This window comes from Cherax quadricarinatus, chromosome 6, assembly GCF_038502225.1.
Source record: "Cherax quadricarinatus isolate ZL_2023a chromosome 6, ASM3850222v1, whole genome shotgun sequence".
In the NCBI taxonomy this organism is placed as follows: Eukaryota; Metazoa; Arthropoda; class Malacostraca; order Decapoda; family Parastacidae; genus Cherax; species Cherax quadricarinatus.
This window is the reverse complement of record NC_091297.1, coordinates 23,834,435-23,906,523: the sequence shown is the minus strand read 5'-3', so window position 1 is coordinate 23,906,523 and position 72,089 is coordinate 23,834,435. Positions and strand designations below refer to the sequence as shown.

Sequence of the window (72,089 nt, the reverse complement as noted above, 5' to 3'; positions counted from 1 at the left end):
TGAAACAGAACTTCTCCAGACTGAGGGACTGACAGCCTCAAATCTACGACTTCAAGGGTGATGGACTGATTACATCGTCTTCACATTTCTACTGCTCCTGCCTACTTTCTGTACTCGACTGAAGAAGCCTACTGTGTAGGCGAAACATTTCGAAATAATGTTGCCTATGTGTCTTATCTACCACACTGACCCAGTAACCACCTCAGTGACCCTGAATCAAAGTTACAGGGTACATGTGGCCAGATATTATAGCTCTGAGTTGTTGATGCTGCATCAGCTCCTTAGCTAGAATACTGCTGAGTCGTCACTTGCAATGACGCTATAAACACTCCTTAATTCCCCACTACCACTACCACCACCACCACCACTACTACTACTACTACTACTACTACTACTACCTCTTCCTGCCTATATATACCCGTCCTTCTCCACTTCTTGTTAGTGTGACTTTGTAAATGGTCCAAGTCGGACCGAAACGTCGTTGTAAGCTTCTCTCTTCTATGTGCGGGTTATTTGTGTATCGTTCCAGTCACAGTATTGTGCCTTGTTTTGTTATTTAAACACTACACATGTTTATATATTATACATCATACATATACATTGTTGAGAAATGGCATTACCAGTTAAGTTTAAAGACTTATACTTAACTTAAAAGGACAACTCATCGCCTGCACAGCCGCCCCTGCAGACGAGGTCTAGAAGCTGTCGAAACCATCTCAACATGGGCTGTCAAGAAATATAATTTGTAAGATTATAAATTACCCCTAGAGGGTGTTATGTCAGCATATTTCATACACTGGTGGCTGACGATGTACGTACTTGTTTGGACTCAATGGTCCGCATATCACCGGGGTTTATGATAAGTGACTAACTCACGATTTTATACTCAACTGCGCAGTCAATAGTAGTACATCACGAGTTAGAACACTTACCTGGGTATATGTATCTGACTCGTAATTACGCCCGGATATCCGTTGAGTTGATTGAAGAATAGTGTTCTTTGAAGAATGTCGCACTACACTCTGTTGGATCGCAACACTCGTTGTTACACTGTTCATCAATAATTGTTCACACAATATCACTAAGAAGTTGATCACACTTCTCTGTAAGTGTTTATCGTGTTTTGTGAGACACTTTGTCCACACTAACACACAGATCAGTGTTCTTTGTTGGTTATCCTGGCGTCAGTGTCACTCGTAGTAGAGTCAAAGTTAATCTGGCGACGCCACACCGCCCCAAGCCGTCACTGCCCTAGCACAAAAAAAAGCTGACCTAGTACTCCTTGCTTCCTTGCCACTTCCTCGATGAAGCAAAGCAGAATGTTTGATTCTTGCTGTCTTAAGCATAGACAACAATGTCCACTATTTTTACCATGGTAATAAAGTGGGAGCAGGATTTTCCTTAATTGTCCTGCTAAGTAAGAGATGTACTGTCTCTTATAAAAATAAACTTTGCAACACCGCTACAAGGAGCAGAGGTCACTTGACTACGTCGCATAGCATCTGTGATCAATTACTCACTGTAGCAGTAAACAAGACGCTCGCCCCTTCTGAGAGGGCTTGGCCCCTCAGGGCTGAAAGGGGCTGAAGGGGCTGAAAGGGCTGAAGGGGGCTGATACCCCCCTCCTGGAGAAAATTTCTCCACACTGGGGGGCGGCGGAGGTTCGCTGCAGGTGAACTATTCATCACTTAACATTAATTTGATTTTCTCACTCGCCACCACTGCTGCTTGTCTTTTCTGAACAGCTTTAGTCTGTGCGGTTTCTGGAGAATCACTAATTTTGTTTTCAACACTGTGTAATTCTAACGGCACTAGTTTATTTATTGTCCGCTTATTCACTACACCTTTGTTTAAAACATCAACTGTCCTGATGATTCCATTTGCATCAGGATATATGGTCACAATTTTTCCAAGTGGCCATTGGGACCTCGGACCATCATTGTCAATAATCACTATGTCACCAGGTCTTAAGGACTTATGATTTTCAGGAACACCAGCTCCATAGAAGTGTTCTCTCAATGAGGTGAGATAGTCTTCTCGCCAAATTTTCTCCCAATGTTCAATCACTTTATTAAGGTGTTTGAATTTACTTCTGAGTTGCTCAGGTTCGAAATAAGTAGGATCCTCTATGATTTCTTTATCATTCATGGGAGGAACAGGTTCGAGCCTTCTGCCATGGAGTAAATGAGATGGACTTAACACTTCTAAATTGTCCAGATCATCGGTAACATAAGTTAGAGGTCTGTTGTTGACTCTATTTTCTATTTCAGTCACAACTGTACGGAATTCTTCTAAGTCGATTCTTTGACGATGAAGAGTCTTCCTTAAACAACGTTTTACAATGCCGATCATTCTTTCATAAAATCCGCCGTGCCATGGAGATTTAGGAGGAATGTATCTCCAACGACATCTGCGTTGATTCAGCATCTGTTGTACTTCTGGTTGATCAAAGATCTTGCTTATATAAGCAGCACCAGCAACAAAGTTCGTTGCATTATCTGAAATCATCAGTCTGGGACATGCCCTTCTGGCTGCAAACCTTCTGAATAATTTGATAAAAGTTTCAGCAGACATGTCAGTGGCTACTTCTAGATGTACTGCTCTAGTTGTAGCACAAGTGAACAAACAGATGTACACCTTGATGGGAACTTTGTCAACTGTTTTGGTTAAAATTATTGGTCCAGTGTAATCTACACCTGTCACCTCAAATGGAGTGATATGACAAACTCTTTCAGAGGGATATGGAGGTGGACCTGGATACTGACATACTCGCATATCGTAGTGACGACAAGTAATACAGTCCTTTATTTGTTTTTTCACACTTTGTCGACCTTGAGGTATCCAGTAGGACTGTCGTATATGACAAAGTGTGTCAGCTACCCCACCATGTAACACGTTACTGTGGGCGTTTTGCACAATCAGTTTTGTTAGCCAATGATTCTTGGGGATCAATATTGGATGTATGGCTTCTTTAGGTAGTGAAGAATTATGAATTCTTCCTCGACATCTTATAATCTTTTCTGAGTCGAGATAAAGTCCTAAAGAATTAATCATAACAGGTTTCTTTGGGGATTTATCTTGTGTTTCTAGAAATTTATATTCTGTAGAGAAAACGTCTTTCTGTATTAGTTTCACCCAGTATTTAATGGGTTCAAGACATTCATAATCAGGTTTTATTCCTTTAATGAATTCAAAGACAAGAGCTGTAACTCTTAATAGTTTACCCAAAGATGAGTATTTAGATCCATCAATGACTATTTCTGTTGTGGCTGCTGCAGTATTTACACAACTTATTTCTGCTGTGTTCAAGCAGACTGTTTCTTCTGGCATAATGTGAGCTTTTTGCTGAGGCCAGTTATTTTCATTAGAGAGCCAGTTCGGTCCGTGGAGCCATAATTTATTATCCACAAATTTCTTGAGTGGGACACCACGTGACAACATGTCAGCTGGATTCTCTTGGGTAGAGACGTGGAGAAAGAGATAATCTCTCTGCATCTCTTTTATTTCTGCTACTCTGTTCTGTACATAGACCAACTTACTCTTATTATTTCTTAACCACTGGAGAACTGCCTCATTATCACTCCAGATCACGGTTTTCTCAATAGTGAGATGATCAAGTACTTGTTGAGATAGACAGCTAATTTTGTACCTACATAGAGTGCTGTCAGTTCCAATTGTGGTACTGTTCTGACCTTCAAGGGTGCTACCCTGGCCTTTGAAGTAATTAGTGTACTTCCTTCAGCATTACTCATGTAAGCTACAGCGCCATAACCTCTGGTTGACGCATCACAGAACACATGTAATGTGTACTTGTTTCCCTCTTGACCTATTTGTCTGGGAAATGTAATTTGATGAAGTTGCTTAAACTCCCTGGATATTTCATCCCATGCTTGACTCATTTCTAGAGGCAAGTTCTCATCCCATCCAATTTTGAGTTTCCATGCATCTTGCATAAGCATTTTACCCTTTATGGTAATTGGTGAGACGAGTCCTAGAGGATCAAAACATTGTGATACCTCTGACAGTAAACTACGTTTAGTGAGTGTACTGCATGATTTATTGTTTATCTTTTTGAGACTCAAAGTATCTTCCTGTGTGTTCCAATTAAGTCCCAGCATATTGTTGCAATCAGGAATTTCAGTTTCAGGGAAATCTTCTTTGATAAGTTCCCTTAATTGCTTTGAATTTGTATTCCACATCCTTAGAGGCATATTTGCTTCTTTCATCTCCTTGTTAGCTTCTCTGTATAAGGATTTCAAATCCTCCTCTTTATTCACAGTACCTTGAAGATTGTCCACATAGAAACTTTTCTTTAAGATTTCTTTGAAGGGACTTTCAGATTTCTTCAAATGTGTATTTAGAGTAGCTTCTAGTAAGAATGGAGAGGATGTTGCACCAAATAATACTGATTTGAAGCGATAAGTTTTCACAGGACTTTGAGGATCATGTGGATTTTCAGGCCACAAGAATCGAGTATAATCTCTATCTATTTCTTGTAGTCCTACTCTTAAGAAAGCCTTGGAAATATCAGCCGTGTAGGCATATGGGTTTGTGCGAAATTTCATAAGCACGTCTCCAAGCTTCTCAGTTAGTGAGGGTCCGGTCATCAGACAGTCATTAAGACTTGCTACATCTTTATTTGCACGTGCGCTGCAATTATATACAACACGTAGTGGAGTGGTTTCAGAATCTTTTCTGACTCCATGGTGCGGGAGATAATGAGCTTCTGTCTTCAACTTATCTTCGACTATTTCCTCAATGAATTTATTGTCCAACTGTTCTTGTATGATATTATCATAAACAGTCAGTAGCTCTGGATTCTTCCTGAGCTCATGTATTTGTGCTTTCATTTGTCCGAAAGCCATGCGATAATTGCTAGGCAGATGTGGTGGATTTAATTTCCATGGTAACCTAACCCAATACTGTCCATCTTTATATTTGACAGTGTCCAAATATTGGTTATAAGTCTGAGACTCTTGTGGGCTTGGTTTATTTACATCAATACCTATCGCATCTAAATCCCACAACTTATCAACTGGTTCATTCATTTCTTCCAGTAATGATAATTTTTGCTGTGGTACATGATCAGCGGTTATTCTCGTAACTAGTACATTTTCCACTGAATCAATATCAGCTTCTTTCCCACTTTGAGAGGGAATGGGACCACATATCATGTGGCCTCCTGCTGTTTTCAGCAAGTGAACATCATGTTTACTTACTATATTTTGCACAAAACAGTGATAATAATCACTTCCAATGATTAAATCAATTGGACTAATTGTGTCCGTCTGTATGTCAGGACAGGCTAACTTGACCTTAGCTGCTTTCAGTGCTGCAACTGTTTCTTTTAATCCCTGGATCTGCACAGACTTAGGCAAATCATCTACTACCACAGCTTCTACTGTCTTTTTCCTGTTTCCTAGACCAACAGTGATTCTGGCTAGGTCATATGTCTGTTTACCAGAATTGTGGAAAAAACCAGCTATATCTAACTGTATTTTGGCATAGGGTTGTTTATTCAGTTTCTGCAACACTGTTCTTCTTATGAAGGACCTTTGTGAGCCTTGATCAAATAGTGTTTGCACATTGGTTTTGTGTAATTTATTAGATAACTGAACTCGAGCTATCGGGAGAGCAGTTGCTTTAAACTTATCTCTCACATTTAATGCTGTTGCTTGTTGACTTCCTGATTCTGTGGAAGTCTTCTGCTGTTCAGCAAAAGTATTTGGGCATAATGCTGTATGATGCATACCCTTGCATTTAAAACACTTCTTCAGTGAGCATTTACCTCCCTTGTGTTCACCTAAACACTTGATGCACCTTTTCAGCTGATGAACACGTTGTTTACGTGCCTCCATTGATGTGTATTGACTACAATACTGTGCCCAATGTGTTCCGTCACAAAGTACACATTTTGGAGTACGTTTATGTATGACAGTCTGTTTACTGTCTGTTTTATTCACAGCTTGATAAATGCCTATATGGGATTTCCCATTATGTGGTTTAGTGGGAGTAGTTATACTCTTTTTATACTGAGTTGAAGGTTTATTATCCACCAGATTTGTGGATTTTTCATCTTGTCTCGTTGCTTGCATGCATGAAACTATTGTTTGTAAACCATTGCTAATTTCCTCACAAGTGAAATAGCGTTTATTGAACATAATATTTAATCGTTCAATAGTTTGTGGTGACAACTTATCTTGTACAATACCACTGATAAACCAATCACATTGTCTTAGGTCATATTTAGCACCTAGAGATCTGAGACTATTGTCTAATGTGATTCTAAATGCCTGTAAGTCTGAAAAACAATGTTTGGGTGGCTTCAAGCTTGATATTAAGACTGCATGTCTAACTCTGGCCTTGTCAGCATCGAAGTAATTGTCTGGTAAGACACGTAAGGCTATTTGATAATTGCCTTTGACCACCGGAAATGACTTAATCAGTTCATAGGGTTCTCCCTTCACAAGACATTTAAGGTAATTGAACTTAGCAATCTCATCTATGTCAGTTCGTGAATTTACTATGGATTGAAACCCACTAATGAATTCTTCATAATTATGACCTTTGAAAATAGGTAATGACAATGTAGGTAAGCTTGGTAATGGGACACTTGTTGTTGTTACAGGTGTAACAGGTGTTTGACCACTAGTAGTAGGTCTCTGTGACAGAGTTTTACGGCAGATAGCCTGTACTCCTGTCCACCTTAATTGTTGATCACTAAAAGTATCCAAAACATTTTTAATTTCATCCTCAGATGGATCTGATTCAAGAAATTTATTTTCATAACGTGTATAGTCTGAATTAATTATTTCCATACGTTGTGTAAATAATTCAAACTTGACCTCAAGATCATCAAAATCTATGTTTGTATCTTGAGTTAATCCTATACAGACTGAAATTAGATTTTCTAATTGTGTAATCTTAGTCTGTAAAGACTGAAACTGAGTTTTCAAACAAGCCATTTTAATGGTATACTGAAAATTCTAGCACCACACTTAGAGTGTTTAAAAAACACCGTACTGCTATAGACAGCTGAGTTTTTGTTATGCTTAAGTCAGCAATAATCGAGTCAGACACTACTGACCCACTAAGCTTAACCTCAGGGTCAATGACCATGAAGGGTACAGGGTACATGTGTCTGGTATTTATGGCTTGAGTTTGCTGTGTCAGCCTGACCACGATGATTAATCGTAAATAGCGATATTATACACTTCATTCACTATACACTATAAATGTCACTGTATAACTGTAAATTACCCGTGAATATTACTTACACATATATAAATTTCACTGTTAATATATATTTGAAAGCTTACACTTTATATATAAGTTCCTTTAATATAACAGGTAGATCTATAAGAAACAAACTTTAACACAATCTTGTCTCTTAATTTGTGTCTATAAACATTATAAACACTGTGTATATACACACATAGACAAACTGAACATCTGTTGGGTTGTTGTCTTGGTCAGCACTTCTCGAGATTAGAGCAGTGGGTGCAGGGTGTGGGTGAGTCACCCAGCTCCCGTTTTCGTTGGGTGAAAGCTGGGTGAGCGCCCGTTTTCTTTTGGCTGCCCATTCTCTGTGATTGAGTCTGGAGGGACTCATTTATACTGATTTATATTGTAAAAACACTAGTTTTACAGCTTTTTTCGAAGGACCTTGGCTCATAGGTTATTTGTACACTGTAGTACAACATATTTGGATCACAGTGTGGTCTTTATCCGGTTCGAGCACGACCAATTATGTTGAGAAATGGCATTACCAGTTAAGTTTAAAGACTTATACTTAACTTAAAAGGACAACTCATTGCCTGCACAGCCGCCCCTGCAGACGAGGTCTAGAAGCTGTCGAAACCATCTCAACATGGGCTGTCAAGAAATATAATTTGTAAGATTATAAAATACCCCTAGGAGGTGTTATGTCAGCATATTTCATACACTGGTGGCTGATGATGTACGTACTTGTTTGGACTCAATGGTCCGCATATCACCGGGGTTTATGATAAGTGACTAACTCACGATTTTATACTCAACTGCGCAGTCAATTGTAGTACATCACGAGTTAGAACGCTTACCTGGGTATATGTATCTGACCTGTAATTACGCCCGGATATCCATTGAGTTGATTGAAGAATAGTGTTCTTTGAAGAATGTTGCACTACACTCTGTTGGATCGCAACACTCGTTGTTACACTGTTCATCAATAATTGTTCACACAATATCACTAAGAAGTTGATCACACTTCTCTGTAAGTGTTTATCGTGTTTTGTGAGACACTATGTCCACACTAACGCACATATCAGTGTTCTTTGTTGGTTATCCTGGCGTCAGTGTCACTCGTAGTAGAGTCAAAGTTAATCTGGCGACGCCACACCGCCCCAAGCCGTCACTGCCCTAGCACAAAAAAAAGCTGACCTAGTACTCCTTGCTTCCTTGCCACTTCCTCGATGAAGCAAAGCAGAATGTTTGATTCTTGCTGTCTTAAGCATAGACAACAATGTCCACTATTTTTACCATGGTAATAAAGTGGGAGCAGGATTTTCCTTAATTGTCCTGCTAAGTAAGAGATGTACTGTCTCTTATAAAAATACACTTTGCAACACCGCTGCAAGGAGCAGAGGTCACTTGACTACGTCGCATAGCATCTGTGATCAATTACTCACTGTAGCAGTAAACAAGACGCTCGCCCCTTCTGAGAGGGCTTGGCCCCTCAGGGCTGAAAGGGAGTGAAGGGGCTGAAAGGGCTGAAGGGGGCTGATACCCCCCTCCTGGAGAAAATTTCTCCATATACATCCATATAAATGTCACTGCTAACGTATATGAAAACTTAAGCTAAATATAAACTTTCTTAAAATATATAAGAGAACTTATGTCTATAAAGACTGTGTAGAGACAGACACATTCAGCAACTCTGTCCACAGTCTGACATTGATGTGCAGTAGGTATGCGAGCTTGGGTGCTTGGGTGAGTGGGTGAGCGGTGCCGTATGGGGGCCCCGTTTTCTGTGCTGGGTGATGGGGTAACACTGGGTGTGCTGGGTGAGTAGCAAGTGATCCTGCTCCCGTTCTCTGTTTGAGGCAGCGCCTCGACTTCCATTTTCTAGAGGCAGCTGACTAACTCACCATTCTCTTTGATTGAGTGCAGGGACTCATATATTTCTAAAGATTCCAGTCTTTACCAGTTTTTCGAAGGACCTTAAGCTCGTACTTACTTGTAAACTGTCTTACAAGTTTTTAGACCACTATGTGGCCACTATCCAGTTAGAGTACGACCATGTAAAGGCTTCAGTGACGGCTCAGCGTCCCCACAGCTACCACCTGGTCGTTCCTTCGAGGAACCGTCTATACTCCATCCCTGAGCTGATGAGGGATAAAAGGGGATTCAAGTGATGAGTAAATAATTTTTCAAAAGGAGCGTATATTTGAGCATTTCACTGGTAATTTAGTGCAGAATGGATTTTCAGTTTCTTGTTTGGGCTCAATGGCCCATGGAAAACGAAGTGTATTGGTAAATCTAGGCAATATACGCTACGGCTACGGCCGACCTAGCTAGGAGTGTAGAAGTCTAGACTTACCTGGGTATTTGTATCGGTCCCGAAAGTTTTTTCCCTGGCTAGTGGTAGGGAAATTTTCACCCTTGTATCATTGTCTTGATTGAAGTGACAGTGTCTCACAGTTGCACTGTCTCTCACATAATCGAGATTTTTCCCAATACACACTGTTACACTACACCAGGATTAAGATTAGTCTTTGTTTCACAGTATTTCACAACAGGAAGATCTGTCCCAGTTTACTGTGTCATTAGTTCTACCACAATTTTTTTGAACGCACTGCACTATTGTTCCTTTGTTCAGGGCTATGCCCACGTGACACGCTGAGAGGGCTGAAATCCCCTTTCTGGACAAATTTTCTCCTCAAAAACTAGAGGATGGGTTGTGTGTCAGACACGCATTCCTACCTATGAGAGAATCTTTCTCCTCAACTTTTTGCAACCTTTGCAACATTGCATAGTTCCTGTATTTGTATGGTAGTGGGAAATGCCTAGAGCTAGTGTATTTCTTCTTGTTTAGGTGCTATGTGTATCAATGTGTCCAATCCTGCCTTCCATCATCCTGAAATTGGAGTTTTTTCGAAGAATCAGTTCGGTGGTATTGAGCCAAAGAAGGCTGTCATGGAAAACACTTTAGCTGGGTCAATAACTCGTGCTCCTGCAAAGGCACACTAATATCCTCAGTGAACTAGCAGTTGGGAGAAACTGTTTCTCATTTTATTTGCCATGTGAAGAAATTTTCTCCAGGAGGGGGATATCAACCCCCTTCAGCCCCCTTCAGCCCTTTTCTGCCTTGATGGGCCCAGCCATCTAAGAAGGGGCAAGCATCATGTTTACTTCCCAAGTAATTACAAACAGATGTTTAACCAGCATGTACCAGTTATGGGTCATGTGACTCCTTGCAAGAGACCAGTGTTGTAAGTATTGTAGTTTAATGAGAGAATCAATCTCTTACCTTAGCAGGACAATTAAGAAAAATCCTGCACCCACTTTATTACCATGTTAAAGATAGTGTACATTGTTGTCTATGCCCAGACAGCAAGAATCAAGCATTTTGCATTGCTTCATGGTGGAAGTTTGGCAAGGAAAGGAAATATGGTATGTCAGCTTTTCTTTTATGTGCTGGGGCAAGCGAAGTGTGGCGAGAGGCGTCTTAGCTTGGATTGCTTTTAACTCTGCTAAGGGACACTTTGATGCCGGGATAATGAACAAAACACTTATTCGTGCATTGTGTGCATAAAAGAATCTCAAAGAACACATCAAAAAACTTAGAGAAGTGTGATCACCTTCTTTAGTGATAAGATAAACAATACTTGATGAACAGTGTGTAACAACGAATGTTGCAATCCTGACAGAGTGTAGTGCGACATCTTCAAAGAACACGTCTGTTTCAATCAAGACAATGGATAACCTGGTGCAACTACGGGTCAGCTACAAATACCCAGGTGCATCTGATATACATAATAGGGGTAGGTCGGCTGCACAGCAGATATCCATTTATGTTTATTTGACATATCAATACCCGGTGATCCGAGGGCCATCGAGCCCACACCAGTACGTATCGTTAGTATTCAGTTATTGAAATACTGACACAACACCCCCTAGGGGTAATTATACTTACATAACATTTTTTTCACACAGCCCCTAGGGAGTACATACGACAGCTTCTCAAGACATTGCCTACAGGGACGGCTGTGTAGGCGAAAGCTGTCTTTCAAGATAAGTCCCATTGCAGTCCATTATTTACTCTTTGACTTAGTTTGTAGCATTTTCCTAAAAATATCATGTTAGTAATGTATGCCATGCTGTGTAGGCAGTTACCTCACAGCCACCTTGAATCCCAACCCGAGATGAATTGGTTTCAGCATTATAGCAGCCTTGTGATTCACAAACGTCATGACAAGGTGTTGGAGGATGTTCCAACTGCAATGGGTCTTATTTCTCAGAGTGATGGGTCTTATTTCTCAGACTGATGCACCAAACAGTTTCAGGGGTACCACCAACCATGCTCACATTGGCCAATTTGCTGAGCACATATAGATGCTCTTTGAAATATCGTCGAGTGCTGCGTTGAGCATTTTTTTATTGTCGTAACTTTAAACCCATGAAACGACCTGCTGACATGACAGTTTCATACATGTCTGCATGAAGGGTTAAACTTTCTTCTCTTGCTGTACTGTCAGAGAGGTCAATGACAGTGTTTGGTTCTCTGGGTGGGCATTTGTTCTTTAAAGCTTATGATATACCGGTATCCCTAGGGAGCAGTGGTATTCTCACTAGACAAAGTGCTCCAGAAATATTTCCCTCCTCTATTTTCTTGCTAATTTGGGCTCATATTTTTGAGACTTCAGGTGTTCTTTGCTTGCATTTTCCCGGCTGGTGTTTATTACACTAGTGAAAAGATAGAGGAGTTTTTTAAATTCCAGATGCTAATAGGGATTTGCTCCCTCTGGATGGGTCTGATACTTACTTATTATCTTTTTCAAGAGATCAATGAATTTGAAGCAAGCTGCTTTGGGGATGTGTGATAGAGCCTTGGTGAATAAATAACAAAAAGGCAAAATACTGTGACTGGAGCAATACACAAATCACCCGTACATAGGAGGAGCTAACGACGACGTTTCGGTCCAACTTTGACTATTTACAAAGTCACACTGTGTCCTGGTAAATGTTAATTTGTAACAGATGTTAGATCTTCTGTTGAGATAAAATCTAAGTGGCTATCAGTTCTGTCTGCTGGAAGAAGCTATTGGTTGTTAGTCCCAACTGGAGGCTTCCAGGAACCTAGACACTCAAGGTGTGAAGGGATGGAGCCATGTGAGGGACTGAGGTACAATCCAGTAGTTGGTTTGGTATGGCTCGTCAGGAAACAGGACAAGTGTTTTTTGACACAGGTCTTAGTCATATGATGACCCACAGCTGGGACTTTTCGTCATCTGGCCGAGGCCTTCCGTTGGCATACCGGTCCACCCCTTTAAAAATTATGGTCATACTTATAATCACTAATTAATAGGTACAATCCCCGGTGCACCTAGTATATACCTCTAGGCCGAATGCCACCACGCCTGTCCTAGCAGGAAGATCCCTGGAAGCCTGACACGTCACATTGCTGGATCGAGGGCGTAGGGGTGTGCTGGCTGGGAAAAGGTGGGCGAAGAGATGCATGGGTAGGGGGTTGAGGGGGCCAGTGATCGTAGCTCCTCGAGAATGTAGGTGAAAGATAACTTCACACTCACCTACCCTTGAAAAGGGAAAATTTCTGTTCAAAGATCTGCGAGAAGGAATTTTAGCATCTATCACGACTGAGCATTTTGAAAATTCGTAGAATTACAATTAATTCTCATGGTGGGACTAATTGGCGGAGCACTGGATGGAAACCCTGTGGGCAAGTTAATGCACGGCCTTGACAGGTTCGTAGGGGAAGGGGAGCTGCCCTATACTGATCGTTCGTTTTTTGTCTTTTAAATAATAATAATAATAATAATAATAATAATAATAATAATAATAATAAGAAGAAGAAGAAGAAGAAGAAGAAGAAGAAGAAGAAGAAGAAGAAGAAGAAGAAGAAGAAGAAGAAGAAGAAGAAGAAGAAGAAGTAGTAGTAGTAGTAGTAGTAGTAGTAGAAGTAGTAGTAGTAGTAGTAGTAGTAGTAGTAGTAGTAGAATATTTGTTTCTACCATAGTTCATCAAATAATGCATATACTTTTTATGTGATGATATCACTGCCATACTTTATGGAAAGCCTCTGTTTATACAGAGGATTTCGGGATACTAATTAAAAGAATGGTAAATCTTCAAGATTAATTCAAACACTTCGGCTTATACCAGGGGTTCTCAACATTTTTACGATTACAGACCCCCAGTGGATTGCCCAATATGTCCCCATAACGGCTTCACCAGACTGTTGAGATCAGCTTCATCACCAGTTCTATTAGATGCTAGTATGACTGTAAAAGTTGTCAACAATTTGGTTTTACTTTACATATGGATAGATCGAACACAACAGGTAATCGTTTATTCTAATTTAGCAACAACTTAAAAAAAACTGAGATCGATTCTCATTCCCCCATTATTCGTTTCCCAAACCCCCAATGCAGTATGGATACCACTGGTTAAGAAACATGGTTTATGTGTTTGACATTTTTTTGTAAAGTAGTTTGTCATAACATTTGTAGTGGTAATTACATATGTCGTCCAAAAATGAATGCAAATGCTAAACTATATTTCTGTTTTACTGCACCGGTCATGAAATAATTTGAAGGCCCATAGGCTACAAAATTTAGACCTACTGTACTTAAAATTTATTATTTATTTTTTCTCTAAGAGTCTATTATATAATATTGCGATTATTTAATTCATAAATAATCACAATAAAAAATTACAGAACAGATGTCTAGTTTAACAGGGTTAAAGATATTAGTTACTTAAATTACAAATCAAATGTACTGATTTAGTAAATGTTCTGTGTGTGTGTGTGTGTGTATGTGTGTGTGTGTGTGTGTGTGTGTGTGTGTGTGTGTGTGTGTGTGTGTGTGTGTGTGTGTGTGTGTGTGTGTGTGTTTGTGTGTGTGTGTATGTGTGTGTGTGTATGTGTGTGTGTGTGTATGTGTGTGTTCCTGTGTGCGTGTTCTCACCCAATTGTGTTTGCAGGGGTCGAGACACAGCTCCTGGCCCCGCCTCTTCACTGATCGCTACTAGGTCCTCTCTCTCTCTGCTTCCAGAGCTTTGTCATACCTCGTCTTAAAGCTATGTATGGTTCCTGCCTCCACTACATCACTTGCTAGGCTATTCCACTTCCTGACGACTCTATGACTGAAGAGATACTTCCTAACATCCCTATGACTCGTCTGAATCTTCGGCTTCCAGTTGTGACCCTTTGTTTCTGTGTCCCCTCTCCGGAGCAACCTGTCTCTGTCTACCTTATCTACTCCACGCAGTATCTTGTATGTCGTTATCATGACTCCCCTGACCCGCCTGTCCTCCAATGTCGTCATGCCGATTTCCCTCAGCGTTTCTTCATAGAACATACTCCTGAGCTCCGGAACTAGCCTTGTTCCAAACCTTTGCACTTTCTCTAATTTCTTGACGTGTTTGCCTGGGTGTGGGTTCCAAACTGGAGCCGCATACTTCAGTATGGGCCTGATTTACGCAGTGTACAGTGTCTTGAACGATTCCTTACTAAGGTATCGGAACGCTATTCTCAGGTTTGCTAGGCGCCAGTATGCTGCAGCAGTTATCTGGTTGATGTGTGCCTCCGGAGACATGCTCGATGTTATTGTCACCCCAAGATCTTTTTCCTTGAGAGAGGTTTGCAGTCATTGGCCACCTAGTCTATACTTTGTCTGCGGTCTTCTTAGCCCTTCTCCAGTCTTCATGACTTTGCACTTGGCAGGGTTGAATTCAAGAAGCCAGTTGCTAGACCGCATGTCCAGCCTGTCCAGGTCTCTTTGAAGTCCTGCCTGATCCTCATCTGTTTTAATTCTTCTCATTAACTTCACATCATCTGCGAACAGGGACACCTCTGAGTCTATCCATTCCATCATGTCATTCACATATACCAGAAATAGCACTGGTCCTAGGACCGACCCCTGTGTAACCCCGCTCGTCACAGGTGCCCACTATGATACCACTGAGGTGTGTGTGTGTGTGTGCGTGTGTGTGTGTGTGTGTGTGTGTGTGTGTGTGTGTGTGTGTGTGTGTGTGTGTGTGTGTGGGTGTGTGTGTGTGTGTGTGTGTGTGTGTGTGTGTGTGTGTGTGTGTGTGTGTGTGTGTGTGTGTGTGTGTGTGTGTGTGTGTATGTGTGTGAGTGCGTGAGACACCACATGTGATGCTTGTGATGAAAACAGAAGTATATAGTATTAACAATAGTTACTTAGCATCCATAAATTCTGTACAAATAACACTAGTCTGCATGATTTTTTTTATTGACTCGATGGTATCTTTTTTGGTATATATATGGAAAATAGTGATTCATTGTGTTTTTTATTCATCTCTATCACATCAGGTTGCCAAGTTATACTGAAACGTTACTTTTCTCTTTTCTTATAACATAAATGAGAAAGTGGTATATTGCCAATTAAAATACTTACCTTATATTGACTTAAATGTTAAATCTAATATAATTGTCTTTATTTTCAGATTATCAATATGTCTAGAGGCTGCATAAATTCACCAGACATACTTTGCTATGTCTGCGGGCAATTCACACCTTCAGATTCCCGGAGCAACATTATTCCTTTATTGAAGCGTTGCTATTTTGCTTATTTTGGCTGCAAACTTGAAGACCAGGTTTGCACACAAAATTTGCAAGAGTTGCATCAGTAAGCTCCAAATGTGGTCAGTTGGAAAACTTAAATGTTTGCCTTTTGGAGTACCAATGGTATGGTGGGAGCATATGAACCATCATGATGACTGCTACTTTTGTATGACTAAAGTAGCTGGATTCAACAGGAAGACTAAAGATGGCATAATATACCCAAATATTCCTTCAGCAATAAGGCCTGTTCCACTCTCTGATGATATTCCTGTACCTGTGCCACCTGAGACATGGCAAATTTCATCAAAGTCTGATACCAGTGATTCTAAGGAGATGGAAGTAGACTATGAACCACCAATAAATGATGATCCCAAAACCTTCAACCAAGTTAAGCTCAATGACTTGGTGAGAGACCTTAACCTTCCAAGAGAAAGTGCACAGTTACTTGCCTCTACACTGAAGGAACACAGGCTTCTAGCTCTTGGAACAACATTCGCTTGGTACCGTCATCGTGAAGCGGAATTCACTCGTTCTTTGACAAAGAGGAATCTTTAGTTTTTGTTCAAATATTTCTGGCCTTATTGTACGTACTTCTCTGCAGTGGCAACACAGCTGCATCTGTATCAGTTGACCATAGTGTCCAAATGTCAGAAACTTACGCATATATGAAGACACTAATATCTGCAATCAAGTATCAGAATCACAATTTTCTCATTTGTGGTGATTTAAAAGTTATTGCTTTGCTACTAGGTCTTCAAGGCGGACACACCAAGTATCCATGTTTTCTGTGTCTTTGATACAGTAGGGCAGACAGCCAGCACTATGAACAAAAAGACTGGCCACCAAGAACCAGCTTCTTACCCGGAAATCACAACGTGAAAAGTGTGACACTTGTTGACCCCAAGAAAATTCTGCTGCCACCATTCCACATAAAATTAGGGCTTATGAAAATTTTTGAGCAAGAATGGAACTGCTTTCCAGTACCTGGAGTCAAAGTTTCCTCGTATAGGTGAAGGCAAGCTAGAGGCAGGAATCTTTGTTGGCCCTCAGATTCGGGAATTGATGAAGGACAAGCATTTTGATGAAGCATTAGCAGGTGTCGAGATGAATGCCTGGTTTTCATTCAAGCAGATTGTCCACAACTTCCTGGGAAACAGGCGCTCCCCCGAATATGAACAAATGATCCAAGACCTGATTTCAAGTTTCCAACAACTTGGGTCTAGAATGAATGTGAAGATGCACTTTTTACACTCTCATCTTAACTATTTTCCCAACAATTGTGGGAACTACAGTGAGGAACAAGGAGAGCGGTTCCATCAGGATATTTTCACCATGGAAACTCGATACCAGGGCAAATGGAATGTCAGCATGATGGCGGATTACTGCTGGAAATTGAAATGTAATGGTCTCGATGCACAGCACAAGCGAAAATCAAAGCGGCCTTCCTTCCTTTGATTCAATATGTAGGCTAACCATTAGGAGCATATTTTTTTAATAAAAACATTTGATTTAATTCATGTTGATTTGGAATTCGTATGTTCTTAAAAGCAAAAGAATGGGTTTTCCTTGATTACTTGCCTATTTTTAATAAATTAACAATTTATCAAAAATTCACATATTTTATCATTAATTTGTATTTTAATCAAAATCCTTACGTGATAGAGCAAAATGGTTTACATATTTACAGACAGCAGCCCAAGAATATGTAAGATCGCAACCATGAATAAAAATAAAAATTAAAAGCATTCCAAATGCAGAATAGTGTAATCGAATCGAAATTCATTGCGGTCAAGAGAGAACTAAAAAATAATACTTGAGAATAGCAGCCTCTAGCAAACAAGCTTTATGGAGTGCCAGAGGTAAACTCGAGAAGAAAGATAAACAATGGAATATAATGGGAAATAAAAGATAAACTGGAGAAGAGAGGAAAGTAATTTGGTGGTGAGTGCCAGGAGTGTGTTGTGGGAGCCCTTGGGGAGATCAAGAGTGGTATAATATGATTTATGAAGGAAAACGACCGTTCCACTGCCTGCTAGCTACACTTAACATTTTTTTTTATATATATTTTATTAAAACATTTCAGTACATGGAATAATAATTAACACAGAAAACAAACCATCGACAGGTATATATAAAATACATAGATAGGTAGGACATATACACACGCACATCATCCACACATATACATATATATACATATACACATACACACACACATATATATATGTATATATATATATATATAATATATATATATATATATATATATATATATATATATATATATGCATACATACATATATATATACATACATATACATACACACTTATACACTCATATATACATATACACACACACATTCACACATACATATACTTATACATACATACACAAACATATATATTTTATTTAACAGTACATGAAACAATAAATAACACATAAAACGATACGATAACTGATATCTATATAATACATAGATAGGTCGGGGAAAACTTATCTAACTTTGACAATACGAATAAGAACAAACTAATACTCAGGAGCCCAGTAAATTTTAAAACTAAACTCATCTGCAATAATGACATTATACAGTGAACAACAACCATAATATAGGAAACACAGTTTCCAACTAAGTGGAATTGACACGACAATGATAATACAATACAAAATTATCCTTCAAACTCCATACAAGTGAAACTATGTCCACTGTCAAGTGACCAGACAAATCAATCCACATTAATTAAAACATTAGGTAATGGTGTAATTATTAATCTCGGTAAGACATGTTACAACCAATAAATAATAACTGACTCTTATTTACACATCATATACATATGATGTTCATAAATTTATTCCCAACTATTCCATGACCTGTAACCCATAATGGTTACAATACTATATAGCAATAGTACATTTGTTTGATGGAGATTTAAAAGTCACGGTCTGACACATGAAAACTGTACTACGAGTCCAAGGATAATAAAAACAATCTAATAAACTCCTATTTTACCTTCCTTACACTTTCTCGTACCCAAACACAACCTTACTTATTACTCTCACACCAAACACAACCTTACTTATTACTCTCACACCAAACACAACCTTACTTATTACTCTCACACCAAACACAACCTTACTTATTACTCTCACACCAAACACAACCTTACTTATTACTCTCACACCAAACACAACCTTACTTATTACTCTCACACCAAACACAACCTTACTTATTACTCTCACACCAAACACAACCTTACTTATTACTCTCACACCAAACACAACCTTACTTATTACTCTCACACCAAACACAACCTTACTTATTACTCTCACACCAAACACAACCTTACTTATTACTCTCACACCAAACACAACCTTACTTATTACTCTCACACCAAACACAACCTTACTTATTACTCTCACACCAAACACAACCTTACTTATTACTCTCACACCAAACACAACCTTACTTATTACTCTCACACCAAACACAACCTTACTTATTACTCTCACACCAAACACAACCTTACTTATTACTCTCACACCAAACACAACCTTACTTATTACTCTCACACCAAACACAACCTTACTTATTACTCTCACACCAAACACAACCTTACTTATTACTCTCACACCAAACACAACCTTACTTATTACTCTCACACCAAACACAACCTTACTTATTACTCTCACACCAAACACAACCTTACTTATTACTCTCACACCAAACACAACCTTACTTATTACTCTCACACCAAACACAACCTTACTTATTACTCTCACACCAAACACAACCTTACTTATTACTCTCACACCAAACACAACCTTACTTATTACTCTCACACCAAACACAACCTTACTTATTACTCTCACACCAAACACAACCTTACTTATTACTCTCACACCAAACACAACCTTACTTATTACTCTCACACCAAACACAACCTTACTTATTACTCTCACACCAAACACATCCTTACTTATTACTCTCACACCAAACACAACCTTACTTATTACTCTCACACCAAACACAACCTTACTTATTACTCTCACACCAAACACAACCTTACTTATTACTCTCACACCAAACACAACCTTACTTATTACTTTCACACCAAACACAACCTTACTTATTACTCTCACACCAAACCACGCACTCAAAACACATACGAGAGACCAGTCCTTTTACGTTTTTACGTCGTACAAATTCCATAAATCCGGAACACGGAAACTACGGTAGGTATATGGAAAACTACGCTCCCAACGATTCCCAAACAACAGCTTGTTCCTACACTTGGTTCGATACATGACTGCTATAATACCGTGTACCCTCTCAATTGTTCCAGCTGTCCGGAGCACCCAAGATGTATGAATAAAATCTGATACTAACACCCCCAATGCCCTTTCGACATCATCCGGGACCCCCCCCCCCCACGTCTAAACTAAGGACACGTAAGGGAGACAACCCCCCCCCCCCCACCCACCTAATAAGTCTACCGAGCCAACAGCGCACGGCTTCTAACCGCTCGCAAAAATAAATCGCATGAAAAACAGCTTCTTCTATCCCACAATCGCTACAGGACGGAATATCACATAACCGTCGTGTACACAAAACAGACCCGGACGGCAAGATGTTATGAAAAAATTTATATACCGTTTCACGAACTACGGGTCGCAACGGAAGATCCACCAGACGGTTCCAAATATCAGCCCAAGCGTACAACGGAAACTGACTACAGACCGGTGCCACATCAGTTTCCATAGTCGCCCGAACTAAGATACGCAATTTACACGTGCGCGGATTCGAAACAACTGTAAGTACGCGCAACATATCTACGCATATATGGCGATCATGCCCATTAACACACTCGCACAGGTATTGATACGTCTCGCTAACTGGATTACCTGCCACTCGCAGGTATTGCACATATGTATGCTTGACAAAATGGGAAAGCATTGAAGCATGAAAATCTAATAATCCCAAACCCCCTTTGCGAACACTTAAACTAAGCACACTGCGTCGTAACCAGCAACAACGACTTCCCCAGATAAACCGAAACACACGCACCAATAAACGTGTCTCATCTCTTGGGCACAACAAAGATACACGCACAACATGCCACACTTTAGCATATAGGATGGAGTTAGTAACTATCACCCGTTGGTGGAGAGTTAACCCATGTAATCTTAGCATACCCACACGCCGGATTACGCTGTCAACCACCATCTTAGAATTGAGTACACGTCCTTCAGTACTACTAGCCGCATGAATTAACCCGCATATTTTCAAGGATTCACGCACAACCCACGGACTCTCCACGGAGATTGGACCTCGTTGCCACGGCCCTAAAAGTAATAGTCCAGACTTATCCTTATTACATATCATACCCGTTGCCTCGCTAAAAGTGATCACAATACGATCTACGGCAGACAAACTACCGGCATCTGTAAGCATGAGCGTTGTATCATCAACATAGCCAACAATATGGATGGGCCTACCGCACTGCCCATTACATGGATGCTGCTCACACCCAGCTGCCAGTGCCCTATACAATGGTTCCTGATAAATAGCAAATAAAATTTGCGATAACGGGCACCCCTGGCGAATCCCATGATGTAAGGATACAGTCGTACCTAATTTCCCATTCACCTGGACGCGTAAACTCGCGTCAGTATACAATGACATAACCCACTTAATAATCATTCGTGCAAAACCCAGCTGCTCCATTATGATTTTCAACACTCGATGATCAACGTTATCAAACGCAGCCTTCCAATCTAATGCCAAAATTCCTCCCCCCCTACCCATTTCACTTTGGTGGTCGCGAACGAAATCACCAAGTACCTTTTGGCTTAAATACAGCGATCGTCCCGGAATACCAGCCTGACCTGGATGTAAAACCTTCTCTAGGATGGGTTTAAGGCGATTGCACAAAATTTTTGCATATAATTTATAATCAGTGTTTAACAGGGTAATCGCCCTGTAATCATGTATATCAGTACATTCGTTTTTTTTTTCGGAACAAGAACCACAATACCTTCTCTCTGAGACCTACTTAAACAACCCCGATTTTTCATACTATTTAATAACCTAACAAGAAACTCACTTAACTCGCCCCAGAATTCTAAATAAAATTCACATGGCAACCCGTCTGACCCCGGCGATTTTCCTTTTTTCATGTCCTGCAAAGTTGTCCGTATTTCATCAGCACTAACAGGCCCCATAGCATATAGCTGTTCATCCTCTATTAATTTACTAGTCACCCACGACTGGACGACATCCATGGCAACAGTACGATCTCGACTACCACTAAATGTATCACGGTAAACTATGTCAGCATAAAGACTCATACGATCGGTATCCATTATCGTCGTACCCGACGGGAAGGACTCAACCCCGTCCCGCACCGTAAAACCCATTATATTGAACGCCCGACGACGCTGATTTTGTTCACGTATAACATACGCAGATGGTCGGTCTCCCCAAAGGACTTCATCAATTCCCGCCGCAATTCGCGTCCCCTGAAATAACTGATTTTGTAAATCCGATATTTCCGCTTTTAGGGCGGCGATGGTGGTTACCGGATATTCTGCACGTGGCTCGTAACACGCACGTAATTGATCCCGTAAGTAATTTAACTTCCCATAACGTAATTGTACCGCCTCTTTACTCATTGCCCGAAAAAAAGGATTTAATACAGGGTTTACCCCTTACATCCCACCACTCTAGTATATTTACGACACCCATCCCATTATTCCATAATTGAGACCACATCCGACGAAATAAATCATGAATTTCATCTCCGTTTAAAAGACTAACATTTAATTTCCAAAATCGAGGAACTACTTGTGGCAAACCAGCCCAGGCGAGACGTACCGATACCGCACGATGATCAGTAAAATGTTCATCACATGTCTGGACACTCTGTATGTCAATAGCACGCGCTACATAGATCCTATCGAGTCGAGCCGCGTAACCCTGTCGGACAAAAGTAAAATCCACCCCACCAACTACATCACCTCCCACGTCGCGCAAAGCAACCCCTTGCAAAATATCACCCAAAAGTTGAGAATAAAACCCACTACCCCGCGGTTCCACGTCCCGACGTCGTGTAACGCAATTCCAGTCACCTCCCACGACGGTTACCGCGGGTAGCGACCGGAAGTGATACACAAGCGTCTCCTGAAAAAACTGATTTTTCGTACTCGCATCCCTCACTGCAGGTCTATAAACGCTAATGAATCCGACTCTCATCGTACCCCACCACCCGTCAACGCGCACTAAGCGACAGTCAGACCCAACTTCCCAATGATGTAGCCGAAAAGGACTGTTCTCTCGTATTAACACTGCCACACCACCCTTTAACCGCGGACTATTCACTCCATACACAACATAACCTCGTATTCTCAATTCACCCACATCCCGATAATTGTGCTTTGGAGAAACACAACATCAGGCTTAAAATGACATAAACACTGCTCAAAATCATCTTTCCTGTGAGTCGCCCGTAAACCATTGACATTTATAGTTAAACACTGGAATGTTGCTGGCTTTCGTCACACACATTCACTCGTAATACATTGAGACATTGAGCGACATCACCGTCTGTGCCACAAACATCGCCAAGCGGGAGGCTCGCCACCCTGGCATTGTCGTCAAAGCGATTAGCCGCAATCGCGGCCCACGACTTTTTCCCTGGTCGTTGTCCTGGTGTCAGTTCATCATCACTACTTGAATTCCCTGCCGCCCGCTTACGGGAGCTCCCGTCGACAACGGTGCGGGCGGCTGCGGTCATGTGTGCATGGACGTTCACTCTAGTAATTATCACAGTGGGTCCGTCTGGAGTTGCAATCGTTGACGGTGGGCTACCAATGCTATTATCGGACGCCACTGGGGTGGATGGTGGCGCTGGACACTCCTCCACCGCACCATACAATTCCGAAAATGATACAGGGAGGTCTAGCTCTACCTCACGAGGTGGAACAACATCAGTTGATGTCGCTGCGACACCGTCATCAGTAACGCCCGTCTCCATACAGGACAATGTTACACACGGTGAATCAGGTGTAGTGACAGGTACATCGAGGGAAGGCTGTTGAGGCGTTGGTGTCGGACGGACGCTCTCGCTCACCATGGACCCGGGGGCTTGTGTAGGAGCGTCTGACGACACACGCTGCTCACCCTGTTGACGGGAACGCCGACGATCACATTGATACGCCATGTGTTCATACGCGTCACATAACCGACACGTCTTCCTTTGCCCCGGGTAATAAACATATACCTGAGTACGGTAGACGTCGAGGAGAACAAAAGACGGGATGGCAATTTTGATGGACATTTTTACTGAAAACGACCCGTCAGGTTTACCTTCAAATGGGCCATGGCTCCATACACCTGCATAAGTCTGGTGAATCATCCCAAATTTGGTGAAAACCTTACGGATTGCATGCTCATCAGCTTCGAAAGGGACGTTTCGAATCTTGACGAATGTGTAAGTGCGGGACACATCCCGAAGACACACTGCCACAGTTGAGTTCACCTGACAACGTAGATCTTGATAACGTTGAACAACATCCTCATACACTGTAGTAGTCGTAAACTTGACGAAAACCCGGGAAGCACCATTTACTGAAACACCATAGATGTCATCGTTGGAGATCTTATGTGTCTTGCAGGATTTGGAGTAGAAGGACGTCAACATTATGATCCAACAAAGATCCCTGTAAAATCTCCACACATACAGTGTTAACTCGTCGGAGGCTTCCCTCCATCTTGTGGGGTAATGTTGATTTTCGCCACCAGAGGGCGAGGCACAGAGCACACAACCACTCAACTCGGTACCTGTGAGGCAACTGAGTAGCGTCTGCGCAAAGGTCCACTCGGCCCGAAAGCGAAGAGGACAATGCACTTAACATTTTACTAGATTTTTTTGGCTGCGGAATATTTTTGATTTTAACAAAAATGTAAGAAAAGTTACCAGGCAAATGGTAAGTAATCCTATGTTGGCCGATTAATTAAATACAAGATGTGTACATTTCTATAAATTTTTAACATGTTCAAAATAATAGGCATAATTTACCTGGCTTCTTTATTGGACTTAAAATTTATCAGCTGTTGAGTGGTACTTACAATGGAAAGAACTTGAAACAAGACACGTTATGTCTTAAAACGGAATAATAAATAACAGCCCAATAAAAGAAAATAAATCCATGTTTTTTCTTGATACATCATTGTTAGCATGATCGTAATCAATCGTGTCATTACGATGTCGTGAGTCATCATAATCAATGGTAATAACAGGTGTCACATAAATACCAAAATGATTTGTACATTATATATATATATATATATATATATATATGTGTGTATATATGTGTGTATATATGTGTATATATATATATATATATATATATATATATATATATATATATATATATATATATATATATATATATATATATATATATATATACATAGGTATATATGCATACACACACATACACACACACACACACACACACATATATATATATATATATATATATATATATATATATATATAATATATATATATATATATATATATATATATATATATATATATATATATATATATATATATATATATATATATATATATATATATATATATATATATATATATATATATATATATATATATATATATATATATATATATATATATATATATATATATATATATATATATATATATATATATGTGTGTGTGTGTGTGTGTGTGTGTGTATGTGTGTGTATGCATATATACATATGTATATATGTATATATATATATATATATATATATATATATATATATATATATATATATATATATATATATATATATATATATACATACACACACACACACACATATATATATATATATATATATATATATATATATATATATATATATATATATATATATATATATACATATATATATTTACAATATATATATTTTTTTTTTCAACAAGTCGGCCGTCTCCCACCGAGGCAGGGTGACCCAAAAAAGAAAGAAAATCCCAAAAAAGAAAATACTTTCATCATTCAACACTTCACCACACTCGCACATTATCACTGTTTTTGTAGAGGTGCTCAGAATACAACAGTTTAGAAGCATACACTTATAAAGATACACAACATATCCCTCCAAACTGCCAATATCCCAAACCCCTCCTTTAAAGTGCAGGCATTGTACTTCCCATTTCCAGGACTCAAGTCCGACTATATGAAAATAACCGGTTTCCCTGAATCCCTTCACTAAATATTACCCTGCTCACACTCCAACAGATCGTCAGGTCCCAAATACCATTCGTCTCCATTCACTCCTATCTAACACGCTCACGCATGCTTGCTGGAAGTCCAAGCCCCTTTCCCACAAAACCTCCTTTACCCCCTCTCTCCAACCTTTTCGAGGACGACCCCTACCCCGCCTTCCTTTCCCTATAGATTTATATGCTTTCCATGTCATTCTACTTTGATCCATTCTCTCTAAATGACCAAACCACCTCAACAACCCCTCTTCTGCCCTCTGACTAATACTTTTATTAATATCTCCACACCTTTTCCTAATTTCCACACTCCGAATTTTCTGCATAATATTTACACCACACATTGCCCTTAAACAGGACATCTCCACTACCTCCAACCGTCTCCTCGCTGCTGCATTTACCACCCAAGCTTCACACCCATATAAGAGTGTTGGTACTACTATACTTTCATACATTCCCTTCTTTGCCTCTATAGATAACGTTTTTTGACTCCACATATACCTCAATGCACCACTCACCTTTTTTCCCTCATCAGTTCTGTGATTAACCTCATCCTTCATAAATCCATCCGCCGACACGTCAACTCCCAAGTATCTGAAAACATTCACTTCTTCCATACTCCTCCTCCCCAATTTGATATCCAATTTTTCTTTATCTAAATCATTTGACACCCTCATCACCTTACTCTTTTCTATGTTCACTTTCAACTTTCTACCTTTACACACATTCCCAAACTCATCCACAAACCTTTGCAATTTTTCTTTAGAATCTCCCATAAGCACAGTATCATCAGCAAAAAGTAACTGTGTCAATTCCCATTTTGAATTTGATTCCCCAAAATTTAATCCCACCCCTCTCCCGAACACCCTAGCATTTACTTCCTTTACAACCCCATCTATAAATATATTAAACAACCATGGTGACATTACACATCCCTGTCTAAGACCTACTTTTACCGGGAAGTATCTCCCTCTCTTCTACACACCCTAACCTGAGCCTCACTATCCTCATAAAAACTCTTTACAGCATTTAATAACTTACCACCTATTCCATATACCTGCAACATCTGCCACATTGCTCCTCTATCCACTCTATCATATGCCTTTTCTAAATCCATAAATGCAATAAAAACTTCCCTACTTTTATCTAAATACTGTTCACATATATGCTTTAATGTAAACACTTGATCTACACATCCCCTACCCACTCTGAAACCTCCTTGCTCATCCGCAATCCTACATTCTGTCTTACGTCTAATTCTTTCAATTATAACCCTACCGTACACTTTTCCTGGTATACTCAGTAAACTTATTCCTCTATAATTTTTACAGTCTCTTTTGTCCCCTTTCCCTTTATATAAAGGGACTATACATGCTCTCCGCCAATCCCTAGGTACCTTCCCCTCTTTCATACATTTATTAAACAAAAGTACCAACCACTCCAACACTATATCCCCCCCTGCTTTTAACATTTCTGTCATGATCCCATCAGTTCCAGCTGCTTTACCCCCTTTCATTTTACGTAATGCCTCACGTACCTCCCCCACACTTACATTCTGCTCTTCTTCACTCCTAAAAGATGGTATACCTCCCTGACCAGTGCATGAAATTACTGCCTCTGTTTCTTCCTTAACATTTAAAAGTTCCTCAAAATATTCTCGCCATCTACCTAATACCTCCATCTCCCCATCCACTAACTCCCCTACTCTGTTTTTAACTGACAAATCCATACTTTCCCTAGGCTTTCTTAACTTGTTTAACTCACTCCAAAATTTTTTCTTATTTTCATTAAAATTTCTTGACAGTGCCTCTCCCACTCTATCATCTGCTCTCCTTTTGCACTCTCTCACCACTCTCTTTACCTTTCTTTTACTCTCCATATACTCTGCTCTTCTTATAACACTTCTGCTTTGTAAAAACCTCTCATAAGCTACCTTTTTCTCTTTTATCACACCCTTTACTTCATCATTCCACCAATCACTCCTCTTTCCTCCTGCCCCCACCCTCCTATAACCACAAACTTCTCCCCCACATTCTAATACTGCATTTTTAAAACTATTCCAACCCTCTTCACCCCCCCCCCACTACTCATCTTTGCACTAGCCCACCTTTCTGCCAATAGTCGCTTATATCTCACCCGAACTTCCTCCTCCCTTAGTTTATACACTTTCACCTCCCTCTTACTTGTTGTTGCCACCTTCCTCTTTTCCCATCTACCTCTTACTCTAACTGTAGCTGCAACTAAATAATGATCCGATATATCAGTTGCCCCTCTATAAACATGTACATCCAGGAGCCTACCCATCAACCTTTTATCCACCAATACATAATCTAATAAACTACTTTCATTACGTGCTACATCATACCTTGTATATTTATTTATCCTCTTTTTCATAAAATTTGTATTACTTATTACCAAATCTCTTTCTACACATAGCTCAATTAAAGGCTCCCCATATACATTTACCCCTGGCACCCCAAATTTATCTACTACTCCCTCGATAACATTTTTACCCACTTTAGCATTGAAATCCCCAACCACCATTACTCTCACACTTGATTCAAAACTCCCCACGCATTCACTCAACATTTCCCAAAATCTCTCTCTCTCCTCTACACTTCTCTCTTCTCCAGGTGCATACACGCTTATTATAACCCACTTTTCACATCCAATCTTTATTTTACTCCACATAATCCTTGAATTAATACATTTATAGTCCCTCTTTTTCTGCCATAGCTTATCCTTCAACATTATTGCTACTCCTTCTTTAGCTCTAACTCTATTTGAAACCCCTGACCTAATCCCATTTATTCCTCTCCACTGAAACTCTCCCACCCCCTTCAGCTTTGTTTCACTTAAAGCCAGGACATCCAGCTTCTTCTCATTCATAACATCCACAATCATCTCTTTCTTATCATCTGCACAACATCCACGCACATTCAGACTTCCCACTTTGACAATTTTCTTCTTATTCTTTTTAGTAATCTTTACAGGAAAAGGGGTTACTAGCCCATTGTTCCCGGCATTTTAGTTGACTTTTACAACACGCATGGCTTACGGAGGAAAGATTCTTATTCCACTTCCCCATGGATATAAAAGGAAAAGTAATAAGACCAAGAACTATTAAGATAAAATCAAAGAAAACTCAGATGAGTGTGTATAAATAAATGTGTATATGTATGTGTAGTGTGACCTAAGTGTAAGTAGAAGTAGCAAGACATACCTGTAATCTTGCATATTTATGAGACAGACAAAAGACATCAGCAATCCTACCATCATGTAAAACAGTCACAGGCTTTCGTTTTACACTCACTTGGCAGGACGGTAGTACCTCCCTGGGTGGTTGCTGTCTACCAACCTACTACCTATAAATATATATATATATATATATATATATATATATATATATATATATATATATATATATATATATATATATATATATATATATATATATATATATATATATATATATATATATATATATATATATATATATATATATATATATATATAGATAGATATATATATACCACTACACCACTAATCAGTGGCGCAGTGTTAAAGTGATGCGTGCATTGTGCTGTCCCTGGAGGCAGTACAAGGTTCGTAGGGTCGAGTCCTGGCCTGCCGCAGTTTGGTAAAGATATTTTTCGAGAACCTGATTTTAAAGGTTATTTTACACATCTTAATTCGATATCTTCCTTTAGGAATGCTTATAACAGTTTGTTGAGAGTTTTCTTTTTTTTTATTTTGGTAGCTTTGAAGCAATTACTTGAAGAAAGCCTGTTCCTATCAGCCTTAAACTTTCAACGCCTCTGTTTCTTTGTGAACTGAATCTTGTAACAGGTACTAGGCAGTTTGTCTACATGTTGGTCTCTTTTACTACTCAAGTGTCATTTATTAGGACTGCTTGCAACTGTTCACCAACAGAGAAACAAACTTTAATCATTGTTCATAAGAAAACACACAATATCTCGACCTAGCAACCGACTTTGTCAAGTGTGATGGCCAGACATAATAATGGCTGCTACGCTGTTTGTCTGTATTATATGCAACTGATCAGTATTCCTATACCATATTCTTTTATTGATTCTTAATTCCTGAAGAAAACAACTGAAGCAAACTCTGCCTAATTTCACTGGTGTATATATATCGAGTGACATAATTGTCATGTGGGGGTTCGAAACGTGGATTGGGTAAGAACACTCACGTAGGCTGTTAAGTACGTATAATTATAACGGAAACTATAGGAAGCACCAGGCCCACCCTGCCTCTCTGCTCTCTATCTTGAGACTGGCTCACGAGATGGTTCCTAGGAGTGAGCAGGCGTTCAAAAACAGGCTATGGTCAGATGTAACGTCAGTGAATAACAAATGATTCACACAGACGGTTGGTAGTGAGTATACTACCAGTAACTGGTTACTGGTTACTACGAACTGATACTACTGAGATAATGTCTTTTTCTCTACATTTTTAAGAGGGCTATTAATTGTTAATGAGATAATCATTTTTTCATAATTTTTAAGCTTTTTATATTTTATGAAAAAGCTGAAAATATAAATAGTATGTTTTAACGTCTTAAGAATATAAATTGTTTCGTCTTTTCATCTCAGGAATTAACAAAAAAAAATATGCTTAATTTAAAACTCAAAAATCAAGATTGAAATAATCGTACATATCTTCTTGCTTTGTCAAATAATTGTAGAAGGTTCTATAAAGTTGTAATGATGAGGTTATGAAAGAGTTTTCCAGTGAATATCTTTCTATGAGTATCTTTTTGCGAGTGTTTTCCTACGAGTGTCTGTTACTGATTTATTGTGAGGGCATTTCAAAATGTGCTTTCTTTTGAGTGTCTTCTTGTGAGTGTATTCTTGTCCTCCTATGACATTTTCCCGAGTCTTCTCGAGAGAGAGACAGAAACAGAGATAGCGATAGCAAGTGACTGACATAGTAGAGAACAGAGCAAGACGTCTCATCTCTCGCCTGGACCAATCCTGGATAGATCTGTCATTTCAGCAGAGCCTTCAACACAGGAGGGATGTGGGTGGCCTTACTGTTATGTACAAGGTCAATATTGTCTAAGTACCACACTTGGATCCACTTCGAGGACAGCGTGAAGCAAGCTTCTATACCACAGGACGGACAGAAAGCAGCAACTTCACTCTGGCTGTACCCTTCTTCAGAACATCACTTCATCTGAGATCATTTATCCCCAGGATGATTTGAGTCTGGAACACATTCGTACAGCATTATGATGTCAACGAGATAAAGTCAGTTGATCAAATGAAAATGCTGGCCCACAGATGGCTCCAACTTCATCCTGTTCCCTACTTGTATTTCTCATAACAATAAAAATGCTTTCAAATGAGCTGACGTAGGTAAGAGCTCTTAGCTTGTCAATAAAGTTAGGACTCCTTAACCTGTAAATAGCTTGTCAATAAAGTTAGGGATACTTAACCTAACCTTGTCAAACCCTGTGAAAAGAGAGAGAGAGAGAGAGAGAGAGAGAGAGAGAGAGAGAGAGAGAGAGAGTCTTTCAAGTGCCATCCATCTTTCCTTATCAGGAAATCTGAAATTTCCAACTGCTCTTAACTATTACCCAGAGAGTTAAGCGCTGCACCTTGTGGCCGCTTCATTCCCTTAACTTCTAAGGAGTCAAGTTAATCATAAATAGAAATTTAGGCATTCCAAAGTTAAAATTCTTGTCGCTCGTAACTGCTGGGTGACAAAACTTCTATTTTTTTTTCTCCAACTTGTTACTTGTCACGTTCGAAGACGAGCCTCGCTGATGACTCGGAGAATATCTTTCAAAATATCAAAACTGGGGTGCAACAGAGTTTTATTTGTAAATTTACTACCTCATATCGGCGAGACAACATCTAGATTTTCTGAATTTGGGACTATTTTGCTGCGAGTTAATTTGTAAATGGCCTTTTCAATTTTGTTGGTGTTTGTAGAATTCTGATTTTTAGAAATGCGTTTTTCTGTGCTTAAAATCCCCACTGCTAGCTTATAATTTATCTCCTCTGTTTCAAACCGTGAAAGTCACCTGACTACCTTCCCGGTTTGAAACCTTTTGGGTTAATCCACGAATCACTTGTGACTTAACTCCACAATCTCTGTTGTCTAATTTTATTCCTTTCTTTAAATGAATATTTTGATTTCTTAAGTACCCCTCTTCCCCTTTAAGTCGCCTGTAAATATCTCTCTTTGAACCTATGAAATGTTTTAATCCATTGTCTATCAACATAGCGCCATTTTTGTTTGATCTAATTTCCCTATATGGAATATAAATATCCTGGGTAACTTGAACTATGCTTTGAAAAATGTCATAATGGTAACCATCACCACCTACATAACCCTCAGGAAAATGACCACTCATATCACACCAGTTAATGGCACCCAGGTATTTTCTCAGTCATATGAAATCGGGTAAGTAGAAGTCAGGGATACGATACTGACTTGGTTGTAGTTATGATATACTGAAAATGATTGATTTGTGATCTCTGTCTCCAAGCTCGTCATTAACCTCAAGATTTTTTTTTTTTTTTCTTATATTTAAAACAAACAATACATTAAATAAACATAGGATTACATGTCATTTTATTCATAGAAAGTATAAATACAATTATCAATATATACGCTAGAACGGTTATAAATATTCGTCCGTCCCCTATGCATTATGTATCTATCCTAAGGTAACACAAGAATATACAAATTCTTCGTTACCTTAATTAAAAATCTCTTATATACATTATAAACAAAGAGAAACTATTCATCAATAATATGCCTTAGTATTTGATTTTATGTCAATAAAACCTTTGTAAAGACATTATACGTAAACAAGTGCATATATAACAAAATATCCAACAACGAACGATATGTAATGAAACTGGTACTCAATTTACTGAACTACTGCAAAGGTACAAAACATATTCAGTACATTACACAAAGGGTTCCACTTAATAGCATGAGATAATTATGAATTGCCAAACAAGGAACATTATGCAACATACACACACCACATTCTTACCACATATACACACACACACATTATGAGAGATTTTTTTTTTTTATTTAAAAAGTACATCACAGCACATAAAAAAACAAACAAACAGGCCTTATCCGTCAACAAATGTAAAACTTTCCATGGCCATATAATACCACATACAAATATAAATAATTATACATGTAACAAATATTATCTAATGAAAACACAAACGGCAACCAAATTAAGGAGAGAATTGATACAAACTTCCGTACTAACTATATCAAAAGTAAAACCAGATATTCTGTACTATGACTTAACGTCAAAAGGTAAAAACTCAAAAGAGCACAGTATGTTACATACCGTAACCCTGCAAACTAAACCCCCCCCCCTTCCCCAGACAGAACCCCCCCTATCTGAAAAGTACAACATAAAATTAGAACCACAAGAGTGCACAATAAATTAAGTTAACCCTAACACATCTATAATGCTGTCCAAAAGTATAAATCTTCCAACACGTAAGAATATGAAGTATAAACTACAATGATACATCTGTTCCCAAAACTTAAAATGGTAAAGGTTATAACTGCCTCACGGCTTACAAAACAAACTGCAAGTGCAACAAGTACATTATGTAAATATGGAACAGTTTGATTTCTAACATTGGTTATAAAAAAATTTCCGGTAGTCAAATTACATTAACAAGATCCGTCCACATCATAAACAGCAATCATTGTATTGAGATCTTAACCTTACAGAAAGAAAAAATCGTAAACCCTCACCATACATATTTTTTTTTTTTTTTTTTTTTTAAATATACAATACATTAAAAAATCATAGGATTACCTATCATTACAATCATAGTAAGTATAATTACAATTGTCAATATATACATTAGAACGGTTATAAATATTCGTCCATCCCCTATTCATTATGTATCTATCCTAAGGTAACACAAGAATATACAAATTCTTCGTTACCTTAATTAAAACCCTCTTATATACATTATAAACAAAGAGAAACTATTCATCAATAATATGCCTTAGTGATTGATTTTATGTCAATAAAACCTTTGTAAAGACATTATACATAAACAAGTGCATATATAACAAAATATCCAAAAACGAACGATATGTAATGAAACTGGTAGTTAATTTACTTGATTACTGCAAAGATACAAAAATATTCTGTACATTACACAAAGGGTTCCACTTAAATAGCATGAGATAATTCTGAATTGCCAAACAAGTAACATTATGCAACATACACACACCACTTTCTTATCACATATACACACACACATGAGAGATTATGTACACATAATACAAAATTGTTACCCTCATATCTGGTCATATTCCAAAACATATATCCCAGGAGACCCCAAGCGGAACGTTACCAGGTATCATCCACATGGCTGATACAAGGAAAGTATAAAAAGAAAAACTATATATATAAGTTACACAAGGTGCTTTTACATAACACCTGTCATGCAATTCATGAGTTTGCTTCACAAGAGACCCACTCTCTTAACCACGTTAATTTAAGAACAAAAATTAGTATCCAAGCAATAATATATATATTTGTTTGAATAAAACATCATCCTAACTAACGATCATACCTAGCATTTATACATTATACCACACCCATACCAATCGTATGCCACCTTCACTCACACATATTCAAGAAGCCAGCCTCGTGTACCCTTTAAGGTATTAACTCCCATAAATCCCTGACCTTGAATCTGCAATATCCCTTGGAAAATAAGAAAAACCATCTGTTTCCCGTAATGTCTTTATTTCTCTGCTGTGTACCATAAAATATTGCTACCAGTGCTCTGATTCTCTCCCTCACAGATAAATGCCTATATACCCATGACGTATATACAAAATCCGTCACTAAATATCCGATTGCATTCTGTACCGGTGTTTGGACCCCCCCCCCCCCCACATCTAAACTTAAAGCTCTTAAGACACTAAACCCACCCCCACCCACCATTCTTAACACCTTACCAAACCACAACCTTACGTGTTCCAATCTCTTACAGAAATAAACTGCATGAAAGACCGTATCAGGATCTCCACACACACAACACAGCCCCCCCCCCTCCTGCACGCGCCTATTCGCTAAAACTTCCCCGGACGGCAGTATATTATGTAAAAATTTAAACATTATCTCCCTGACCTTGGCTCGTAACCGTAATGCTTTTAAACGACCCCATATGTCCTTCCATGCATACATTGGAAATATTCCCTCCACCTTAGCCACTACCTCCCTGCCCTCTACCAGTGCCAATTTGCCGATCTTGATCTTGCGTGGATCTTTTACATAAATTAACATCCTCAACATGTCCTCACATCTCTTTACATCCGTGCCGGTCAACCAACGTACCAAGTCCCGTCTTATCCAGGTCAAACCCGTGCCAGCCATTCTACCCTCTCTCAAGTAGCTATGCTTGACATACGTGCCTAACATTCTATTATGCAGATTCATTAGCTCCAGGCCACCCCGGCCAACCGGAAGCGACACCACATCCCTCGTTAACCAATCACAACCTGAACCCCAAATATATCTATATACACGTGTTAACATACGCTTTTCATCATATGGATGTAACGGATAAATACATGCCACATGCCACAACTTACTGAACAAAATCACATTCACCACAATTGCGCGCTGATGTATAGACAAGCCACCTTCCCTCAAACCTGTTAAACGACCTAAAACCCTCTCTACAGCCTCACTTGAATTCACCTTCCTTGCATCCTGTATGTTATCCCTATGCACAATCCCACACACCTTAATTTGATTTACTAAAGGCCAGCCTTCGCTCTGGCCTAATACCACACCCGCACAATCCCCCACCCCCATAAGCATTGATTTTTCCTTATTAACCGTCATTCCGGTTGCTTTCCCGAAACATTCCACCAATTCGCTCACTTTTCCTAAAACCTTGGCTCCACGAAATAAAACCGTAGTGTCGTCCACGTAACCTATAATTCCTGATTGTACCCCCACCCAAGCTTGCTTGTCATCCTGTCGTACAATCCCCCTCACGGCTCTAAAAAACGGGTCCTGAATCAACGCAAAAAGAATTTGTGATATAGGACACCCCTGCCGCAATCCCCTATGCATCCTAACAACTTTTCCCAGCCTACCGTTTACCTGCACCCTAAACGTAGCCTGCTTGTACAAAACCTGTGCCCAACTAACAATTTCCTTTCCGAAACCTTGCCACTGCATAAACTTCCATAATGCATCTCTCTCCACGCAATCGTATGCAGCGTGCCAATCTAAAGCTAATATTCCACCCTTATTACCCCTCCCGCTTTCCTCAATGAACCTGCGAATAATTCCTTGTCCCACACACATAGATCGTCCTGGCACACCATATTGTCCCTCTTCCAGAACTCTCTCCAAAACCCGTTTTATCCTATTTCCTAATAATTTCGCAAATATTTTATAGTCGCCACACATTAATGAAATTGTCCTATAATTATGTATATAATTCCCAGATTTTTTTTTCGGGACTAGAACAACTACCCCTGTTCTTTGTTGCTGTCCCATAATGCCACTATTTTTCATGGCATTAAATAATATCACCAAAAAATCGCGAATACAATCCCAATTGTCCTTGTAAAAATCACAAGGGATTCCGTCAATCCCCGGCGACTTCCCTACACTCATACCCTCCACAGCCAACCTAATCTCTTCTTCACTTATAGGTCCATTCAAAGCCAACCTGTCCATGTACTCTAGATTACAACGTACATATTCACCCATTTCTCCCAGCGCCCCCTTAGAAATCCCAGCATTTCTCCCAGCGCCCCCTTAGAAATCCCAGCATTTTTATATTGCAATTCATACCATGCATCTACAAAGGTGTTCATAGCCTCCGTTGACCGAAGGACCTGCCCCCTACGAAAGTCTCCCAATGACTCCTGAACCTCTAATCCCATTAATTCTGTCGCCTTACGGCGTCTGCCCTGCTCTCGCAAGACAAACGCCGAAGGACGGTCACCCCATAAAACCTCATCAATTCCACTTGCTATCCGCGCCGCATCAAAAATACGATAGTGAAAGTCTCTAATTAAGCGTTTTAAATTTTCAATTTCAACCACCGGATACACTCCCCCACCCTTTGTATAACATGCTTGCAGTTGATTTTCAAGATAGTTCAAGAGCCCATACTGCATTCTCTTGTCTTCTTTTCCTTGCTGCTGATAAAAATTCCTCACCTTCACCTTACCGACAGTATCCCACCATTCGACTATATCAATTCCCTCCTGCAATTCAGCCCACCATCCTCTCCAAGCACTCACAAAATCTTCCCTCACACCTCTTTTGTGCATTAAACCCACATTCAACTTCCAGAAACCTCTGTACCACCTCGGTAATCCTACCCAGTCAACATCCACCATAACACCTCTGTGATCGGAAAAGCTCACATTTAGCACACGTACACTCCTGACGCTGACACCTCTAGAAACGTATATGCGATCCAGTCTTACCGCATACTCCCTTCTAACGAACGTATGCATGACCCCACCCACCTCATCCCCCCCCCACATCCGTAACATTAACACTCCGCAAAAGGTCCCCTAAAAATCCTGAAAAAAAACCTCTCCCTCTCGGTTCGACATCCTTGCGACGATCAATGCAATTCCAATCACCCCAATAATCGTGACGACTGGCAGTGATCTTAAATGGTACACCAACACGTCCCTAAAAAACGCATTTTTTACACGCATGTCACCTTCCGCCGGTCCGTACACCCCCTGGAAGGCCACCCGTACCCCACCCCACACCCCATCAACCCTAAAAACCCTCCCCTCCTCTCCTACCTCATATGTTTGCAAAGAAAACGGGCTAGCCTCTTTAACTAACACTGCTACACCACCTTTCAGTCTATTAGAGCAGCCCATGTACAAAATATATTCAGGAATCAATAATACAAATTGTTACCCTCATATCTGGTCATATTCCAAACATGTATCCCAGGAGACTCCAAGCAAAACGTTACCAGGTATCAGCCACATGGCTAATACAAGGAAAGTATAAAATGAAAAACTATATATATAAGTTGCACGAGGTGCTTTTACATAACACCTGTCATGCAATTCATGAGTTTGCTTCACAAGAGACCCACTCTCTTAACCCACGTCAATTTAAGAACAAAAATTAGTATCCAAGCAATAATATATATATTTGTTTGAATAAAACATCATCCTAACTAACGATCATACCTAGCATTTATACATTATACCACACCCATACCAATCGTATGCCACCTTCACTCACACATATTCAAGAAGCCAGCCTCGTGTACCCTTTAAGGTATTAACTCCCATAAATCCCTGACATTGAATCTGTAATATCCCTTTGAAAATAAGAAAAACCATCTGTTTCCCGTAATGTCTTTTTTTCTCTGCTGTGTACCATAAAATATCGCTACCAATGCTCTGATTCTCTCCCTCACAGATAAATGCATATATACCCATGACGTATATACAAAATCCGTCACTAAATATCCGATTGCATTCTGTACCTGTGTTTCGACCCCCCCCCCCACATCTAAACTTAAAGCTCTTAAGACACTAATCCCACCCCCACCCACCATTCTTAAAATCCTACCAAACCACAACCTTACGTGTTCCAGTCTCTTACAGAAATAAACTGCATGAAAGACCGTATCAGGATCTCCACACACACAACACAGCCCCCCCCTCCTGCACGCGCCTATTCGCTAAAACTTCCCCGGACGGCAGTATATTATGTAAAAATTTAAACATTATCTCCCTGACCTTGGCCCGTAACCGTAATGCTTTTAAACGGCCACATATGTCCTTCCATGCATACATTGGATATATTCCCTCCACATTAGCCACTACTTCCCTGCCCTCTACCAGTGCCAGTTTGCCGATCTTGATCTTGCGTGGATCGTTTACGTAAATTAACATCCTCAACATGTCCTCACATCTCTTTACATCCGTGCCGGTCAACCAACATACCAAGTCCCATCTTATCCAGGTCAAACCCGTGCCAGCCATTCTACCCTCTCTCAAGTAGCTATGCTTGACATACATGCCGAACATTCTATTATACAGCTTCATTAACCCCAGGCCACCCCGGCCAACCGGAAGAGACACCACATCCCTCGTTAACCAATCACAACCTGAACCCCAAATATATCTATATATACGCGTTAACATACGCTTTTCATCATATGGATGTAACTGATAAATACATGCCACATGCCACAACTTACTGAGCAAAATCACATTCACCACAATTGCGCGCTGATGTATAGACAAGCCTCCTTCCCTCAATCCTGTCAAACGACCTAAAACCCTCTCTACAGCCTCACTTGAATTGACCTTCATCGCATCCTGTATGTTGTCCCTATGCACAATCCCACACACCTTAATTTGATTTACTAAAGGCCAGCCTTCCCTCTGGCCTAATACCACACCCGCACAATCTCCCACCCCCATAAGCATTGATTTTTCCTTATTAACCGTCATTCCGGTTGCTTTCCCGAAACATTCCACCAATTCGCTCACTTTTCCTAAAACAATTGTCCTCTTCGCTTTCGGGCTGAGTGGACGTACTGCGCAAACAGCTCCTGATTTCTCTGGTGCGCAACTTCCTGTTTTCACCAAGATGGCTGCCAGCTACCGCAGGAGGAGCAACACCGTGTGTGTTGACCTTGTTAAAGGGGCAATTTACCCTACGAATGCCTCTGTTTTATTACCAACGATTATACGGGACACGTTTGGCATTGAAGTTGAAGAATTACACGGAATAGCACTTAATGGTTCATCACGAATTTCATAAAGTTCTGCACAGTGGATCCAGGCATATGAAAGGACGGTGACTCAGTACCAGGAAAAGAACATCACCGTATCATCTGGTCTGGAGGTACGCCTGTGGGATGCTTCAAAATACTACACCTGGGTGAGGATCCGCAACGTTCCTTTCGAGGCAGACGATGTGGATATCAGAGAGACATTTCAAAGATATGGTGAGGTGCATGCTATAACTTTAGTTCGATGGACGGAGGGAATCTATGAAGGGTTGCCGGCTGGATCTTACACCGCCAAGATGTCTTTAAGAAGACCTATTCCATCGTATGTTGTCCTGGAGGATTTTAGGACACAGCTGTATGTGACCTACGCGGGACAACGCAAGACGTGTCGCCTGTGCGGCGCTTTTGACCACATGGCGGCTGGATGTGGTAAAGCAGCAGCGCCGTGGCATTGGGAACGGCAAGTAGTCACAGAGTCTCAGGCGGAACCTCTGCCGATGACTTTGAGTGCAGCAGGCAAAGGTAATTGGGTGGACGAAGTGGAGGGCGTGGAAGAGAATTGTGTGACGCTTCGGATGCTCCCCCGCAAACGGGGCCGGGAGTTGAGCAGCAGCCTGTGGGGGTGGGAGAGACCGGTGATCCACAGGAGTTATCTACACCCCTACAGGAGATGATTAAGTCTTTCCTGGACGTGCCTGCGGAGGAGAACCCATCCACAGACAGGAGAATTCTGATGGTTGAGAAGGACTTGATTGAGCAGATTCCAGGGCCTCTGGGGTCAGAGCCTGGCATGTTGCAGTTGCTACAGGTGGAAGCTGAGGTGCACAAGGGGAATGGAAATACTGATATGGAAATTGAGGGCACATCTAGAAAGAGGGCTGGAGGTTCGTCGGATGAGGAGGTTATAACACCAGCTCAGCGTTCAGGGAAGAAGACGTGGGCGGGAGTGATTAAGAAGGGGCAGGGTAGTGCACAGGGGGGGGGATCTAGGCGGGAAAGAGTGCACGGGAAAAGACAGAAGCAGCAAAAAGTGGAACAGACAGGACACAGAGACATAGAGGAAAGCCACCCTTTCTGAATCTTTAAGTGTCTAACGATAAACGTGAATGGCCTTAGAGCTGACGGTAAACGAGTATGGTTGGAGGATGTTTTGCGGCGTTTTAACATTGATGTGTGTTTTATTCAAGAACACAATTTTAAGTATGGCAGAGAGTTGAGGCTGAACAGTTTTAGGATGTATGTTGGTAGTTCAGGGAAATTAAAGGGTGGGGTGGCAGTGGCAGTGAGGGAGTCCAGCCCATTCCACGTGCTCAAGTGGGAAGAGGGAGGGGAGGGGAGGGTGGTGAGGGTGGAGGGGATATGGGGTGAGATTAGAGTATGTTTTCTGGGGATATATATGCCGGCAGATAGTAACATACGGGTAAAGGTGAATTTTGTAAGGGAGGTTTTGCTTTTCTACATGCCGGGTTTACCAATGGTTTCTATAATAGGTGGGGATTGGAATTGTGTAATCAGGAATAAGGATGTGGAGCCGAGAGGGGCAGGGTGTGTGCTTGGGGTATTGAGGGATTTGTTGAGGGATGCAGGGGTTTATGACATAGTCAGGGGCGATGGGTGGAAAGTAGAGCACACGTTTATGCGGAGGGGTTATGCGGCCAGGTTGGATCGTATATATATAACTCGAGATATAACAGTTGAACGTGTAATGACGATAGATTTAGGTTTTTCGGACCATCGTGCCGTTTTGGCAGAGATGGCATGGGAAGGGATGGTTCGTAGGTATGTGGGTTATTGGAAAATGAATGTGAGGCTACTTCAGGGAGAGGGGGAGGGTTTGTTTTTTAGGGAATGGTGGAAGCAACTATGGGAGGCTCGTAACGAAGAGGAGGATGTCTTGGAATGGTGGGAGAAGCACGCTAAATTGCAGATTAGGGAGTATTACCAGCATAGAGGACGGGATGAGGCGAGGAGGAGGTATGGTTTACAGAAATATTTAGAGGGGCAGCTAAATGATTGTTATGAAGGGGGAGGGGGGGATAGACATGGAGAAATAGAGGTTTTAAGGGGAAGATTGAGGGATATACAAAATTCTCGTTTTGAGGGAAGGTTTAGAGGAGGTTCTATGGGGTGACAAACCGTCAGGATGTGTTTTGAGGAGATTTAGGAATAGGCAACAGATGACCACGATTATGGGTTTAGAGGTGTGTAAAGGGGTGGTGGATATAGGGTGGGGCAGGTACTTAGTACCACCGATGGAATGAGCAATTATGCTGATCATTGGTTTAGGGGGAAATTTAAGCAGGGGGAGGGAGGAGAGAGGGAGGGAGAGATTCTGGGAGAAGGAATTCGAGGTTTTATAGGGAAGGAGGAGAGAGCGGTAATGGAGGGTAGGATCAGTGAGGAGGAGGTGGAGGAGGCGGTAATGGGCTTGAGTAGGGGAAAAGCGCTGGGCATTGATGGAATTCCTAATGATTTCTATATTACACATTGGGATTGTATGAAGGAATGTCTGGTCCTGTTGTTTAACTGTATGAAGGAAAGGGGAGTATTGGGGGAATCGCAGAGCACGGGGATAGTAGTTTAGGTCTATAAGGGAGGGGGGGGAGACCTTGGGTGCTTTTAGGGCGATCTCCCTCATGTGTGCAGATTATAAAGTTTTTGCGAAGGTTTTAGGTAACCGTATGAAAAAGGTGCTTGACCGAGTCCTACATAGAGGTCAGTGTGGGATTCCAGGTCGAAGTATGCGTGAGGGGCATGGAAGAATTAAGGATTTTGTGGAGGGAAGACAAGGGGGGGGGGATCTTGGGGATTGATTGGAAGCAGGCTTATGACAGTGTAGATAGACATATGTTGTGGAGTATTTTACAAAAAACAGGGTTTTGGGGATGAGATTGTGCGCTGGGCGACTACTTTGTATACGCCTGCAACGGTAAGGGTACAGGTTAATGGGAAGTTAGGGTTGCCAGTGCAGATGGGGATGGGTTTGCGACAGGGTTGCCCCTTGTCTCAAATCCTTTTTGCATGCATGCAGGACCCTTTTTATAGGCTTATAGAGGAAGGAGTGTGGGAACAGGGAGAGGTGGGACATGGGAGATGTGGTATTGTGGGGTATGTGGATGACACCACAGTTTTGGTGGGAGGGGAAATAGGATTGGGGAATGTGGGACGTATAATAGAGATTTTTGGCGGGGGGGACAGGGATGAGGGTTAATGGAGCAAAGTCAAAGTTATTAGAAGTAGGCACGTGGGTGGGGGGGGGGGGTTGGGGGAACAGTATGGGTGGAACATAGTGGATAGAATTAAGATATGTGGGGTTGTGTATATGGCGGATGCTAGGGAGGCACAGAGAATAAATTCAAAGGAAGTTGTGAGTAGAGCGATGGGTAGGATGCGCGGGTGGAGGGCTGGGGATGTAACATTGCAGCAGAGGGTGGTGGTAGTAAATACACTTGTGTACAGTAAAGTGTGGGGCATGGCAGAAATATATCCCCTGAGGAAGTGCGATATTCAAGAACTGGAGAGGGTAGTTTTGAGGTATGTGTGGGGTTATGGGAAGCCATGGCTACAAAAGGAGGTGGTGATGATGGGTGTACGGCAGGGTGGGATGGGTCTTATACCTTTGGACACACGAGTGAAGGCAGTGTATGTGAAGCAGCGGTATTTGAGGGTGGGAGGGGAGAGGGGTAGAAGGGTGGGAGAGGTCATGGAGGATGTGCAAAAATGGTGGAAGGGGAAAGCACTACTGGAGTGTGAAGATATAGTACGAAATTTGTTGGCAGTAAAGGAAGCAAAAAAAGTGAAGGTAAGTAGGCTGGGGAGGACAGGTTGGCAGGGTACAGCGATACAGGGAGTAGCTACATACCCGATGTATGATTGGAAGGGCATTTGGGAAGACTTTTGGAAGATCAGATTAAAGTGGTTTATAGATTCTTTATGGGAATTCTAGCCACAAGGTCAGCGCTATATAGAATGGGTTATGTAGGTGCTGGCACTTGTTTGCATTATGGGAAAGAGGAGACGGCTTTTCATGTTATATATTTTTGTGAGAACTTGGGTTTAGTAAGGACATGGTTAGCGAGAGTTTTTGGTATAGTGGTGGGAGGGGGGAGAAACATTTCGACTTTGAGGGCTTTGCTTTTTGATGTGGGAGGGGTTTCCAAGGACATTCGGAGGGCAGTGATGTATGTGGTGGCAGATTTTTTGTATGTATCTTGGTGCATGCGGGAGGTGGGGGGTGAATGTAGGGTGCGGGCGCTTGCGGCGAGTGTGTATCGTACAGTATGCAGAAATAGGCTACTATATGGGAGGTTGTGGGTAAATAGTTTTCCCTTGGGTTATCGTAATCTGACGGTAGGTGTAATGTTGGGGTTGGGTGTAGTTTAGAGCTGGATTGGGCTGTTTTCTCCCTAAACTGGCTTTTTGTTCTTTTTTGAGATTAGTGGAGGATGGAAGGTGGAATAAAAGTGTGTGGTAGTGGAGCATATGGGTGTTATGTGTTTAGGAATGAGGGGGGGCGTAGGGGGGGTGAACTGGTGACTTTTGGTTAAGAGACAGGGGTTTTATGACTTTCGACGTCAGGTACGAACTTGAGCATGGAAGGGAATGTGAGTTTGTGGTTTTTAATACAGATAGCATGGGGTCAGGGGATGGCAGGGGGTGGCTTTCTGAAGTGTCTTTTGCCAGGTTGGTGTTGATTGAGGTAGTACTGACCGGTACATGTTTTATTAGGAGCCATAAGTTATATTGTGTAACTTAGTGTGTGACAGAGTAAGTCTGATAATGCTCTGGAACATTGCTAATAAATATATATCTTTTTGAACATGATAATACATAAAAAAATGGGAATATGTATTAGTGTGTGAGTTACAATTTCTAGTGTACTATTACCATATTAGTTGGTATTCTTTACTTTGTCAAATAATTACTATCTATATATTGTTATAAGTTATTATGTTAGTTCTTATTTTATACGAATAAATGTAATGTTTTGTGACGTCTAGTGCAAGTGGATTTTATCTTGCACTGGGGAAAAGGAGAAGTGTAAAGTAAATATGATTGGATCATAACGAAAGGTCATTGGATATATGTACACTGTATTTAGAAGGCAGGAAGGATTGTGAGGATTGTCAATATATGTATTAATTCTTATGTAAATTTCATGGAAATCAGTGTGATAATAATGTACACTTATTAGCCGGATGATAAGTATTGATATTATTATGCTTATTGTAATATAATTTTGATTGATGAAATGTATAATAAGGTATTAGCTTTGGAGTAAAGAGATAAAAAGCATAGGGGATGGGGGATATTTTGTAAGCACAAAGATGAATCAGCGGTATGTATTTAGAAAATGTAAAAATTTTATTATTCTGTGGAGGAGTCGATAAGGGGCTCTTATATTCCCTTAATTTATTGTATTCTAATGTATTTTAAAATTCAATAACTGAAGGTGGTTATGAGTGGTGACGGCAGACATAGTTACTAGGCAAGGGGGGGGGGGGTTGAAGATCAGCGGTAGTGTATTAAACCCACCACCGTGCACAATATTGATTGTTGTGGGGTATATGAGGGTTAGGGTGTGGATTGGTTTCATTAGTGGAAGTGTGCCATCATGTTCAGATATTCCTTGTATTATATGTGGATTGGTTTCATTAGTGGATGTGTGCCATCATGTTCAGATATTCCTTGTATTATAGTCAGCTTTTTAGATGGCTGGATTGTGTTTTATACATGTTGTCAATGAAGTCCTTAAAGCTCTTATAAATGTATAAGAGATGTCAATGAGTATACTAAGGAGGAAGTGGTAGTTTTTCAAGGGGGAGGGGGGGAGTGTAAGCTTTACTATGTAGGACTATCGTTTTTTATTATAAGACCATCTTTTCATGTGAAGTACAGTACATAAAAGTAGTGTTTGATTGGAGCGCAACAGCCAGTCTGATGTCATTATATAAGTGCTTCTTTGGTATTTGTGTAGTCACTGAAGATTATCGTTTTACTGCTTGTATCTTGTTACATATTGATTATGTACCCATTTATTTTGTACCTGAGTTTTAAATAAAATATAAAAAAAAACTTTTCCTAAAACCTTGGCTCCACGAAATAAAACCGTAGTGTCGTCCACGTAACCTATAATTCCTGATTGTACCCCCACCCGACCTTTCTTGTCATCCTGTCGTACAATCCCCCGCATGGCTCTAAAAAACGGGTCCTGAATCAACGCAAAAAGAATTTGTGATATAGGACACCCCTGCCGCAATCCCCTATGCATCCTAACAACTTTTCCCAACCTACCATTTACCTGCACCCTAAACATAGCCTGCTCGTACAAAACCTGTGCCCAACTAACAATTTCCTTTCCGAAACCTTGCCACTGCATAAACTTCCATAATGCATCTCTCTCCACGCAATCGTATGCAGCGTGCCAATCTAAAGCTAATATTCCACCCTTATTACCCCTCCCGCTTTCCTCAATGAACCTGCGAATAATTCCTTGTCCCACACACATAGATCGTCCTGGCACACCATATTGTCCCTCGTCCAGAACTCTCTCCAAAATCCGTTTTATCCTATTTCCTAACAATTTCGCAAATATTTTATAGTCGCCACACATTAATGAAATTGCCCTATAATTATGTATATAATTCCCAGATTTCTTTTTCGGGACTAGAACAACCACCCCTGTTCTTTGTTGCTGTCCCATAATGCCACTATGTTTCATGGCATTAAATAATATCACCAAAAAGTCGCGAATACAATCCCAATTGTCCTTGTAAAAATCACAAGGGATTCCGTCAATCCCCGGCGACTTCCCTACACTCATACCCTCCACAGCCAACCTAATCTCTTCTTCACTTATAGGTCCATTCAAAGCCAACCTGTCCATGTACTCTAGATTACAACGTACCCATTCACCCATTTCTCCCAGCGCCCCCTTAGAAATCCCAGCATTTTTATATTGCAATTCATACCATGCGTCTACAAAGGTATTCATAGCCTCCGTTGACCGAAGGACCTGCCCTCTACTAAAGCCTCCCAATGGCTCCTGAACCTCTAATCCCATTAATTCTGTCGCCTTACGACGTCTGCCCTGCTCTCGCAAGACAAACGCCGAAGGACGGTCACCCCATAAAACCTCATCAATTCCACTTGCTATCCGCGCCGCATCAAAAATACGATTGTGAATGTGTCTAATTAAGCGTTTTAAATTTTCAATTTCAACCACCGGATACACTCCCCCACCCTTTGTATAACATGCTTGCAGTTGATTTTCAAGATAGTTCAAGAGCCCATACTGCATTCTCTTGTCTTCTTTGCCTTGCTGCTGATAAAAGTTCCTCACCTTCACCTTACCGACAGTATCCCACCATTCGACTATATCAATTCCCTCCCGCCATTCAGCCCACCATCCCCTCCAAGCACTCACAAAATCTTCCCTCACACCTCTTTTATGCATTAAACCCACATTCAACTTCCAGAAACCTCTGAAACGCCTCGGTAATCCTACCCAGTCAGCATCCGCCATAACACCTCTGTGATCGGAAAAGCTCACATTTAGCACACGTACACTTCTGACGCTGACACCTCTAGAAACGTATATGCGATCCAGTCTTACCGCATACTCCCTTCTAACGAACGTATGCATGACCCCACCCACCTCATCCCCCCCCACATCCGTAACATTAACACTCCGCAAAAAATCCCCTAAATATCCTGAAAAAAACCTCTCCCTCTCGGTTCGACATCCTTGCGACGATCAATGCAATTCCAATCACCCCCAATAATCGTGACGACTGGCAGTGATCTTAAATGGTACACCAACACGTCCCTAAAAAACGTATTTTTTACACGAATGTCATCTTCCGCCGGTCCGTACACCCCAAGGAAGGCCACCCGTACCCCACCCCACACCCCATCAACCCTAACAACCCTCCCCTCCTCTCCTACCTCATATGTTTGCAAAGAAAACGGGCTAGCCTCTTTAACTAGCACTGCTACACCACCTTTCAGTCTATTAGAACAGCCCATGTACAAGATATATTCAGGAATCAGCAATTCACCTAAAGATTTATAATTGTGTTCTTGTAAGAATACGACATCGGGTACATAATTTTTTAACAAAACCTCCAAATACTTACGTTTTTCAACAGATCGTAACCCATTTATATTTAAAGTAAGACACTTGAACGTTTCATTGGAGGTTTACCCTTGGATACCTTAACAATCTTGGTTCCCTTGCGCATATCTCCACTTCTTCCCCCACCCCACCTGTGTCGTTCTCTTTGACATGCTGAACACATGTAGATTTGCCCGTGTCTCTATGGGTCACGTCGCACCATGCTTTGTTCCCCGACCGTTGCCCTGGTGTCAAAACATCTTGAGAGTCAGGTATCACCGCCGCTCTCTTACGAGAACTGCGGCCAGTATCCATCTCATCCTCAGAACTGTTGTTTCTATGAACTTCCACGACCACAACCTGAAGTTCAGCAATATGCCCGGCGGATGCCCCGACCTTCTCTTTCACACTTACATCCTCTAAACCACCGTGAAGCCCCTCAGATGTGGAAGCATCCAATAAAACATTCAGAACTTCTTGAATAGATTGCTCCACGTAAACCTGAGTATGAACGAGGTCTTCCTCTGTCGTCGCCGATACCACGCCCACGTCCTCCACTGCACCAGGGAGGGTTAGACATATCGGCGATTCTTCATCCTCACCCTCTACCTCCTCACTCCACGATTTACGAGGCAATATATGTTGTTGTGTAGCAGCAGCATGTGATTGCTGCTCCGGTGAAACATCAAACCGCCTTCCGTCGTTTTATCACGTCTTGTAGGGCATTGCGCCGCCATATGGTCATACATCCCACAAAGCCTGCACGTACGCCTTTGTCCTGAGTACATAACATACACTTGCGTACGAAAGTCCTCCATAACCACATACGACGGAATAGGGTGTTTGAGGGACATTTTCAGGAAGAAAGACCCCTCCAGCATACCAACTAGAGGACCATCACGCCACCGTCCCAAAGTTGCCATATGAACCGTGCCATAGCGTGCAAAAACATTCCTCAAATCACTCTCGTCCGCCTCAAAAGGAACGTTTCGTACCTTGATCCAGGTGTAAATGACTCGTCTCTCAACCTGCGGGCTGAGACGACGCTTTCTGAGCCTGCTCTTGCTTACACCTGGTGGCGAACCGTGTACTACAGTACGCAAGATGGCGGATCGTCAGGGTAGAAGAGTAAACACGGTCTGTGTGGAATTCATTCGTGGCTCTCTCAGTGGTGCAACGATGCATGTCTTGTTGCCTACCATTATTCGCGACGTCTATGGCATCCCCACTGAGGAATTATATGGTGTGGCTCTCAATGGGATGTCGAGGTTTTTTGTAAAATTCGCAAATGCCGGCTTTTACTCCAAAATTGTGGAAGCTTTTCAAGAGAGGAAAATGGCGGTGAATTCAGCCATAGAGGTATGCCTGCATGACGTCTCCACATACGTCACCTGGGTCAAAGTAAGGAACGTGCCTTTCGAGGCGGAGGAGTATGTTATTCGGAAAGTTTTTGGTAAATACGGCACGGTACATGCAGCGACCAAGGGAGTATGGAGGAAGGGCCCATACGAGGGGCTCCTGGAAGGCTCCTGCACCCTAAAGATGACATTAAAACAGCCGATTCCATCTTACGTTTATCTAGAACACTACAGGACCCAAGTTTTTGTTCACTATGCAGGCCAACGTAAGACATGCAGGTTATGCAACTCGTATGACCATATGGCTGCTCAGTGCTCCAGACGCCTGGTTGTACGCATCCGGGAACCTTCTCCTGCGGTCCTAAGAACAGAGGCCTTTGATCTGGAGACTGGTCCCTCGCCTGAACAACGACCTACGCTTTGGAGTGAGGAAGTACAACAAGAGGAGACGCAGTCTATGGCGTGTGCCACCCTGTCGGTGGACACTACAAACGTGACCATGCCACCTGTGGGGCCTACGGAGCCTGTGGAGTTGTCACAGGAAAGTTTGCTGGAGAACGTGCTAAACGATCTGCTGGATGGGGCAGAGCATAGCCCAGACGTTTCACTGGAGTGTCAAGAAGTGGTGAAGGATGATTCGCCAAATATGGGAGACCTGGACGTGACTACAATGACACGGTTGCATGAGGTGGTGGTGGAAGTCCACCAGGAGGCTTCGGCTGGTGAGATGTGTGTGGAAGGTGGTTCTCGCAAACGGACGGCAGGAGTGTCGGATATGGAGGAGGTCCTGACACCGGGACAGCGGCCAGGGAAGAAATTATGGTCGAAAGTGGCTGAGGCGCCTCTTGCAGCCGGGGTTATGGCAAGCGCCCAGCATATGGGTAAGGCACGGGGTGAGGGGGGCCTTGGGAAGTCAAAGGGCAAAGAAGGTCAGTGTAATGTACGTGTGGGAATGGGAAAGACCCACAAACAGAGGAAAACCTCCTTTTGTGAATTCAAGTGTGTTACCATCAATGTAAATGGCCTGCGGGCAGAGTTTAAGTGTGTGTGGATGGAGTGGTTCTTGCGCAGGTACGCTGTGGACGTATGTTTCATACAAGAACACAATTATAAGTTTGGGCGAGACTTACGGTTAAAAGGCTACAGAATGTATGTTAGCAGTTCTTTAAAATTAAAGGGTGGGGTAGCTATAGCGGTGAAGGAGTCCAGCCCTTGGCGTGTCTTAAGATGGGAGGAGGGGGGAGGTGGGAGGGTGGTGAGGGTAGATGGGTACTGGGGTGAGGTGAGGGTTTGTTTTATTGGCGTTTACATGCCTGCGGAAAGCAACACTAAAGTTAAAATAGAATTTGTGAGGGAGGATTTAACGTTTTACACTCGGGGTTTGCCGTTCATTACCGTCATGGGTGGGGATTGGAATTGCGTTATCCACCATAGCGATGTTGAGCCGAGGGGGGCGGGGTGCGTTTTACCTGTCTTACGGAATCTGCTGGGGGATGCAGGGGTTTATGATGTGGTGGGGCGGGGTGGGTGGGGGATGGAGCATACGTTCGTTCGCAGGGGCTATGCGGCCCGCCTGGATAGACTTTATGTAACACAAGGAATTAGAGCTGGGCACGTACAGACCTTTGATGTGGGGATTTCAGATCACCGTGCAGTACTAGCGGACTTGAACTGGGATGGAATGATCAAGGTTTATCCAGGTTATTGGAAACTGAACGTGCGGCTATTGGAGGGGGAGGGGGATGGGTCAGCTTTTCAGGACTGGTGGAAGAATATTTGGGAAACGCGACGGGCAGGTGAATGTTTGTTGGAATGGTGGGAAACGCATGCCAAACCCGGAATAGGGAGTTATTATAAGAAGCGGGGAAAAGAGGAGGCGAGGTGGAGGTATGGGCTGCAAAACTATCTGGAGGGGCTGCTAAATGATTACTATGTGGGGGGGCGGGAGTAGTAGGTATGACGACATTGAACAACTTCGTAGTCGACTTGCAGAAATTCACAATGAACGTTTCAATGCGGTTAGAGTCAGAGCAGGTATGGAAGAAGTGCTATGGGGTGACAAACCTTCGGGTTGTGTCTTGCACAAATTTAGGGTCAGGCAACAGGCGACGTCCCTCTTGCAATTGGAAGTATGCACGGGTTGGGTGGTTACCTGCCGGGTCAAGTACTCCTCACCACGGACAGCATGAGTTTTCATGCTGATCTATGGTTTGGGGAAAAGCTACGGAGGGGAGTAGGGGGGGTCCATGCGGGTGGCCTGGTGAGGAGGGATTTCAGAAAAGTTATAAGTGACAGGGATAGAACGGTACTAGAAGGTAGAATTCGAGTGGAGGAGGTAGAGGAGGCGATTTTTAGTATGAGTAAAGGAAAGGCACCAGGTATAGATGGCATTTCGAATGATTTTTATAGGGCACATTGGGGAAGTATTAAGCACTGTATGGTTGATGTATTAAATTGCATGCTCACGGAGGGGAGGTTAGGTATGTCACAAAGTACGGGGGTAGTTGTGTTGGTGCCCAAAAAGGGAGGGGGGAGGGGTCTGAGTGCATATAGAGCAATATCTCTTATGTGCTCTGACTATAAAATCTTTGCAAAAGTTTTAGGAAACAGAATGAGGAAGGTTATGGGGTCGGTTATTCACGAGGGACAGCTAGGCATACCAGGTAGGAGCATGAGGGACGGACATGTACGTATTAGGGAGTTTTTGGAGGAATGTCAAGGGGGGGGTGTCCTCGGGCTTGACTGGCAAAATGCTTATGACTGTGTTGATAGGGATTTATTGAGGCTTATTTTATTGAAGCAGGGTTTTGGAGAGGGAACTGCAAGATGGGTGGATACCTTGTATGCCACGGCTATGGAACGCGTACAGGTAAACGGTAAATTGGGTCAGCCGGGCCGTATGGAAAGGGGTTTGAGGCAAGGGTGCCCCCTCTCCCAGCTGCTTTTTGCTTGCATGCAAAACCCATTTTATGAGCTGGTGGATGGTGGTTTGAGGCGTGGAACGCTGAGCAGTGACCATGCAGCGCGTGTGGTCGGGTACGTAGATGATACCACAATTCTGTTAAAAGGGGAGAAGGATTTGCAGATCGTGGGATGGATTGTTGAGTTTTTTGGGGCTGAGTCAGGCATGTGCGTTAACAAGGCAAAATCGAAATTATTGGAGGTGGGTACATGGGTGGGGGAGAGGTTGGGCGATAGGTATGGGTGGTCAGTCGTTGGGGCCACGGGTGAAGGCCCTCTATGTAAAGCAGCGGTTCCTCAGGGCGGGCGGTGAGAAGGGCATCCGGGTGGGTCGGGTAATGATCGAAATGCGTAAATGGTGGAGCGGCAGGGAATTAATCGAGTGTGAGGACATGCTGCGTTTGTTGTTAAAGTTGAGAAATGCGCAACAGATCCGGGTGGGGCAAATGGTCACCATATGTTGTCGTGGGGAAATTGTACAGGGATTGTCTGTTTTTCCGCTGTATAATTGGGGGGATATATGGGAAGGATTTTGTAAACTTAAGTTGGCACCAAGGGTTCGTGAATTGGTGTACAGATTTGTCATGGGGATTTTAGCATCAAAATCGGTCTTAAATAGGATGGGTTTGGTAAGGGAGGCGGATTGCTTGCGTTGCGGTCTCGAAGAAACAGCTTTTCATGCTGTCTACTTTTGTGATACCTTGGACAAAGTTCGTTCGTGGTTGGGGCGGGTTTTAGATTTTCTTAGTGGGGGAAGTATTTCAACCTTACGGGCCTTAACATTGGAAGTTAGCGGAGTATCAAGTGAGGTACGAAGAGCAATAATGTACGTGGTGGCTGATTTCCTCTATATCTCGTGGGGTATGCGGGAAAACCGGGGGATCAGGTAGGATCAGGGCAATTGCGGCAGGTATCTACAGAACGTATTAAAGAAATAAACTCATATATGGTAGAAGTTGGGATAATAGTTTTCCGGCAAAGTATCGATGTCTTACTGTTCAAATGTTGCTGCAACTGCGGGTGGGGTAAGGCAACGGGGGGCTTGACTCCACCCGTGGTAGCACCAAACGGTATGTTAGAGATTTCAGGGTAGAGGGCGGGTTTTAGGGAGTGACGTGTATGTATTATGAATGGTTCCGTACGTCTGTGTGTGTATGGTTGTGGCGTTATGTGGCACTGAGATCTTGAATTACTCATAAAATGAAGTCTTGTGGAATGTGTGACACGGTTTGTTAAGTTTATATGCGGCGTGATAGATGTTATAAGGAGTTTAGTGTTGGTAACTTACTAAAATCATAATAGACCATTTGGATATTACTTTTTCATGTTGTAATCTTGGGTTCTTTAAAATGTGTACATAGCCTAGTATTGTACCGATATGTAGCATGTGGTGTATTATCTTGCATTTTGAGCGTGAACTTCCCGTTATGCAAGGTTGTTTTGAAAAATTTATATTTCATGATTGTCAAATTAATAATTGATATTATATTGTGGTGTATATTACTTTTACTTTTTACGATGTATGTGTATAGGAATGTAATGTTTCATATCTGTTTTAGTTGTAAATTTATGTTTTGTGTCTTGTTGTTAATACACTACCAACTCTTGGTGAATACTCATTAAGGTTTTGATGGGGTCAGAGTATGGCCATTAATTAGGATAATTAAGGTATGTTATTTAGAACGGGGACTGTACATATGTTAAGGGAGGGGAGAAGTGTCAGCTGTGTTTCTGCACTTGCAATAATGATTATTGTAAAAGGAGGGTTTGTAGGATGTGTTGTGGGTTATGTATATGGTTGTAATATGGCCATTATATATGGAGTTTATTTTCTGTACTGGGATTGTGTACTAGAGGTTTTGCAATGTCTAGTATGGTTTAATTTTATACTCTTATACATTATTGTATTTGTTCTATGTTTTAAATAAAAATAAAAGTCTCTAGATAAAAATTTTTGTATCTATATTTGTAAGTAATACTAGTTAGGCATGTGCTAGAAGGCACAGCGAAAGTATAGTCTTGTGAAAAAAAACAAAGAAAAAACAAAAAAAAAAAAAAAAAAAAAACGGGAGACGTCGTGAAGGCGAACAGTGACACCAGGATTAACGGTCTTCATCACATCCTGATAGGTGGCAACCATATTTTCGTAAGTACTATTTTGTCTGAATTTGACAAAAAGCCTCGAATTGCCGTTCAAAGAGACACCATAAAGATCTTCATTATTGATACCATATGTATCTCGGAGTATCGCAGTAAGCAGTAGATGAGTATTCTGATTGTTGAACGAGCCTGTCACTAACTGAAGGCAGACGGTGTTGACTCACCTACGTGCACCTTCCACCATTGTGAGTGCACTGAGGCAAACTGCGCAGCAATCAACAGAGTCAGGAGGTACTGCGCAGCCTGTCCGTACGGCCCAAGAGCGATACGAACAATGCAGGAAAATGACCACTCATATCACACCAGTTAATGGCACCCAGGTATTTTCTCAGTCATATGAAATCGGGTAAGTAGAAGTCAGGGATACGATACTGACTTGGTTGTAGTTATGATATACTGAAAATGATTGATTTGTGATCTCTGTCTCCAAGCTCGTCATTAACCTCAAGATTATTGATTAGTGATTCCTTGTTGCCAAGAACCAAATCAAGCAGGTTGTTTCCTCTAGCTGGTTCTTTCACAAACTGTTTTGAAAAACTAATCCTGGATCGTATTAAGAAATTAGTTAGATTCAAGATTTCCTATCAAATTATTCCAATCAATTTGTCGAAAGTTAAAATCTCCTATTGTATCTAGATGCCTTATGAATTTCGTCCCATAAAAGTTTACTGCGTTACCTATCAAGGTTGGGGGGCCTTAAATCACACCCAAAATTAGGTTTTCACTACCCTTCGAGAAACTGGAACCAAACAGATTCAGTGTCCGATGCTCCTAATTTTATATCTTGTCTAATGGAATAGTTAACATTAGTTATTAAATAAATCTTCACTATACCACCATTCCTATTATCACTGTGTGATAATATGTGGCATTCTGAAGGAATTTTTCTATCTTTCAGGCGGAACCAGGTATTTATTATAACAATAATATCTATGCTATCTGCACATGCAATTAATCTTAGCTCATTTATCTTATTTCTTACACTCCTACTAATATTTAACTGCAGTTGAAACTTATGCCTCATTTTGCACTAATTTGCTCTTGTACATTGATATACATAGGCCTGGGATTATTCAGTACAGGGATATGTTTCTCGGATGGCGAAGCAACCGAAATATGTATCGTTTGTATTGTTCTTGTCTAAATACGAGCTTGCAATGCCAGTTACATCAGTTCCGTCTCTACCAGAGTGTATGTACCCCATAATCTCAGTTCAAACACATATTTATGTATGTGTGTGAACTGAGAAAAATTGCAGTTTGTCAGGTAAACAACTTCTTTAGAAAATAAGTGCAGCTAATACTTCGTCTGACTTAATTAAGTCTGAGCATGAGCTACATTACCAGTGATATATGCTTAGTCTCGACCAGAGAAAACGGAACACACCTTCATTGCTCAGTTAATTAACCTACAGCACCTCATCTCTCCCATGTCTTCAGCATCAGTACCTACCACCAAAAGAAAAAGTAAGTTTATTCAGATATATACAAATACAGTTACATAGACTATCATACATAGCAGCATGTGTGTAGAGAATCTAGGATAGCCCAAAAAAGTGATTGGAAAGAAGCGGTGCGTTCCACGTGGTAAGACCGTGTATTAGAATTCGTCGTATGTATAATCCATCTGTTGCTATTATTACTGCTGTTGCTGCTTTGGCAGACACTTACAGGATTGTAGCAACTACAGCAGCTTACACTAATACTCGATACATTGTCTGCATCGCTCTTGGGCTGTGTAGATCCCCTTGCCTGACGCTCCTCAGTAACCTGACAGCAGTGGTACGAGGAGGTGTTGTTGTGTCTCTTTTGACACAGCTGGGAAATTACTGGTGTTAAGATGGCGGTTTGTCATCGCAGACGTGTTAATACTATTGGTATTGAACTACTTCGAGGTGCGATTACACCTAGTTCAGCTCAAATACTCTTACCCAAGATAATCAGGGAGACATACGGCATACAAGATGGTGAATTGTATGGGGTAGCGCTGAACGGAGCGCATAGAGTATTTGTGAAACTGCTTGCCGCGACAGTTTATGAATCGGTGGTTAGGCGCTTTCAAGATGTGTGTTTTGACGTTACGCCTGCTGTGCGTGTGAGACTGGTGGACGTGTCTCGATATTATACTTGGATAAAGTTGCGGAATGTCCCCTTCGAGGCGAACGAAGCTGACATCAGAAACGTCTTTGAGAAATATGGAACTGTGCACTCTGCCCAGCAGGGTAAGTGGATAATGGGTGCCTACGCAGGTATGCCGGAAGGTACATTCAGCCTTAAGAGGACGTTGCGTCAACCCATACCGTCATATGTGTATCTTCAAGATTTTAGGACACAGGTAATGGTTTTATATCCTGGACAGCGGCGTACGTGTCGCATTTGTGGAGAGTATGACCACATAGCGGCGGCATGCGAAAAGAACAGACGCGTGACCAAACCTGTGCAAGAAGAAGTAGCCCCAGTCACACGTGATGGTGAGCATCGTTCGTCAGAGGAAGGGCGTGGTCGTTTGTGGAGTGAGATGGTGGAACAGGCTTTTCGAAATGAGAGTGAGTCCTCCCCTCAGCTCCCTGCATCTGAGTCGTTGCCGATACCATCTGCTGGATTGGTACCCCGGCATGACGTGTTGAGTATAGGTGAGGATTTAGACGAAGTTTTAAGGACCTTGTCACCGCAAGTGGTGGAAGCTCCGTCTCCGGAAGACGTAGCTGGAGACTTTCTGAGACCGGATTGTCAACAATATGAGACTCGGCAGAAGGACGACGAGACTGGGACATCGGGAGACTTCATACCTCATTGTGAGGTGGATGTTGAGGTACACCATGAGGCTTCCTCGGATCTTGACATGGAGGATAAGAACGTTACGAGGAAACGGGCAGCTACGTCAGATTCGGATGACGTACTGACGCCGGCACAGAGGACTGGAAAAAAAAACTGAGAGGATGGGTGAGGGGAGGGGGGGGTTATGAGGGACGCCATCGCAAGAAGGGAGGCGAATGGGAAGGTACTGTAAAGAAGACACATAGACGTAACAAATCAAGTGGTGAACCACGAGAGGAGAAGAGGAAAGGGTGGAAAATATAACAGGCCTTAGGTGTATGACTGCTAATGTTAACGGTTTATGTACTAGACTAAAGAGAGATTGGTTGAGCAGTTTTCTTAGCAAACATAGAATTGATGTTCTGTTCCTTCAAGAACACAATTTCAAAGAAGGAGAAGTGTTGCAGGTTGCAGGTTATACAGTACTGACCCTGCCAACTATCCGTTTGAAAGTGGTGTGGGTCTTTTAATAAAAGAGACGAGCCCGTTTGTGTTAGAGATGTGAGGGGGGTGGGGGGAGGGTGTTGCGAGTGGATGGGACTTGGATGGGAAAGCGTGTATCTTTGGTAAGTGTCTATGCCCCTGCGGAGAATGACACGAAGGTTCGACGGATTTTGTGTGTGAGGACCTTATTTATTTTTTGCGTGGTCTTCCGGAAGTAGCGATAGTGGGGGGTGACTGGAACTGTGACATAAGGGCGGCTGACGTCGAACCCAAAGGGGCTGGGCATGTGTCTGCACCTTTCAGAGATTTGTTGAGGGATGTTAAGTTACGAGATGTGTTTGGGGGAGTGGTTGGGAAACAGAACATACTTTCATCAGAAGGGGATATGCTGCAAGGTTAGAGTGAATATTTTGCAGGGAGTAGTTGTAAAGTCTTTTAATACGGTGGAGACGGTCTTGTCAGATCACAGGGCAGTTGTAGTGGAGGTAGGGTGGGAGGGGATGGCGGAAATTTATAAGAATTATTGGAAATTAAATATTAGTGTGTTAAGTGATGAGGAAGGGTTAGAGGGTTTTTCTATGCTATGGAATGAGCTTTCAAGGGAAGCTCAGGAGGTGGAAGACATTGTAACGTGGTGGGACTCGGTGGCAAAGGAAAGGATAAAATCCTTTTACGTGAGGGAGGGTAGGCGTATAAACACTTTAAAATATGGGCTAGCGAATTATTTAGAGGATCGATTACGAAGTTATGGGCAGGGATCGGTTGGTGGTGTTTACCCCATGGACGAGATTGTAGACATAAAAGAGAGCTTGCGAACGTTGCATAATGAGCAGTTTCACGCGGTGCGTGTGTGTTGAGACAACAAAAGCAAAAGCAGGCGCTGACGGCAATCCCGAGCTTGGAGGTAAATGAGACGATGGGAATCCATAGAGCAGGTCAAGTGATACGAAACACAAAAGCTATGAGTGCATATGTGGATACGTGGTATAAAAAACACTGGACTAGTAGTAGCGTGGATGAAGTGGAATTAAGTAAGGTGTGCACTTATGCAAAGTGCATTTTGGGTCACAGTGATAGGAAGGCTTTGGGTGGGGTTATTACTGAGGAGGAAATTGAAATTGCTTTACACGGAATGAGGAAGGGCAAGGCCCCGGGTATTGATGGTTTACCGGTGGAATTTTATTTGCAGCATTGGGAGTTGATTGGGAAGTTCATGGTAAGATTATTAAATTGAATGAAGGAGAAGGGTACGTTAGGGGATAAGCAGAATACGGCAGTTGTGGTGTTGGTCCCGAAAGGCAAAGGGCAGCCAAACCTTGGGAAGTATAGGGCGATATCGTTGCTCTGTGCAGACTATAAGGTTTTCGCAAAAATTTTGGGTAATAGGGTAAAATGCGTGGTGGGGAGGGTCGTTTCGCCATCGCTGTATGGGTTGCCGGGCAGGTCGATGTTAGAAGGTCACGGGCTCATAAGAAGTTTTGTGGAGTCAAAGGGGGGAGGGGAGGGGGCGACTTTACTGGCCTTGGACTGGCGGGCCGCCTATGATAGTGGAAAGGGGTGCACTGCAGAGTATTCTTCGGAGACAGGGTTATGGAGAAGAAATAGTTGGGTGGGTAAACACGCTGTATAAGGGGGCAAAGATGAGGGTACAAATAAATGGGTGTATGGGGACGGACTTTGAGATGGGTAGAGGTTTAAGACAAGGGTGCCCTATGTCACAGATCTTATTTGCGTGTTTTCAGGATCCCTTTTACAGGAGGGTTGAGAGCACAGTTAGTTCCCGGGGTGGGGTAAGGGAAGGGGATTGTTGGCCTGCATTAATAGGTTATGTGGATGATACGACTGTTTTGGTGTGTGAACGAATGTCTATGAAAGGGTTGGAAGATGTTGTGCGTGTGTTTGAACGTGCCACGGGTATGAAGGTAAATAGTAAAAAGTCGATGATGATGGCGTTGGGTACCTGGAAAGGGGGTGGAATGGTGAGCTGTAACGTGGTTAACACAACTGCGATGTCATTAAAGATTTGCGGTATTATTTATAGAGACGATTTGGATGTGGCGCGGGAGGAAAATTCAGTAAGGACGTTGGAAAAGGTCATTGGTCGTCTGGGTGTTTTGAGGCCCCAACATCTCACTCTGGCCCAACGTGTGATCGTTGTTAACGTTTTATTGTATAGTAAGGTGTGGCACGTTGCGGCTGTATTCCCAATTACAGGAACAGCGATCAATGGAATATTGAGAAGAGTATTTACCTTTCTGTGGGGATCGAGGTGTGATTGGTTAAAACGTGAGGTTGTTATGTTAACTGTACGTCGAGGAGGTTTGGGATTGTTGGACTTAAAGCGTAGGGTGAAATGTGTTTTTCTAAAGTGGGAGGTTTGGCGTGTGGGTGTGATGGCGGGAAATATGGACCAAGTATATACGAGGGTGAAAAAGTGGTATAGGGGAATGGAGTTAAGGGAATGTGAGATTGTACTACGAGCTTTGTTGATGGTAAAGGAACGGAGGAACATTCGCATAAGGGTTTTAAGTAGGTTACTAGGGGGTATGTGCGCAGCTCCAGTAGAAGGTTTGTTCCCCATGTACTCGTGGGAAAATATATGGCTCCGATTTAGTAAGTTGAAATTACGGCCTAGGGTGCGTGAAGTCATGTTTCTTTTTTTACATGGTATATTGCCGTCAGGGGCAATACTACGATCCAGAAGAGTCGTGGAGGGAGGCGGGTGTGGGTTTTGTGGTGGGGAAGACACGGCTTTTCATGTTGTCTATTTTTGCGAAGGTTTAGAAGATGTCAGGAGTTGGTTGGGTAGGGTGGAACAGAGGGTGGGAGGCAGAAGAGTGCAGGTCCTGCGTGCGTTAAGTCTCGACATAGGTGGATTAGACCAGGACGTTGAACGGGCTTTAGATTATATTATCGTGGATTACATTTATATTTCGTGGGTAATGAGGGGGGAAAGGGGTCAGTGAGGTGAGAAGGCGTGTCCTTGCAATAACGTTTTATCGTACAATGTGTAGGAATAGGGAATTGTATGGGAGGAGGTGGGATGAGGGTTTTTCGGACGGTTATAAAAGGCTCACTATTGAAACCCTTGTGAATCTGTGATAAATATACGGGCATTCTGAATAAGTGTCGTGTAGGTCAGTGGGCAATAGCTGGCTCGTCTCTTGGGGGGGGGGGGGTGAGTTGCGTGAATATGAGTTTGGGCATGAATGTTTTTTAGTTGTTATGGATGTGTGGTTGTAGATTCAGGGGTTAGTTACTTATTGTACCTTTTTTTTGTACAAAATGACTGGGGTGCCTTTACATATTTATGTTTTTGATGCTTTCCTTTGTGTAAAGACTCGTTGTATTCTTGAGTCACTAGTTTTCTTAGTTTTGTTTTTGATTGTGTTATGGAGGTCCAGATATTTGGGTATATAAACATGTATATGTATATGTATGTGTATAAATATATATATATATATGTAGATATATACGTATGTATATATATATATATATATATATATATATATATATATATATATATATATATATATATATATATATATATATATATATATGCATGTTTTATCCCTTCCCTGTTACTGTTCAGTCTAGTCTGTGTACATTACCCTGAGTCGTCCAGTTGTATCCTATAAATATTTAGCAACATTATGATTTTTGTTTGTGATTCAAACGTAGTTCATAGGTATCAAGATTGAACACACATAGAATGGATGGAAATTGCTGACGATTAATATGATCGTCAATTTATATAATATTTATTATGTTAATGAATTTGTGTTAGAGTAAATCATTGAATTTGTGTCTAAGTTGGAATTTCTATAATCAATTGTATATTTTGTATGCAAATTACATAAACTATTGTTTAATCATCAATGTAACATGTTTGTATGATGTGCATGTAGGTTATAATGGGTTAAGTGGGGTTTCCACCAGTGTTATATTTGTTACGCAAACAGTTATATCTTTTGGTATAGTGTGTGTTTAGTGAAACGTACGTATGCATTTTATGGTGTGTTTGTCGTATATATCTATACGTATTAGTTACAAAGATTTTTTTTTTCTGGTATTTATGGTGTGTATCTTGTTGTACTCTATAGATTATGTATGGTGATGCTATTTAATTTTTAAGCAGCCTTGTATTTATGATGTTTTAAATAAAATATAAAAAAAAATACTCGATACAACTTATGCTACTCTGTTACCATTTTTTTTTTAGCCGAAAATTACAAATAAACTCAAAATATAAACATCTAGAGAATGAGTTCATTAAGAGAAGTGCGTTAGTCGATGATGAATCTGAGCAGCATTACAATAAGGTTGCTATATATGAAAAATTTATCATGATAAAGGTGGAAAATGAAGACTATGGTGTCCAGGATTCTTTCGGTGATGTAAACTTTGTGAAGGTGTGACGCAATTATTAGGAGGACGGGTTGAACATTGACAGCCTTTTATAAAAAAAAGTATGCAGGAATTGCTGCAATTTGGTAATTGTAATTTTTAAGAGGTAGTGATGCCTGTCAATGCGTAGTTTTTTACTTGTAACGAGTGTGGGAGCTGAATAGCGGAATCCAATTGTACCTAACATGTCCATCATGGAAAGAAACATAATAGAGTCCTCCCTCTTGAAACATGATAGGAATGCCGTATGTAACTCAAATTATGGGCTATACAAACTGGATAGTTATTTAGTGGAGTCAGTTGTGTCTTAAACAACAATGTTATACAAAAGCGCTGGATTGCTCCTTATGCCAGGGGGTTTCATGATGTTTCGGTTATATTCGACCAGAGTCTGCAAACTGAACATCATGGTACGCTTGTCGTTTAGTCTGTCCTGAACGTCGATATGTTAGGTCTGCCTTCGGCATAACAATTGAGGTCGTAATGCGTCTTGGTACAGTGGTTACATGGAGGTTACCTGGAGGTTATTCCGGGGATCAACGCCCCCGCGGCCCGGTCCATGACCAGGCCTCCCGATGGATCAGGGCCTGATCAACTAGGCTGTTACTGCTGGCCGCACGCAGTCCAACGTACGAGCCACAGCCCGGCTGATCCGGCACTAACTTTAGGTATCTGTCCAGCTCTCTCTTGAAGGCAGCCAGGGGCTTATTGGCAATTCCCCTAATGCTTGATGGGAGGCTGTTGAACAGTTTTGGGCCCCGGACACTTATGGTGTTTTCTCTTAGTGTACCAATGGCGCCCCTACTTTTTATTGGGGGCATTTTGCATCGCCTGCCCAGTCTTTTACTTTCGTAGGGAGTGATTTCTGTGTGCAGATTTGGGACCATTCCTTCCAAGATTTTCCAAGTGTAGATTATGATATATCTCTCCGGAGCTCCTGCGTTCCAACGAGTACAAGTCAAGTGCTTCCAAGCGTTCCCAGTAGTTAAGGTGCTTGACAATACTTATACGTGCAGTAAAGGATCTCTGTACACTCTAGATCTGCGATTTCACCTGCTTTGAATGGAGATGTTAATGTACAGCAGTATTCCAGCCTAGAGAGAACAAGTGATTTGAAAAGGATCATCATTGGCTTGGCATCTCTCGTTTTGAAAGTTCTCATTATCCATCCTATCATTTTCTTTGCACGTGCGATCGTGGCACTGTTGTGATCCTTGAAAGTGAGATCCTCAGACATTACTACTCCCAGGTCCCTTACATTATTTTTCCACTCTATTGTATGGCCGGAGTCAGTAGTATACTCTGTTCTAGTTATTATCTCCTCCAGTTTTCCATAACGGAGTAGTTGGAATTTGTATACATAGGTAGTTGCAACATGATGATTGCAACTAGTTTAGTGGTTTAATGAATCATGTTGGTAATATTGTAGTGATATTTGCGGATGATAGTTGATAATAATGATAGTTATGGCATTAAAATTAAGAATAGCCTAGTTATGATGATGATGATAATGATAGCGGATAATAATGGCAGAAATGGCATTACTATTAAGAATAGCCTAGTTATTATGAGAAAGGAAGCCTGAATAGGAAAATTCACACAGGCATATTAACTGACATCATGGTACGCCCGTCGTTTTGGCGCGAATGTTGATATTGAATATGTTAGGTCCGTCGGTATAACTATTGAGGCCTAACCCGTCTAGGTACAGTGGTACAAGGTACACATAGATGGTTGTAACATGGTGATTGCAACTAGTTTAGTGGTTTAATGAATCAGGTTGTTGGTAATATTGTAATGATGATAATAATGATATTAGCGGATAATAGTTGATAATAATGATAGGAATGACATTAAAATTATGAATAGCCATGTTATGACGATGCTAATAATGATATTTGCGGATAATAATGATAAGAATGGCATTGAATCAAGTTGTTAATAATATAATGATATTAACTGATGATAGGTGATAATGATAGGAATGGCATTCAAATTAAGAACAGCCTAGTTATTATGAGAAAGGAAGTCTGAAAAAGAAAATTCACACTTACACTGCGAGTATTTCCTGAATGTTCTGGAAGGTGCTGCGACACCATTGACAAGTGAGGTATTTTTTTCCCTTTATTTCATTAGTTAGAAGGTTATAAATGAAGATATGTAATTATCCAATATTGCAACTTTCTACGGCACATTACCTGTTCCCGGCGGTTAGAAGTTTAGTGCTGGCTATTAACTATCTTCTAATATTTTCCTCATGCTATCTGCGAGGCCTACCCCCACCCGACCCCATACGGGGAGTGCGGCGGGGGTACCGGTGTGTGGGTTGGCATCCCGCTTGCCTTCCGCAGAGAGTTTGAGACTGGCTTGTGCCTCCGCACTACCAAACTCTGAAAACTTACTCTACTCCTTCTGTTGCTGTCTTTGCAACATTGCACAGCTCCTGATGACGCACTGAGAAGTGTGAACGTACTTGAGCTTAAGATTTCCACCCCCACCCCCCGTGGTTTCTCTTGCATATTTGTATACGCAATAAGATCACAGTAAACAGGTGATATCACGAAAGCACTTGGAATTTCACTATTTTTTCACAGTGGTTGTTCTGCATATATATGTAATGTATCACATACAGCAAACATTTCTGATGTAATACAGTGTTTACTTTTGAAGAAGCAACTGGTAACATTTTAGTGCACTCTGCTGAAGACCAATACTGTTTTAGCCCGGTGTTCATCAAAATAACAAAATGTACTAAAAATGCCCAATCTTCAGATAAAAAGCCAAAAATCAAGATGGGCGATGAGGTTGGAGACGCAGGCCGGAAGCCCCGTATCCTGGAGTGGGAGGGTTCCACACCTCTCCCACCTATACCTGACACTAATTACGCTGCTCACGTTTTGAAGATAATTGCAAAATACGGCGATGCTGTAGGAATGGTGAGTTATTTAAGAAAAACGTACATTAATCTATCATTTGATATTCTTGATCTTTTGCCTGATAATTTTTAATGAACTGAAAGCTGTATTTCACTGAGCAGGATTACCGTGGCTGTGTTGACACTAGTTTTTCTCGTGAAGTAGACTTGTTATATGAAAAGTCAAAGAGCTTTATGTTATGGTTATCATTAATATGGCGAAGGTGAATCATTCACGAGAATGTTGTATTTATCCAAAATAAGCAGCTTTGTGAATCATTAAGTTCCAGATAGAACTCATGTTGCAATAAAAATGTTGAAACTTAGAGATTCCCTGAAGTGATGCTGCTCTTCACTCAGAGGGACTATGACTGAGGAGAAGCCTTAACATGCAGGCTGAAATATACATAGAGTTAAAAGCTGTATGTATATTTTTTTCAACGCGGATGTAAATTTGCAATGACTTTCAAATATTAAAGTGTGATTAACAGTGGTTAATGGCACAAACGAGAAATAGAACAGAAGTGGTTAATTTATTTTGGCTTACTGAGGCCTTCTTCAGTGGTATTCTAGGCTGATCTCTACAGTGCTTTTATCTTCTACTTTTAACTGTCTCCAATTGTTTTCGTTTACATAATTATTTTGATTTTTTCAGGTAAACGCAGAGACTCAAGAACAGCGGACGTTCTCTGAATTGTGTGATCTTGTGCCACGGGTGTCTGCAGGTCTCAACGCCGCTGGGGCCACACTGCGTCACGCCGTCCTCTACCTGGCTCCCAACCATGTAGACTTCCCACTGGTGGTGCTATCCGTCCTGTACCGCGGCGCTGTCTTCGTTCCTGCCAGCCCTTCCCTCAGTACAGGTAAATCTTTTGACAAGAAATGGTTGCGTTCCTTTGCTGGTTTACAATATATGCGAGACAATTACACAGCCCGCCCTCTTAATAACAGTATTTGACTATTTCTCCGACAGCCAAATGAGTGACTGACTCACGAAATCGTAATGACACGATTGCAAACAAACCATAACAGGTGGGGATAGAACCTGCGATCAGAGAGTAGCGCGTCGGTCTGGAGTTTTATGACTCTCTGATCGCGGGTTGTATCCGTGGAATGGTTTAAATGAATCACTGCTTACTGAGCTTTAAAGCATTTATCTGTGGGCTTCAAAAATTTTTAATGTTTTTTATCTTGTTTCATCTCTTGGCATTGTTGCTTGTAATAATTGGTTATTTTTTGTAGAGAGAGAATAATCTAGCCTAACTAATCTAACTAAACTTAACGTAAGCATACCGTATACAAGAAATCCATACATATTTTGCAATAACAGGTTCTTTAACAATACCCCGCGGAGACCAAGCTATTCATACAAACGAAAATTGCCCCTATAGAGTCTGCCTCGCCTCGATGATAACAGTTAGTCTCGTCCTGTACAGTTCCTTCCTCGTTGCTTATAATAAGCAAAGACTTTCATAATAGGCACAGATTACCCCATGTTAGGCAGAATCTCCATTAAGATCACTTAGCTTGTACTCAGCGATGTGAGAAGCATTTTTTAACACATAAAGGGAGTCGTTATTTATAATTTTTTAAATAGTCCGAATTTAAGTGAAAGTGTATATATATATATTTATATATATATATATATATATATATATATATATATATATATATATATATATATATAATGAGAATATGATGCTCTCGGAGCTTCATGGTGATAGTCCTGAAAATAAAAAAAAACATAAAAATAAAACATTTTATTTTGATAGTGTAAGTGCAAGTTTTCGGGGAAAATGGAGATAGGAAAATTGTTGCAGGTGAGTGTTTATGGTTTATGGTTTAATTGAATTTTCTGTGATCATGAAAGTTTGAAAATACTATATTGGTGTTTAAAAAAAATGAAAACGTTAAAAACAAAATTTTGCCATGATGTTATTTTTAATGGAAATAACATCATAGAATTGAAGAAGAATGCCTTTGTAAATAGTCAGTAATAATATTGACGATTGTCTCATATTTACTGAAGCTTTTCCTGTAAAGTTTCTAAATAAATTACTTTGATCTAATCGTAGAGAAGAAAATATATCATGTGTCTTCAAAACGTTCAAGTTTGTTATCTAACAACCAATGTCGCCTCAGGTACTGGTATCTAGATATTTAAGTGGATGTGAATGTGAGTGTTACGTTGCCTGTAATAAAAATTTTCTTTGCACCAAGAGTCTTCCATTGTTGTCAGTAATACTTGCCGTACAACACAACCTCTTTTGTCAGAATGCATGTCACGTGTAATATTACGTACCCAATCTGCAATAATGTATATGTTATGTGCAACTTGGAAAAGTATCGTATATGGGATCTATGAAACCAAAATAAATCATTTAGTAATCTTGTATGAAAGTATATGTACTCTTTTGTCGATAAAAATAATTTTATTATTTTCATACAGAAGCGCTCAACCCGTAAGAATCATAGAGGTTTCGTGGGTAAAAGGTACCTGGTTCGTGAATATTTATAGCTTGTGAGACACAATATACCGCGTATGCGACAACGTCCTTTTATCCTGCTTGGTCTCTAGGCACTTTATATATTATGTCATTATAGATGCTAAAATACTTCTTGTGTAGTTGCAATTCAAACACTGTAGTGATTCTTCATCTAATAAATTAATAATAATAAACAGAATCAATTAACTTTCTTGACGCATGAAATCTGATTTTTAATTTAACAAGGAAGATTTTTTGCAGTATTAAAATATAATGGCAAAATAATGTTTAGGTTTCTCAGTTGCCGAGGTAATAATGTATTTCTAGATATTTTTAGAGATTTCGAATAGATAAAGCAACTAAAATTGCACAGAGAATGTTTAAATCGTAAGCTTTATTTCAGCACTTTCTGAATGGAAACTGTAAATTAGAATATATAAAATAGGTGTTCCCTTGAGATAATGAATCACCAAATTAACGAATTTGATTCTTTGGTGATACTTGTCATATTATCACATATTCTTAGGAAGAAATTTGGTTTATCCAACAAAAAGAGCAAGAGTAATAATGTTTGATACATGTAAGAGATTTAGGTTTACAATGCATTTAAATTAATAATCCAATTTTGCATCATTAGCGTTTTCTCTCTGATGGCAGATAATGTATATAAACCGACCTTTATTATTGGTCAGTGTAGCTAACACGACTTGGACTTCCAGGCAGGCCAGTTTCGTTGCCTCCTAAGAACTAATTAGGGAATTTGAACACGAATAATCTCATCAAGTAGTTAGTATGAAAAATATAATAAGGATCTTAACCAAATATGTTGTGAAATGAAGAAGGTTGAGAACAACACTACAGGATACTTGTCTTCAAACTCTTAGTCGGCCAATTCCTTATTTGATGACTACCGTGAAAATAAGAGTTTTAAACAGAATTCAGCCAAAAATCAAGGTTATGCATACCTTCATGTTTGTAATTCTCGTGATAACATTTATTCAATCATTTCAAATGCAATTTACTTCGTTCTTTTAAAGAATAATTACAAATTAAGCAACCCCCTTAATAAAACCTTTCTTAAGCAAAGAAAATGTGCAACATTCTTCTTCGTATTTAGTGACTTATATCATCTTGTACTAATTGAAAAGACGAGTTGGTCTGTGTGATGAAAGTGAGTGGTGTTCGCTGGGCTGTGGTTGACATCACTGTGGTGGCCAAGCTGGAGGCTGCCATCTCCCACCTGCCTTCCGGCACCATTAGGAAGATGTGGGTCTTGGGAGACGTACCTGGAAGATCCAACCTTTATGATCTGGTGCATTTTCACCCATTACCGCCAATCACTAAGGTAAGAAATCAACAGTAGGACGTAAAGCTCGTCAGATCCCTGACATAACGTATTACGAACCTAAATGATAAACGACCAGATACATAAGTGATAACTCACCACATTCATGACTAATAACTCATTCTGTATGTGACTGATAATTTGTCATATTCTTGACTGATAACTTGTAATTTGCATGCCTTATAGCTCATTAAATGCACGAAAGATAACCCATCGTATGCATAATTGATAACCTATCGCATGTATGACTGATTGCATACATTTATTCTTCTGAATGTACCAAATGTGACTGAGAAAACTTGCGAAGGAAAGTAGATAGATGACCACTTAACCATTAAGCAAATTTTTCGAAAATGAACCACTAATGGAGCGGACTGGTCTCAATATTCACCCTGCATGTGAGTCTTGAGTAACCCATAAAAATAAGGGAGACTTGCATTGGTTGTTTTGAACTGAAGTAGAATGTCATTGTTCTTTTTCGTTATTTCCAATGGCTGGTACTTCTTTGTAGGATAATGACATTCTACTTTAGTTCAAAACAACCGATCCAAGTCTCTCTTTTATGGGTTACCAGAGATCCATTGAGACCCATCTCCAGTAGAGGGTCATTTTCGTACAAATTAGCTAAATGGTTAATTAACTGGTGTTCTATCTCCTTTCCTCGGCAAGTTTTTTTTCCCATTGAGAAAGCAAAAAAAAATATCGACCTGCAGAATGAAAATGTTAAATATGGATGTGGACTCCTTGTTCATTAGGATTTCTGTCGATGATATCCTGAATTTTCTCGCCGCACATCGCTACCACATCAAAAGGAGTTCACAATTTCCATCCAGAAAATCTTAGCCCTTACCAATACAAATGTTTCCTCTTTCAGCAATGAATTCTGCAAACAGAACTTGGTTGCGGTATAGAAAGCCCATTCTCTCCCGTACTTACTAATCTATACCTGGGATACTATGAAACTACAGGGCTTCCCAGGATCAAACCACAGACTTGTTCTGGTACAGATATGTTGATAATGTCTTTACCACATGGGCCGACTTCATAAACAGATCTGAGACATTTCTGGAGAATTTTAACTATTTTGTTCTTTCTATGAAGTTTAAAGTTGAATAGGAAACACACAATGAACTAACATTCCCTTGATGTGCTCATCACTAGAAATAACGAAGAGTCCAATTTCTTCAGGGAGATCGGGTTATTAGGCCAGACTCCCTCAGAACTTGGACTTTTCCCCAGGTACAGAGAGCGCAGGTTTGAATCTTGTTTTTGACTTAGAGATAGTACTTATTTAGCATTCATTTTCTTCAAATATGGGTGCATTCTTGAAAAATCACAGCTATTGAGGACGTGGGATGTTTCATATATTATCGCCGACACATATTGGAGATAACCTTCTTCATCCTATTCCTTATCACAGTCATATGTAAGGTATTCTGCCACCATCCAACAACACGACCAGTAACTGTGAACTAACATTGTGAACTAACTGTGCAAATATTACCCTCCCGGGTAATATTTGCACTGTGGTCTTTATGGTTGTGAGGAAAGTAATATTTTTCCATTGAGCTGATGATCAAAGTTGAAGGAAAGGATACATGATAGGATTTTGTTCCCAAAATTGTTGCAGGATGAAGTACATAGCAAAATGCTATGGTCTCATTTTTGAAAGAAAAAGGTATTATGCGAATAGTTATTTTTTCTATCTTCATGTTAAGACCAGTAGCTGTTGTAATCAATTACATTATCAGCCACACACAAGTAACACAACGTTTAATTAACCAAACTGGCTAGCATATACATCAAAAGCTCTTGAGTGAATATCTAGTATGTACATTGAAAATTTCATCTCCTGCATAGAGATGAAAATATTGTTGATTGTCTGAATATAAGTAAACTGCAGCATTAATGATCATTGTGCAATGTATAGATGTGTAACTAAATAAGATAACAAATTGTTTAGTAATGATATACCTATATATAGTTGTAAGTAATAATTAAAGTATTTACTACATGCTCTTGTTGTACTTTCGCCATGTGTTTCTCAAGTTGACGTTAATATCAATTGTTCCAAAAAAAAAAAAAAATCAAATCTACAGGAAATTAAAAACTGATTTTCAGAATGTATACATACTATTTTTTTCCCTTGCAGGCTGAGGGTCTGGAGCCTAGCACAGCTGTGGCTATTATGTTCATGACTTCTGGCACTACAGGGCTGCCTAAGGCTGTCATGCTCACTCATCGTAACCTTCTCGTTTACCTGACAAGAGACAGGTCAGTTTTGTACACGTAAATACTCTGCTGATGAACAGTTGCTGTCATATCACTGAATTGCAGCACAACTCCTAGGAGTTCAAGTGTTTATCACGAGGTATCCCCCGGAAAAGGATGCATACAGTGATTGTTAATTTTTTTTTCCATCATCCAAGATTTTCGTGCAACACAATGAGAACGCTTCTCCCGATCGGCTTCAAGCTTTTAACACTTTTGTCTCTTCTTAAAGAGGATAATTCGGCTTGTTATTGAACTGTGTAGGTACATATTTGTCAATTTCTTTTAAATAAATTAGTATTTTGGTTTTCATACATGAGCTTTAGGATGCTTCCTCTAATCAACTCAAACTTCCAAAGCTCTGTAACCTCTATTAAGGAAGATTTGAATTTTTGTTTGTTTGTATATGACAATTTACTTATTTCTTTCTGTCAGATGTTCCTCTACTGATCCACAAATTTTAGGTGTATTGAAAGTGTTAAGCTATAGGTGCAAGGCTTCTTGAGTTTATTAAGCAAAAGTTCCTGTGAATATTATTAAAAGCCTTACTCACTAGCTCCTTGACTTGTTTGGAGGGTTGAGTTATAGCTTATCAAACTCTTGGGGGAGTTAAACTGAAGCTCCTTTGCCTATTCAAGGTTTTGATATACAATTGCTAAACCACTAGCATTCGCTGAAGTACAGTGGACTGGTAGATGGTATGGGTAATATTTATCTCGGATCTTGAAGAGATTGCAACCCATCCTATCGAATTTTATGTGAATTTCTCTCGTGTAGTTTGTAGCAAATTTCTCAATTTACGTTATTTAGGCTATGGTAGGTTAGATTACATTTAGCTTGGTTAAATAGTTCTCCGTCAGTAATAAATAATTAAATATCAAAACGCTAATAAATAAAAAATAAAA

General features: G+C 40.9%; 1 protein-coding gene across 1 annotated transcript; it reads left to right on the top strand.

Annotated features, from left to right (window-relative positions):
- Positions 1 to 55,760: 55,760 nt before the first annotated feature.
- Positions 55,761 to 71,187, top strand: LOC128693783 (uncharacterized; the record flags this gene model as incomplete). Its single annotated transcript, XM_070082093.1, is given in 5 exon segments — positions 55,761 to 55,967; positions 64,941 to 65,104; positions 65,738 to 65,945; positions 68,717 to 68,913; positions 71,066 to 71,187. Coding segments are annotated over 5 exon segments (728 nt in total), but the record flags the coding sequence as incomplete, so codon positions are not given.
- Positions 71,188 to 72,089: the final 902 nt, after the last annotated feature.